The following is a 72,089-nucleotide window of genomic DNA, read 5'->3' as shown; positions in this document are numbered from 1 at the left end:
TTTTGATTTTTACAGTACTTGTGCGGCCAGAAACCAAAAAAACAGACTTACAAGTGGCTTTTGCGTAAAAGTTTGAGTAGTAAGTGCAATTACATATCTAGGACTGGGTTAATGCAAGCATAGATGACACCCTCTGAATAACAAACCGTAAAAGGAAAACCAACCACCTCCGAACTCAAGGTCTACTTTTAAATAAAAAATACAGGAAATTCTCATTCACTCTGCGTATCAAATTCTAAAAGCAAAAAGTAATTTCCATTCCTATATGTAGTGCTGAATCCACATTATCTATCCCGTGTAAAATATGGGACTTGTTAGAAAGGTCCGTTTGGAAAAAATACTCTGGTTTTACCAAACTGCCTGCCTATAGCCGTGATAAGGTTCAAATTAGGCCTATTATTGCTATGTACACGAGTAGTCTGGAACTCACTGGTCTTCTTCCGAAAAATAATCACGAATAACAGACCTATACAGTTTAACATCCTGAAGAGAAAAACACACATACGACAGAATGGCACTTGCAACAATGGTCGACAAGATCCAAAGGGGTGCTAGCAAACATTGCTGCAAATGAATGGTCCTTAGTAAACAATCCAGACAAGGTTAAAACAATATTATGGTGCCTTGATGGGGACAAAACGGAAAAAAGGGCAATTATACCCTCAATTCTCAAGTAAAAACATCTATTTGGTTCTTAAACACTGTGCCAAAGTACCTCACAATATTCCCAAGTGCACATCACAGAATATTGTACCCTTTTGGCTTTGGCAAGGATAATTGTAAACCTCCTTCTCTTGTTTCCTTCTTACAAAAAGATTGTAGCAAAAATACTTTCTTTCATTAGTTTGGCATTCAAAACTACAAACAGCCAGCGCCCCGGGATTACCTATCACAGGCCAACTCAATAGTCTCTTCTCACGTTTCTGGTCTGCCCGCTGCTGCTACAACTTCTTCGGTCTTTGGATGCGCAGCCTTTGACGGCTGCGGTTGGGTTCCACATACTGCTTCTCTCACCGAAGGGGCCTGGGTTGCTCCTGGCGTTCTCCGATGCTCGGAATGGAGAGCTTCTCTCTCCCACGGGGCAGCCTGTCACTTCAACGATTTACACTGCGCGACCTCTGCAGTTTAGGCTTTTCACTCCTATGACTCTCTCAGCACCATAATCCACTATATGATATGATGAGTCATTTATAACGTGCCTGTACACAAGTGTTTCTTGGTGAGACAAGACGAGGTAGGGAGACATATGGAGGACGAAACAAACTATCGTACTAGGTCTATGTCATTCAGATCGTGCAAGTGCAGGGGGTGGGGGGAGCGGAGAAGTGCCAGGGGAAGGGAGAAGTCCCTAATGTGTGGGTCTCTTTTTATTTTAAAGGTCCAATTTTTAACATGATCTTACTTACTCTGTTTATGGAAGGTTCTTTCAGAAAAGGGCCTTAAGATATTTATTTGTTGATTCTTAATTTCCGAGTTCAAATAAAAGCGGGAATCATATATATCAGAAGTAATGGTATTGAAATTCTTATATTTATATGTTCTATTCCCATGCTGTCGATACAAGTTTTTACTATTAACACTTTGGGTGTTTTTGGAAAGGGAAGTGTGACCCTTGCAGCACGCCACTGGCTATCCCAGTATTATTGAAGTCTCGCCCTCTAGAGAAGATGAATACTGCATCTCTCCTAAAGGAGTCACGTTACCCGTTTGGTGGCATTTCCTCCCAGGGGATCCACCTGGCTAATACCACTCCGAAGGTTAGGGTCAGGAAGCGCCTGCCTTTACCTGGCCACATGGGAGGAGACTTTAGGCAGGGACTCTGTGGGGACTCTGCAGGATTCATCACAAGTACCAGTTCCTTCTTCAATGAAAGGGCCTCTACATGTTGAGTTATAAACATTAATAGGGTCCGGGTTCAGTCATTGGAGTCACTATCATTGCCAGGTGTAGGGCCAAATGCAAGACACGATCATTCTCATCCATATATTTGCTTTGCCAGGGTTATCAAAAAACAGGACTTTACCCTTGTAGATCACCTTAAGCTTTGTCGGGTATACCAGCATGTATTTAATTAGTTGGAGCAAACATATTTCTTTTTCTTTGGACTAAAGGTGTATGGTCAGGGTATATCGCCAGAAATGCTGATCTGAGAATTTAAGCATCACTTCACAGTCCCTAAAATGAAGGACCTGAGCTATAATGGGCCTGCAGCAGGGGCCCCAGTGGTGGCAGGCGTGCCAATGATCGATGCGCTTGCCCAATAGTGAAGCCGTGTGAAAGCTTCCCAGGGCCATAGCCAGCAGGAGAATGTTCTCCATAGAGAGTGTGGGGTCATCCCCTCTTCAAGCTCTGGGAGCCCCATAATGAGGATGGTATTCTGTCAAGATCTTCCTTCTGCGTTTTCAGCACATTGCTCTACGATCTTGTTCCTAGCCTTCAACTCTGCAACCGCCGTCTTTAATCCTTCCATCGCCTCCACAGTGGTAGATAACTGCTCCTCAGTGCTAGTTACATGTGAAGACAGACAATGAGTGCACATCTTGCCTCAATAATTTGACATCAGTTTGCACTGCATCAATCTCACATTCAACTGAGGTGCGGAGCGGTGCAATCACCACCAGAACCATGTTCTCCTCATCTGAGGGGCATCCGCTTGAGTCCTCTACTTGTTCCTGATCTGAAGGTAGTCGATGATCCTTCTGTGTGCCTTTGGCCGTGAAGGAGTCGGTAATCAACCTCTTCTGACCTGCTTTAGATTTCGGATCAGGCATAATGGTGTTGCAGCAGCAATGGACCAGTCCTCCAAACAGTCACGGTACACAACGCTCACAGCTAAACAGTAGGATATATTGCTCCTTCTTTCCTGCACCACCCAAAGGGTACTTCACAAATATTCAGAAAATCCTAGCCTCCTTACCTAGTTTGCACCACTAGTCTCCTTTCCCCCAAGTGGCTAGCAATCAACAAACACATACCAGCCAACATCCGCTACCCAAAATCTTACTCCAACTCCTTACTGGCACTAAGGAGCCCTCACGGAGCCATCCATTTCACCATGTGATTACAGAGCGCTGTGGGCTACTGTGCAGGGAGACACATTCCTCCCGGAGGCTGTGACCACCAGCACTCCACTGTGCTCACTTTTAGCAGATCCTGTTTGCTCCAGAACTTCCCTGCGTGATCGCATCCTTCTCCTGCACTCGCCAGGTCCTCAGGCAGGGAGCCCGACAGCGCCCTGGCGACTCACCGCAAAGGCTAGAAGACTGTGGTGTGCAGCTCAGCATAGCCCGCAGCACTCGATCCTCTGGTGGCCACCTTGTCAGCGTAGTTTGTGTTCCAAAAAAAGGCTCAACAACAGAGGAACCCAACCATTGATCCCTGCTAGCATATGGGCAATCCACTGCGCTGTCTCTCAGGCATGATCCATGTAAAAAGGCAGATGTTTAAAGCACCATAAAGGAGCTTAATGAGGATCGTACTCTGGAGCTCTGAGCCAGCACGTCCTCATGGCATCACAGCTAGCCGCACATCCTTGAATATTTCCTTCATGATACAGTTCCTGTTAGTATGCCTACACACAGTTCAGCGTTTAAATGGCTTCTAAGTGTGACTGAAGTTTGAAGTTGTTGGTGTCACTGGTGACTGGATGTTTCTTGAAGTTTTGAGGGGTGATTCATTCAGTACTGTGCAGCAGAGATGGGCTTGGAGGCATCTGTGTGGCAGGCAGGTTGCGTGGTTTTACCATCCTTTTGGCAGCGTCAGCGGAATGGGTCTGGAGTGTGCTGTGAAATGGCTTTTATCGGGGCAGCAGGCAGAGAGGTACTTTATTAAGGCGTTCTTCCTTTTTTACATAAGTTACAGTCAATACTCAAGCCTCACAAGTACAGGGGACATCTGCTGGCTACCTCACTCATTCAGCTCAGCCCCCAACTGACAGTCACTCAAAGCACTCACCCAGAATCTCAACATTCTCAGGTCTGACAGGTACACATCATTCATAAAGATTCCATCTCCATTCAGTGTGAAGAGCAACAACAGGACATAACATATTTCATTGCTGTCTGGTAGGGAGATAATGTGGTAAGAATGGCCACACTATTATGCACAGCTTGTTGGGCAGTAAACAGGATATTCAAGATACTGCACCTGGCAATTGATTCTTGCAAGTGGTGAGAAATGCTCTCTCTACATAGTTCTCACCCCTCGTTAACATGTATTACGATAAATGTCAGTTCAAGCAAGCCATACAAAAAAAGACTGAGATTACAAGGCATGGGCTGTCTAAAGGATCAGACAGTCCACCTTCGTATTGGCAAAACCATTGAACTGTTGGAACTTGGCATGGTTTTGTATTTAACTTAAGTCAAAAGGTGGAATGTGACCTCAGGAAGCTAAGGGTTAAAGATATCAAAAGGAGGCCCATACCTACTTCCCGGATACCTCCTATTGTAGTGGCCACAAAAGACATACAGACTGACTCATTAAGGATATGTGTAGACATGAACGTTCTTAATAAGGAGTTTAAAAGGGAGTGACACCCAATACAACAAATGATAAAATTGTGGTGGATTACCAAAGAGCTGGGTTTTTCTCAAAATGAGACTTGAAGACAGGTTATAACTATGTAATTCCCCACCAGGACTCTCGCAACTTAACTAAGTTTCCCAACAATAATGGCCCATCCAGCAACAAGAGATTGACTTTGGTTTTTTCTTTGCTGCACAGGTGTTTCAACACACCATCAAAACAAATACTGGCTTGTCGCTCGGATGTCTGGAACATCAGTGACCATGTATGTGCTGGCTCAGAATCTGAACAAATGGAGTAGCTGGCTGGGCTATTCAAATGACTGTATTCACAGGGCCTTACTCTAAACAAGGCTAAATGTGAATTTCTGCAGAGTGGAAGGGAATGCTTTGTATAGATATTGCCGAGGGTTTAGCCTCTCGGTGGATCCCAAGAAAATTTAGGATATGCAATCAACACCGCTCCCACAAACCCCTCCAAAGTCAGACATTTTCTGGGCGTGGTTACATGCCGTTGAAGGTTAAAAAACAACTTGGTGGCCATTTCTGAGCCCCTCATAAATGTAAGTAAACAGGACTCACCATGGACTTGGCCAGCATTGGAGGAGTGGTTTTCCAGGACACCAAAGCAGCACTCCCAGTGAATACCACTGTGCTGTTCGTTGGCCTATGGAGCACATATTGGATGAGAACCCACATAGTCTGGAGGTGGGAGCTGCTAACTCACTTGTATTTATTTATTTACATTTATATAGCGCACAAACAGCCCAGGGGCATTGAGGCGCTGTTACTTGCAATGACTTAGTTACATGGTACAGGTAAGATAGCGGTTGTTGACACGTAAATGTTGCAGGATGACATACTGTTGTTACAGATATTGCTTTTGATCATATGATACAATATACATGGGGTAATCGTGCTAGTATGTTTAGCCTTATGTGAACAGGGTAGTCTTCAGCGTTTTGCGGAAGGTGGTGAGGGAGGCCTCTCCACGGATAGTGTGTGGTAGGGCATTCCAGTGCGAGGGCGCAAGGTAAGGGAAGCTGGATCCGCCCGCTTTTACTTTTTTTACTAGAGGCACTGAGAGCATGTTGGTGTAGGGTGATCTGGTTGGCCTGGTGGTGGAGACAGGGTGTATCCTTTGTGAGAGGTATGCAGGCGCAGTGAGGTGGATGCACTTGTGGGTTAATGTCAGGGCTTTGAATAATATCCTTTCTTTTATTGGGAGCCAGTGGGCTAGTTTTCTGGCCTCAGAGATGTGTTCTCTTTTTGCAATACCTTGGGCTGCTCGGAGCGCGTTGTTCTGTATTACTTGTAGTTTCTCTAGGTTTTTTTTAGAGGTTCCTAGAAAGAGTACGTTACAGTAGTCTAGCCTAGAGCCGGTGATGGCTCTGGCTATGTTAGTGCAGTTCTCTTTGGAGAAAAAGTGTCTGACTGCATTGATAAGTTTGGCATGATATGCCGCTGCAGAGGCAATTGCATTGATTTGTCTGTCCATGGATAGGCTAGAATCCAGATAAACTCCCAGGGTTTTGACAGAGTCGGAGACTGGAATTTTAATGGAATCAATGGTGAAGTGTCTAAATTGGGCATCTAGATTCTTTAGGGTGTCGGGAGAGCCTACCAGGAGGAGTTCCGTCTTGTCAGAGTTGAGGCATAGACCGTTGTCTGCCATCCAGGCTTGGATGGTATTGTAAAGGTTGTTGAGGGCCAGGGAGTCAGTGTTGTAGTTACCTGTGAGAGTGATGAGGATTTGTGTGTCGTCGGCGTAGTTGGTATATGAGATGCCCATGGCGTCGAGGATGAGGAAGAGGGGGCGTGTAAAATGTTGTATAGCGTGGGGGAGAGGCAGGAGCCTTGGGGCACCCCACAGAGTATAATGGTTGGTGATGCGGCGGCTAAGTCAGAGAATACTTGCATGGTTCTGTCTTGTAAGAAGGAGGTGATCCACGCTGTGGCTTCAGGGGAGAATTTGGCCGTGGTGGAGAGGTGGTGGCATAGGACGCCATGATCCACAAGGTCGAAGTCCGCTGAGAGGTCTAGGAGTAGGAGAAGTGCAGTCTCTCGCATCGTCCATCTGGTTTTTCAAGTCAAGTAGGGCTGTTTCTGTTCCGTGTCTGGGGCGGAAGCCAGATTGGCGGAGACCAAGGAGTTTGTTCTCTTCAATGAAGTGTTGAACCTGCAGGTAGGCTGCTTTGTCCAGTATTTTGAGGAGGAAAGGAACAGTGGTGATGGGTCTGTAGTTATTGGGGGAGGTGGGATCAAGCGTTGGCTTCTTTAGAAGAGGGCGGACCCAGGCTTCCTTGAGGGAGGCAGGGACTATCCCTGTGGTAAAGGAGGCATTTACAAAGGCTGTTAGGAAGGGAGCTAGTGGTTCTGCGCAGTCTTTGATAATGGAGGCTGGGCAAGCATCACCTTTGCAGTTAGAGGGTTTAATGTTCCTCATTATGTTGATGACATCTTTTTCCTGAATGGGTTTGAAGGAGAAGGGTAAGGGGGGATCAGAGGCAGACGGTGGGACTGGGATGTGCTTGTTCGGTAGGGCTTGTTTAGTGGCTAGTATTTTGTTTTTGAGGAGGCTAATTTTGGATTGCATGGCCTTCTGTATTTCGTCACACCAGTCCTTGTATTTGATGAAATTCTGGGGGGCGGGAGTAGGTGTTTCGAGTTCTCTGAAAATGGCGAATATTTCTTTAGTACTGGATTGGGCTTCCAAGATTCTGGATTCAAAGGATTTGGCTTTGGCTTGGGTGATTGCCTTTTTGTATTTGGTGGAAAGGGCTTTGAAGATCATCTTATCTTTTTCGGAGTGGGACTTTTGCCACTGTGTGAGTGTGGCTTTTTTCTCGTTGCAGAGTGAGAGGAGGTCCGGCGTGAACCAAGAATTGGAATGTGCAGTGGGTTTGGATTTTCGAGGTTTAAGTGGGTCAATGGTGTTGATGGCTGCTTTGATGGCAGTATCATAGGTTGATGCGAGTGTTTCAGGGTCTGAAGAGAAAGGTGGTCTGAAGGCTTGGCCTTGGAGGAAGGGCAATAATCTCTCCTTAGTGAGTTGGCGGGAGCTTCTGGCGAGGCAGGGAGGGAGTGGTTGGGGTGAAGGGGTAGCTGGGGAACTAGCGGTGAGGATGCCGAAGGTGATAATGTGGTGGTCAGACCATGGGGTAGGAGTGTTTCCAGTGATGATGAGTGGACAGTTGTGCTGTGCTATCCAGTCCAACGTTCTGCCTTGGGTGTGAGTTGGGCTAAGTATGGTGTTCTTGTACCCTAGTGCCTTGAGGGCAGAGTCGAGGGATTTTGCTGCTACGTCCTTACTATCCCAGAGCCCTAGGTTGACATCCCCCAGGAGAATGGCTTTAGACTGTTTTTTGAGGTTGTCCGAGAGGAGGTGGATGAGAGAGGCTTGAAAGTCTCCTGTTGGGCCTGGTGGGCGGTATACGATGTGCACAGTAATTGTGCAGTGGGGGGAGAGGGTTATTTTGACTTGGAGATAGTCGCTGTTGTTGTTCAGGGATTTCTCTACCTTTCTGACAGAGAGGTAGTCTCTGGCGATAATTGCTACACCTCCACCTTTGGAGAGGCGGTCTTGTCTAGTGATGGAATAGCCAGGAGGTAGGGCGAGTGAGAGCGCAGGGCCAGAGGCCTCATGTAGCCAAGTTTCTGAGATCATAAGTAGATCTAGGTCTTGGGAGGTTAGGAGGTCGTGGATGTCTAGGGCATGGGCATTGATGGATCTAGCATTAATCATGGCGCATTTCACTTGTGTATGCCAGCTGGGAACTATCCAGAACAGCACAGAAGTACTTGCAAATAGAACAAGAGTTATTGCCGGTTGTGTGGAACTGTCACCATTATCATGTATATCTATGGCAATCCCATCACCGTGGTGACTGATCACAAGCATTCTGGTTCCCATCATGTTAGCAAATGGCAATGTTGAGCACTTTTTGAGAATGTTGTACAAGATATTCAGACAAGCTCATGGGATGGGGATGGAAAGAACTTTGTATCAGTTTATAAGAGAGTAACCTACTACTACATACCTTTCTACAAGGGTTGCCTCAGCTCAGGCATTAATGGGCCAACAAGTAATGCAGCTGGATCACCTATCACACCAGACACCGAGGACTGTGAATGAACAGTGGCACAGGAAGTAGATATGATAGGTTATTTACAACGTGCTTAATACCCAGAGATTTCACAGCGCGGACCCGGGGATCGAACCTGTGGTGCTCTGTGTCGTTTTGCTTCCAAGGCAAGCACGTTTCCCCTGAGCTTTCCTTCTGAGACAAGAAACACAAAGGAGACCACAAGTCATTTGTCCTTCTGGAAGGTCTCCAGGCCAGGTGGGACATAAGCTGCTGATCAAAAACAGGAATCCCAGGCACAAGCTGAGCCTGCCATTGACGTACATCCAAGGCTCTATGGTCACTGATGATGATGGGAATCTGCGTATATCAAGAAACTGTACTTTCTTCAAGAGCATTGTGCTCCCAGATGGCACTGGTGTACCACAAATAGAGCCACTCCCATCTCCTGATGTGGTAAGACATACAAACTAGGGGAGGTGACTGAACAGCCCCACCCAATGGAGGCATGGATTTGGATCCAAGGAGGCATCTTTGGGACATGGCACCCCAAGTAGCGAGAGGATTACTCCAAAGGAAGGAGACTCCAGACACACAAAAAGGCCCATGTACCCAAGAAGGATCGAGAGGGTGCCACCATGAGTGAAGTCTCAGCCAAATGTATTCGATTTCACAAAGGTTTAATGTTGCTTATTTATATTGTTCTATATGGTCAGTAAGACTGTCAATCTATTTTGTGTTGAGGAGGGATGCTGCATGGTATGCAAGGTTGCATGTCTGCATGTTGGTGATAGTTAATAAAGATGACTGGCGTAGGTATGCGTGCAGCCAATACTTCCACTGGATTCCCAAACCTCCCCCATCCCCTTAGCCCCTGAAATAATGCCCTCTTTAAACTACCAGATGAAGGAACTGACCTTCCTCACTTGAGAGAACCAGTTTGTAAGCAGACCAGCCCAAACAGCAGAGAAGCAATACTTTGTCCGTGGCAACCAGGAATGCCACATGGATGGACTTAGTAATGCGGCTTGCCCACATCTTGAAGTTAAACATGCTGTCTCATAGTGCTGAAACCGATTCCAGCAGTGAAGCGACTCCAATGATCCAGTTCCCAGGCACTGGAGTAACCAGTGTGTAAAAGGAGAACCCTGAGATAAGGTGACCCAAGAAGAGCTGAAGCCTTGTAATGCTCTGTGGCAAGAAATCGTCGATTACGTACCTGTCATCTTCATTACACCTAGTCCTACTCTTCCTCATCCAAGTGCTAACTATGTGAAGTGCTACTCCTCCAAAGCAGGAAACCTAGTCCAAAATCTTCTTTTTCTGGAAACCCTGCTCACTGTGTCCTACGAGATATACGAACGTTCACCTAGCAACAGTCCTCCTGTAAAATACACAACAGACAGGGATGAATCTATCTAACTAAGGCAGTGTGTGGCGGAATTCAGTATTTGGATGAGGAAGAGAAGGGCTAGCTGCAATGAAGATTGCCTCTTCCTCGTCCCAGTACTAACTTTATGAGGCATACCAAAGATATCCCCACCAAGCCACAAGCCTAGCATAGTGAAGCACATCCCTACTTCCTAGACCGCTGTGCCCCCTGCCAGCCCCTCAGTGACGCACCCGAAAGCCAATCGTAATCAGGAGAAGCTTTAGAGATAGGGCTGCCTAACTGAGTCCACCAGCCCTGAGGAGAGGATAGCTGAGAACAAAGACCAATACCATTGCACTTTCCAAGTCACACAATCGAACCTCAACCTGAAACGTGAGACACACGAGGAATACTCAGGAGAGCAAAACAATGTTAATGCTTAGGGCGACACCAAAGTAAAAACAAATAGGCGAGGAACTCCGATTAAGCTCACATAAACGTGACACACCTTTCAATCAAATATCAACATCACCACAAGAACACCCTAATGAGCCCTGTCACATGCCAGGCAGAGTACAACAGCTCACGATAAAATCCCACCATAGCCAAACTGCGAAGAAACTCCTGATAAAGGAACACCCAGATAGAGCTCATTAGGGGAGTACACCCTGTCCATCCCATAGCCAGGAACCCAGGAGTCCTCCGCAGCCCCAACTGTCAGGAATCCACCCCATTCTTCTTCATAAGGGTACCAACGGGAGGGCTGAAGCTCATAGGGAGGAATGCCTGGACCCTGCCGAGCCTGGTTAACCTTGTGCCAGTCCCAACATGTTCCACTGAGACAGCCATTCCATCTCCAGAAGAGCTGGGTTATCACAGAAAAAAGGCAATTAACCTGTCCCAATATAGCACATTGAAAATTACCAAAACAATATGAGGACGCCTGCACAGTAATAGAGTGTAAAGAGAAAAGGTGTCTTGTTAAAGCATCGTCTCAGAGCTTGAGAGGTGCTAATGGAAGCGACACTCATTTCATTGTACTCTAAGCAGGACCGGCCTTATGGCAGGGCCGCCCTGGTGACCGCCCGGGGTGCCCTGCCATTAGTCCCCCGCCATACCAGCTCTTTGGAGTCTCCCAAGGGCTCCCCCGAGCTGGCGCGGGGGTGAATGCGCTGTAGGCACCCTGTTGAACCGAAATCCGCCCCGCTCTATACAAGAGCGGAGTGCATTATATCACAATAAGGCGCAGCTGTCAAACCAGCACAGCTGCAACTCTATTGAAGCGATTAACTCCCTACTACAGCAAGGTGCTGGGAGTTAATCACTTAATTAAATACAGTGCCGCTGCTAGTTTTATTTCAGCGCTCTATTTAATTTGATGCCTCCCCACCTCCACCTGAGGGGTACAGAAGAAGGGGGTGCCAATTTTTGTTGACTCGCCCCAGGCGCTGGCAGTGCTAAGGCCGGCCCTGACTCTAAGCCCCCGATCAGATGCACCTCGCGAACTGAGTAGACGTTCAAGACTGTCCGTACGGTCCACAGGTAGACCGACAGCTGCCACAGACCCTTTTTAGAAATAAGAACACCACTGCAGCAGCTGCAAGTCTGTCAGGAGACAACAAACATTTTGTACCCATAGCATAAAAGGGAGGAAACAGCGCCTAATAACCAATGTCTCACTGCAGAGACACCCATCAGGGTGATGCAAGCAGGAATGAACACCTGCCATAGGCCCCCAATCCCTGCACCCCTACTGCAGCTTACACAAGATGAGAAGAAACAGTAATTGTTCCACCATGTAGATGCGCTGCTAGCAACACAAGAGTACAAATCCTTAAAAAATAAAGTTCAATGTTGCCAATGAAACAAGTCCTCAAAAGTGCTGCTCATAGAAATCTCAAAAATGTATTTCAATATTTAATGATGTCCATATTCAGGAGTCAGAGTTGTGTGCCTACATGTGTTTCGACCTCCACAGGTCTTTTTCAAGGCAAAGCTCTGCTCAAAATAAGTGATAACAAAACATGTAAATGCATAATGTTTCAACACAATCCATATTGCAAACCCAAAACATGGACAAGGGGATAGATTACAGGGCAAAATATACAGAATAGCAAGAAAAATAAATAAAAATAAAAACAAGAATAAAAACAACACATGAGGTATACATTACCAAGAACAAATTGTCGAATAAAGTAAAGAGGAACATGTCATCAACAGCACATGGAAAAAGGATAATAAAGGAAAACTTATGCGCAATGAGCATTTAAAACAGATAATATGACATGAATTCTATATATTATCTGAATAAACTGTGGAGTTGAACTCGAACCTAAACAATAAAATCACATGAGTCACCAACAAAAGCCCAGTGTCTCCAAACGTTATGCCTGCCACCGCACCCGCTGACCAAATAGAAAAATGCACACTGTGTGAAATGTGAATGGTAGCCTAGTTAACACTAGTCCCATGCACCTGATTTAAGTGTCACTTCCCGCCAAAATGGCATGCAGTGTCATGGTTATGTAAAAAAAGGGGGGTCAATTACCAAAATTAAGTTCTCTCGGAAAAATGTTTGCTTCTAAATGAATTCAGGTATAACCACAGTCGTAATTCTGACGTCCTGAGTTGGAAACAATAAGGGATAAATCACTGTAAACACTTCAAGAGCCATAGTGCTAGAACCTAAAAAATCGTGGTAAAACATATTACATACCTCGAAAAATAACTTCACAGCTAAGGTGCTGATAATTCGTCGTGGAGCAAATCGTTATGAATATCCAATTGAAACAAGCAAATCGAGCCTCGAAATGGCATAGCCTACTGGAGCATAAAGTCGTCTGTATTAAAGACTCACAAACTGCCAAGGCAGTGGCTTAGAATGCCACACTATACGTGTAAAGTTATATGCTACCTTACCCAAATATACTGCCGTCTGTACTTGTCTAATTCATGCCGCAATATGGTCTAAACGGCGTTTGTTTCCGTAAAATGAGAAGCTTCCAAGGGAACCTAAAAACCTACTGCTGACACCGTTGGCAGCAAAACACAGTGGTGCATTCATTATTCCCTATGCCACCGGAGGCAGGAACCCATACAGTGGATCACAGCACATTCTAAAACAAGCATTGGCAAAGCCAACAGTTTTTGATTTTGTGTAGGCATGGGATAGGCTTTTGCTAGGCACTGGTGTAGAGGAGGAGCCAAAAGCCTCTACCGGAAGTCCTGCCCCCATTCTTCCTATATGTTGGAAGCCGCAAATTGCAACATGCACAACGCCGATAATGGTACCTATCCCACGAAGAATCCTCAAAACTAGGTATCCATTGAGAAAGCCCTACATGATGTATCCGCAGAAAAATGATAATCTTTTAAAGGAGGTTCCTGAAGAAGTGGGAAGTGACAAAGGCAAGAGACGGGTGACATTGCATGAAGCAGGGATGACGCACCAAGAAGAGATGCCATAGAAAGTATATAAACCTTATAGAATCTGATGACAAGTGAAGAGTCAAGTAACAATTCATGTGCAGGAATGAAGATTGCACATGTGAAGAGCACTGAAGAAAATGCAAATCGCTTTATAACTGTACAGATGGAAGTAGACTAAGTAATCCTAAAGCTGGCTATATGTAGTGAATAGACTACAGGTGGTGCCGCCAATATATATATATGCACCACAGAGCCAAACCCACTCCGGCTCTACCAGAGCCGAGCCGAGCCATTGCATAGCAACCTAATGTGACTGACATACAAAGCCTTGTTTCCATCAAACTCTTGGAGGCATGGGTGTGTCCCGATGCATGAGGGGCAAGTGACAGGAATGTCACATGGGCACCGGTGGCCCAGACTAATCCAAGGGGGGCTCGGCTGAGGCTCAGATAGAGTCACCATGCCTCTTGCCTCTGGTCTGTGCAACCGGCTCCATGCATGGTGCTCAACGCTGCTGGCACCATCAATCCAATTGATGTTTCTCATGTTGGAGTTCTGGGGAGGAAAAGACACCTCTCACAATCCATGGATGTCTCCCAGCCTTGACCCTGTATGTCCCAAGCAGTGGTCAGAAGGCTTGTTCGTGTGCACCAGTGGTGTGTCCAGCGAGTGGCCTGGGATGGCACGTTCTACCCCTGGAATCTGATTAGCCACCCCAAGTGCCTCCCCATTATCCTAAACTATGATCATTATGTGTGTGTGCGCTCGTACTTCATGCCACCCCTGCATAAATCAGTAACCCACTTGGGCCACCCCAGTCAAAAGAGTCTGGACACGCCACTTCCCCCACGATCTCCACGATCCCCATGATCTCCAAGCCTCAGGCGATCTCCTTGTCCGGGAGACCGTCTACTCACCGGATGTCTGCAGAGGTGACTTACACCACGGTCAAAGCCCGGCAGAGACCGTGGGAATTCTGTTGGAGATCACAGAGATCAGCTCTTTAAAGCACATCAGTGAGGGAAAAAAACACGGCAAAAAAATTGAAACAACAAGGAGGTTAACCCAGCAGGCTTCCCCAGGATTCTTTATCTGGGAGGAGGAGGAGGAAAACAGAACAGGAGGATTGTGGGTAGGTGAAGATTCTTATTGTACTGCTCAGGTCCATTTGCACGGCATTTCAAGAAAAAGATTTGGGGAAATGGTTTCTGTCTTGGAGGTGGGGCACCGTGTAGATTTAAAACTGGGACGAGGATGAGGGAAGTGGGGCTAAAAAACCATACGGTATTAAAATAATAAAATGTAAAATGAAAAATACAGTTGTGTGATGTATTCATTGAATAGTAACTTCGCTGTGTATCTGAAAGTGATGAAGAGAGGAAAGAGGAAATGGAGGAGGCACCCCGATAACCCGGGCGGTGTCCTCCTCCTTCCTCCCCCCTGGACGAGGGGGAGGTGCCGGCATAAGCGAGGGAGAAAATGAAAAAGCCAGCAAAGGGCTACAAAGAAAAGGGGCAGGGCTACCCCTTTATAATGGGCGGGCTCCTGATTGCAGGCAGCATCCAGCTTCTGAAGAAAGACGCCCGCCCATACTACTACGGAGAAGATTTTGTTTTCCACCCACCCACCCTACAAACAGGGCAAGGCACAGGCAAGCCTGGTCGTAGACGTTGCAAGACGGCGAGGCAGTGTGGTGGTGTTTGGGCGACCAAGCCCAAGAGACAGACTCCGGATGAGCCAGGAGAAGGCCGGAAGGGTCTTTGCTCTTCTCAGACGAGCGCCCCTTGGGAGCCTAAGCGGCAGGGGCGTCTGGGGGGAACAACAAGGGCTCAGCTTCCCCCAAGGAAATGGCACTCTCCCCGCCCAGTAACACCTGCATGGGCAGGCGAGGCTCAGGCACGAAGGGTTGGGAGAGTTGGCCCTACACTGGACTTTTGGAAGGAAAGGGGGAAGCAGGTTGTTGGACACAGAGCAGTCGATGCATCTTCAGAGTTATTTCCACTAATGTGCCCAGTGTGGTTTTCATGATGTTGTGGAAAATAAATCTGCAGCCTTTTTATGCCAAAAAACAAAACAAGACTCATTCTACACATTTCTGGGGGGAGAAGAGGAATGAGCAAATGGACGGATGCACAGGTTATGGCTCCTGCTCTTTTTCAAGAGATTTTGCCAAATATTGAAGACACACCTTTCTAGCAATATAGCCTGAATTTGTAGCTGTCATGAACATATTCCCATTTAATGAGAGGGAGAGGGAGAGAAAGAGAGAGAGAGGGAGAGAGAGAGAAATAGAGAGGGGGAGAGAGAGAGAGAGAGAGAGAGAGAGAGAGAGAGAAAGGAAGAGGAGGAGAGCGAGTGACTCACGCATCCTGTACCAATATTCCACGTATGCGCCAAAGATAAATATATTAATGCTGATTAGTCATTTTGTGGCTCAATATGATATCTCCTTTCCTTGGTTCTCATTGGCTGCAGACGCTGTGGAATCGAATCCGAGAATGCAGCCAGGAGGTGACATCATGCCTCCGTTTAGCTAATGCCTTTTTATCTGATGCTGGAAAGAGACAATGCGTTGCTATATTTTGTATTTATATTCAGAAGTCACTATCTGTGGGATGGGTGTAGGTTAGCCCTTTAACAAAAACAGGCAATTATTTAACATTCAGTTTTCATGGTTAGAGCCTGTAAGCTGCCCCTTGGCATTTACGTGGCAAACCAGATTGTTTGCAGGAAGTATGACACGCCGCTCACCTCCCTGCTCTCCAACAAGCATGAGTTGTGCATAGTGAGTTTCGCGATGTGGCCTGTATTTGGATTTTGCGTTTATTGTCGGCTTTCAAGGGCAGACACTGGACGCCATTTTGAGGGGAAAGGCACTATCTCCGTGTATGTCAAGCTCCGTCCGGAGTATTGAATAACAAATTTCAAGCGGATTTTCAAAAGGTCGGAAACAGAGAAGCACTAGTCTCAGCTGTATTTGTCTGTTTACTTTTTAGAGGGCGTGACGTGTGTTGGAGAGAAACAGGACGTTGTTATGTACCGGTGCTCTGGAGGCCCCGCACGTGGGGCTGTCACCGGTCCAGGAGGCCGCGCGGCCTGGGGCGCGGCATCGGCAGGAGCGCAGATAAAAGACACCCACACGCTGTGCTGGGTTTGCCCGGAACTGCCTCCCACTGTCGGGGGCGGGGCTTTTATTAAGCGGCCCTACGTCATCGCGCTGCAGGATGTAGGGCGGATATAACATTCCTCCTTTATTTCAAATAAACTTAACATTAACACAATCAACATACTCAACTTCAAACGCCTGACACAGTTCTCTTTTCACACTGTACCAGCTCCCCCTTGTGTGGGATGCTTGGCGACGGTATCTGCTCAGCATACATAGTCATTCAGCCTCGCGGGCGGCCTCGTGTTGGCTCTCAGACTATACCGCTTCACCTGGGGGCTGTCCCCGCTCGGCTCGTGAATCTGCTCACCTTCGCTGCAGGCATCCCCACTGCCGGCCAGGCTCTCTGGTTGCCAGCTGCAGTCCCATGCGGCTTCTTCCTCTGGGTCTTGCGCCAGCTCTTCGCTGTCTTGTTGTAAGTTGTCGTCGTCTTGAGGGCCCTCGCAGTCCGTCCAGAGAGTGCAGGGCACGGGCTTGAACCAGGAGGCATTCCTTGTCACTTTCCGACGCCCCCGGGTCACTGTTATCATGGTCCCGCGCCGGTTGCTGACAGTCCATGGCAGTTCCGCGTACCTGGTGTCTAGCTTGGACTTCGTGGGGTTTCGTAACATGATGACTTGGTCACTCACCCGATGGTCGGACGGCCTTGCTCTTCGTTTGGCACTCATGTGAGCATTGGCACGTGTTCTCCTCATCTCCATGCGGGCATTGTCGACGTCATCGGGGGTCCTGCTTGGGTGATGGGGAATCGATGATTTGATGATGGTTCCAAACATAAGGTCAGCAGGTGGTATGCCTGTGGTGCTGTGTGGGGTGACCGGATAGTTCCGCAGGAAGCGGTATAGGTCGACCTTCCACGGGCTGGCGTTTGCCCTTGACACTCGGAGCACCTTATTGATGGTCCTCATAAACCGCTCGACGTCCCCATTGGCTTGTGGCCACCTCGGCATGATGTGGTGGTATTTGATGCCCAGTTCCTGTAAATATTGCTTGAACTCTTCCCCTGTGAACGGGGGTCCATTGTCACTCTTAATGGTTGTGGGCAGACCATGAGTGGCAAACATCTTTTCTATCACCGGGATGACCACTTCCGCGGTGGTGGACTCCAGTATCTCGACCTCTGGATAGCGTGAGTGATCGTCGATTGCCACCAGTAGATGTAGACCCTCTCTGATTTTGCAAAAATCAATACTGATCGCTTCCCATCGTGCCCGGCCGCGCTCGGCCGACAGAATCGGTTCTGGATCTGGGGGCCCACCCGTTATTTGGCAGGGTAAACAGGTGTTCACTAAGCCTTCGACCCGATCATCGATGTGCGGGAACCACACCCTGTGTCTGACCCGGGCCTTTGTTCTTGCGAGACCCTGGTGTCCCTCATGCGCTAGGGCTACTATCCTGTCTTGCAAATTTGGGGGTATGATGATACGATCTACCCTCAGCAGGAGCCCTCCTTCGGTGATTGAGAGGTCTTGTCGAACCGCAAACATGCCGGCCAGGAACTCCCTAGCCCCCTCGGTTCTGTTGCGGGTGTGCGTCATGAATTCCTTCCAGTTGCCTGACATGATGGCATCTTTTACCAGGTCGCAACAGGGGTCATTTAGGGTTTCTGTTGCAATGTCCTCAATGTTTACCGCTTTGGGCCTCATGGTGCGAACCACTTGACAAATGTGTTCCTCCGTTTCTTCGGCGATCAGAACTTCCTGCTGAGTGGCTGGACGTGGGTGTCTCGAAAGGAAGTCCGCCGGGTTGCCACTGCCCGGCTGATAGACGAGTTCGAAATCATATTGTTGGAGGTGTAGCAGCCACTTGGTGATTCTGGCTGGTGGGTGCGCCGATGACCCGGTGAAAATTGGTAGTAGGGGCTTGTGGTCAGTGATTGCCGTGAACTTGCGCCCATACAGGTACATGTGGAAGTGTCGACACCCCCATAGTACGGCAATGGCCTCCTTCTCTATGTGGGAGTACCTTTGTTCCGTAGCTGTGAGTGCCCTGGATGCATATGCGATCGGTCTTTTTTCGCCCTCTTTCGTGACTTGCATAAGGATTGCTCCAAGTCTTACTGGGCTGGCATCCACAAATAGTTCTGTCGGTAGGTCCGTGTCGTAGTAGGCTATCTTGGTATCAGTCGACAGGGAGTCTTTAATGCTCTCGAAAGCTTCCTGGCATTCCTGCCCCCAGACCCACTTGGTGCTGACCTTTGTAAGTTCCCGTAGCGGTTCAGATAGGGTTGCTAGGTTTCGAATGAATCTGCCACAGTAGGTGGCCATTCCCGGAAAACTGCGTACTTCGGTGGGGGTCGCTGGGGGACTAGCAGCTTGGATGTCCGCCACTTTTTGGGGATCAGGTGAGATGCCGGTGCGGTCAAACTTGTACCCGAAGAAGGTTATTTCCGATTTTAGGAACTCGCACTTCTCTCGATGGATTGTGAGTCCGGCTTCTTCCAACCTGCCCAGGAGTGTCTTCAGTCTCGTGATGTGTTCCTTGGTGTCAGGTACATGTATTAGGATATCATCGCTCACGTTCAATACCCCTGGTATGCCTCTGATGACCTCCTGGATGGTCTGTTGAAAGACTTCCGCGGCCGAGGAGATGCCGAAACTCAGGCGCTTGTACCTCCTCAGACCTAGGTGGGTTGAGAAAGTGGTAATGTAGCGCAACTCTCTGTGGAGCTTAAGTTGGTGGTACCCCGCTTTTAAGTCTACCTTCGAGAACACACATGACCCAGTGATATCGGTGATGATTTCATCGATTGTTGGTGTTATGTGTCGTTCCCTTTTTATGGCCGCATTGGGCAAGCGCATGTCAATACAGATCCGGACTTTTCCGGGCTGTTTGGGCTTCCTGGTGGCCACCATCGGGGAGACCCACGGCGTTGGTCCCGTGACTTCTTCAATGATTCCGGCAGCTTCCAGTGACTTTAACTCTTTCTCTACCTGTTCCCTCATGTGGAACGGTGTCCTCCGGTGTCTCACCGCACGTGGTTGTACTGATTGATCAATGTGTAGTTTGATAGTCTTTCCCTTGAGACAGCCTATCCCCTTCTGTAGCTTTGGGTGTTGCCTGAGAAAGTTCTCGACTTCGGCTGCGTAGTCAATGTGGCAGATGAATTTGACCACGCCCAAGTCTTCAGCCGCATCTCTGCTCAGTAGGCTTTCGATCCCTGCCTTCACGACATATATCTTTGACCACACCTTCTGTTCGCCATGTTCAAGAGTGGTGCGGAACCTCCCGATGACTGGCAGGGGTCTCCGGCTGCCGTAGGCAAATAGACGAGTGTCTGTAGATTTGAGCTCAGGCGGTGGTGTAAGAGTTTGGAAGACACTGGTTGGCATGACGTTTACCGAGGCTCCCGTATCAATGGTCATCTGTACGTACTGGCCTTGGATGGAGACCGTGCATTTTCGTCGCCTGGCGGTTCTTTTCGGTGGTACTGGCCCCTGATTCAGTGCGGATACCAGGTATACCTTTCGGCCCTTTCCTTCGCTCTCCATGCCTGCCGTTTGCCGTAGGGCTGAGAGATCATCCCCTTCCTCTTCTGTCGAGGAGTTGACTACTGCGACCCTCCTTGCGCTGGCTTGCTTCTTTTTTTTCTGGGACCCCTTTTCCTGAGTGCCTTGTGGGGGCTGCAGTGGCGTGTTCGCTGATCTGCACACTTTCGCGTAGTGATCCTTCCTGCCGCACGCTCCGCACGTGGTGCCTTGCGCCGGGCATTTTCGCCTTCTGTGTCTTTGACCACCACACCACCCACATTCCGTGGGTCCTGGTACTCGAGGTTGCCACCTGTTCTGGGTGTGGTTGCCGCCGCTTGCACCTCTCGTAAATGGTCTGTCGGTGATCTGGGCGACCATCGCTGTTGAGAGGGACGGCTGCAGTTTCTGTAGTGTCGCTTCCATGTTGGCGGCCCTGGAGTGGGCAAGCTCCCTCTGTCGACCCAGTTCCAGGATGCGTTGTAGAGGGATGCCTTTCTCACTGAGTACGAGACGCCTCAGCTTCTCCGAATGTATGCCATTTATGATTTGTCATCTGATCTCCCTCTCAGTGTTCGTGAACTCACACGACATGGCCAGTTTCCTCAGCCTCGTGTGGTAGGCGTCTAGAGTCTCATCAGTGGCCTGGATAGTCGTGCAAAAAATGAAAGTCTCATAGTCTGGATTTAGTTGCGGGAGGAAATGTGCCGTTAAGGCGTCCTTCGCACACAGGTACGCGTCTTGGCCATCATCAACATTCAGGGAGTTGAAGATGCGTAGCACCTCGTCGCCCACACTGAGGAGCAGATGAGCTTTCATCTTTCTGGATGACGTGATGTCCTTCCATTCCATGGCCATCTCGAACTTTTGTAGCCATAACTGCCATCTGGGTCCACTGGACGATGGGTCGGTGAATGGGTCGAAGGGTTGAACCAACGTCGACGAACTGCCCAGCGTGCGGGGTGGTGGCGACGCCATCGACAGGTTTGCCGCGATCCTGGACGGCGTGGAAGGTCCAGGAGTTGATGACCCAGCCGCCATGGTGTCACGTACCCTCGGTTTGTTGATTATGCTGTCGTGCTGGCCTGATGTTGTCCTGCCTCATGGGTTCGTCCGCACATTGCATTGAGGAGTGTTCTTTCGCGGTGAATGTGCCCACTGGCACTTGTGCGCCGACCGATGGGCGCCTTGTAGCATGTGCGCCATGCAGGAGGAACAGCAAACGAAGAGAGAAAAAAAAAAAATTCTCGACCCCTTTTGGATAGGGAATGAACGAGAGAGAAAAAAAAAAAATGGCCAAAAATTCGTGCGGGACGTCCGTGGGGCGTCCGCGTGTGAGGTGATGTAGAGCGCGTGGTTGCTCGCTCACTTCCTCGTCGCTATTGTTATGTACCGGTGCTCTGGAGGCCCCGCACGTGGGGCTGGCACCGGTCCAGGAGGCCGCGCGGCCTGGGGCGCGGCATCGGCAGGAGCGCAGATAAAAGACACCCACAGGCTGTGCTGGGTTTGCCCGGAACTGCCTCCCACTGTCGGGGGCGGGGCTTTTATTAAGCGGCCCTACGTCACCGCGCTGCGGGACGTAGGGCGGATATAACAGACGTGACATGTGTTGGAGAGAAACACTGAACAATACGTAGTGGCAGCATTAGCAATCCCATTGCTGGGTATTTTACAGCCATAACTCATAAAAACAGAGTATCCTGGGAATTTGTGACAGTGACTCAGGGCCTTCCGAACCCAAGTGGAAAAGCAGATGTGTGTAGACCCAGTCCACTGATGCGATCACCATTGCTGCTGTGGGCCTGATTTAGAGTGTGCAGGGTTTAGCATGTGGTGGAGAATCCGCTGCTCCCAAGTGCCACGCACGTGGACTCATTTTCAACCAGCTTGTGTCTCAGGTGGATGCCAGGTGTAAAGCCAGATCAGTGGCAGTCTAAAATTGAGCAATTTCCACCAGTGGAAAATGTGTAGATTTTTAAAGTGCCAGACCCTAAATTGGCCCTATGATGCTGCTCACAGAGTGATGGACTGATAGACTGCATTGATCTCATTCTCATATGTAGCAAAACATATACACATCTATTAATTATGTGTTATATTTATACATAATACAAATCTATGTATATATAGATATAGCTAAAAACACACGTTTTTTCAAAATTTCTTTAAATCCTACACTTTCAGTTACTTATATTGCAATTGAACCAGGAACTATGCACCAATTTATCCCTTCCCAATTCTCTTTTTACATTCCTTTGTCTGTGCATGCCTTGGTTATATGATATAAATCTAATTTTATTGTGTGCAGAACTTCCTTTCTATTTTCCCTATGGCCGGTCTTTTTAATATTGTCATCATATTACTTATGTACATCCTCCTTAATCCAACATGTTTCAGTCCTAGCCCTCAAGTGTGTGGACTTTCTTCAGGGGAAAACAGCTTCCTTTGTGAACTCTTTTTCTTCCTATATCTGGGATGTTGTTTCCCTGAGCCTTCAATAGCAGCCTGTCATTCCGTGGTCCACACCAGGCCCGTTTCTTGGCCCGGGCGAGGCGGGCAGCTGCCCGGGGCGCAATAGCCCTGGGGGGCGCAATTGTCCCAGTCCCTGGAGCCTCTGGTGGGGATCAAATTCCCCAGTTTGTGGGGCGGCGCATTTCCGTGGGAAAAGTTCTGCGTGTCAGGTGCTGGCACTGCCCTGACATTACATGAGTCAGAGGCTCACTCTGACCACGCGCGGGGGGTGGCGGTATATGCACAACAATGAAAACACTTGAGGTCCCCCTCAGCTAAGAGCAGCCCCTCCCATCACAATGCTGGCAGGAAACTGCTAATAGTGGGCCTTTTATCACTGAATGGTTTCTTGCTGGCATCGTGATGGGAGGAGAGGTGCAGTGGGCTGTGGGAAGTTGGCGTGCGTTGCAGGGACGTACCGTGGGCCCCGACACGGTACAAACAGAGACTCGTTTCGGCCCATGGTGCGTTCCTGCAAGCCAATGATGCGTTTCGGCCAATGGTGCGTCCCTGCAAGCCCAGAAAATTGCCAAAATAACAGTTTAAAGCAGTGCTATTTTCTTTTATGCTGCTTCTTTGCCAAACTTTATATCAATTACACTTTAAACCACTTGCATGGCACTGGTGATGAGTTACTTCATTATGCTGATAATAGTTTTGACCAGTGTTGCTGAATAAATATTCTTTAAGCCACGATCCGGTTTATTTATTTATTTATGCAATGTTTGTCGGGTACATGGACATGGATCATTTATTTATGCATGCAATGTTTGTGGGATATCTGCATCCGACAAACATTGCATACATAAATATACAGGTACCGACAAACATTGCATGAATAAATAAATAATCCGGGTCCATGTATCCTTATAAAAAGTCAGACTTTACTGTATCAAAGCATACACTTGATTCCCATTGAAAGAATGTTAAAGTGATTGTTTATTGGGTTCAGATGTCTCCTTGTCATTGCCCTTTTGGCTTAGGTCGCCTCCAACCCCCCTTCAGCATCTTGTGTTCTTTGTTGGTTGTATATATTGCATCCTGTGCCATATTCATGGTCTCTTGGTTTGCCCAGTCCTCATTATCTGCAGCCTAAGCGGGACAGGGGCATCCAATTGTCTTGGGCACCAATGAAAGAGTGGCCCACCGTTGCAAATGGCAATTCATTCTTTCTTTGTGTGACGGACTGTTTGACTTTGGGTAGGAGTTGCTGAATGATGTAGTTTGGGAGTGGCACGCGGGGTGCGGTGGGAGTGGTCCGCGGGGTGCAGTGGGAGTGGCGCACGGGGTGCGGTGGGAGTGGAGTGGCGCGCGGGGTGCGGTGGGAGTGGCGTGTGGGGTGTGGTGGGAGTTGCACGCGGGATGGGGTGTGCGTGGGGGCGCATTCCTAGTGTTTCGCCCTGGGCACCAAATGGACTAGAAACTGCCCTGGTCCACACCTCTATATACAGTCAATGTGTGACATGTATTGTTACTTTTCTTAATGTTAAATGTATGGTGGCTTATAGCCCGACTACCAAGGTTACATTGCATTTTCCACGGACTCTGTTTTTCTGAGCCACTATGCAATGTGCTGCTTTTTCCATCAATCTAAAAACCACAGAAATACGCGGATCACAAGAGGTCCTGCCATGGTTAGGAGCAATGAGCACAATGCACAAATTTACAAAGGAGGAACGTTGCCTGACTATTTAACTTGTTTTGGCAAAGAGACCATAGTTAATGCAGGAGGACAAAAAAGATAAGAAAAGCCAAAGAACGAGATGAATTTGCTTAGAGAAGAGATAGAAAACTGGTACGGGAGTGACAGTACCAATGTTCCAATAGATGCAGAAGGTGTGGTCTGCCAGGCAAGGGGACAGTCTTGAAAGCCAAGACGAGTGGAAGTGAGAACGAGAGAGTGATGGTCAACTGCATCAAAGGCAGCAGAAAGGTTTTAGAATAAAAACAGAAGAGGGACGACAGTGGTGAACAGTAGTAATGGAATTGGAAATGTGGGTGTTACCTGTTTCCCTGGAGTGTCTGCTATGGAACGCAGATAGGAGGGCATCACTGAATGTATTGGCCTATAGGTAGGTGGTAATGCTGTTGAATACCATGTGTTCCAAGATTCTGCTCTAGTGAGGGATAATAGCGTTAGGGCTGTGGTTGGATGGTTCATTGGGTCTGTAGTGGATTACATTAGGAAGGCTACAACTGTAGCTGGCAGAAGCCTGCCAGGGAGATACATGTAGATAGTAATAGGCTAAAGGAGAAGAGAGGTAGAAGCTGGTAGAGGGTGCCCATGCTTTCACTGACTACACTGAAAAGAGGTTGCTTGGAAGTCAGGATGGGCTAGCCAATCAGAGAATTGGTGCCAGTTCATCTGGTATGGTAAGTGGAAATCAGAAAGGGAAATGAGGCTAGGGTTGAGGGTGGGAGGATCAAAGCAGAGAACGAAAGGAGGGTCATGTCTTTTATTTTAGAGATGTTTAAGAAGTGGACAAAGACATCAGTCGGTAGGAGGAGAGAGTAGTGCAGAATAGTGAGTTAGGAGGGATTCCTTGTGAGTGGTTTTGAGGAAGGGTGGAGTTAGTTTTGCACCAGTGGCGCAGGTGAAGGCGCATGGAGGTCCTCTGTTTTTTAGATGAGTGAGTTCAGGGTGTGGTGAGGCAGGAACGTAGGAGCGAGTAGAGTACAGGTTTTCAAAGGGAGTTGGAAGTGTCAAATCAAATTAAAGTCAGGGAAGGCCTGTTCAATGTATTTGGTGAGAGATGGGATAGAACTTGAAGAGAAGATCTGACTTATTCGATGGATTATGGGGTCAGGTTTGAATGTATGTCTGGTGATAGAAGTGAGAGGTGGGAATGAGAGTGAAGGAAGGACAATGAAAATGAAGTGAAGGAGAGAGTGCTCAGAAGGAGGGGATGAATGGTGAGAGAGGAGAAACTGAGGATGGGCGAACTCAAGTACATTTTCATGGGTGTGGACCGGTTGATCATGGAATCTGTGGTCCTTAGTCCTGTTCGGGAGGTAGAAGTCGCCCAATAGGTTCCGGCCAAGGTTAAATAGTCCATTATATCCCCTCTGTTGAAAAGATCTACCTTGGACCCTAATGCGCTTTAAAATAATCGCCTGGTGGCAGGACTCACTTGGCCAGGAAACAGTCTGGAAAAGGAAGTTACGGGCCCAGCTTCAAGAACATGTAGATAAACATGCATTAGTAGACCCACAGCAATCTGGGTTTCGGCCTGGATTCGGAACAGAGACAGCCCTAATGGCGGTCTGCGATGAGCTATTACGGTTATCAGATGCTGGCGAGAAGTCCTTATTAGTGATGTTGGATTTGTCCTCTGCATTTGATACCGTGGATCACAATGTTCTATTAGTGTGTCTGAGGATGGTTGGGAGAGTCTCAGAACATGCTATCAATTGGTTCTGCTCTTTTCTGACTGATTGTTGACATCAGGTGAAGGCGGGGGGGGGGTTCATTTTGGATTCCCTTCTTCAGAGATGTTGCATCCCTTAGGGTTCATCACTCTCTTCATAGCTTTTCAACCTGTACATGCAACCGTTAATGAGCATCTTGAAGAAACATGATGTTGGATTTCAATCATACGCCAACAATACTTAGATTATTTAGAAATTGTGGAATTTTGAGGATTCTTTCCACAGAATAGGCCAGTGTTTGGAAGAAGTAGGAACCTGGATGTCTCAGAATTGGCTACAGCTTAATCCCAGTAAGGCAGAAGTGCCCCTGTTTGAGCCTTAACATCTTTCAAAAGAGGAAAGCACCCTCTTTCTCTGTGGTTTATGGGGTTGAGACCAAACTTTGCTCCCAAAATTCAAAACTTGGGTTGCACCTAGCAAGCTAATCTCAGATGTGAAAGCCAGGTGGGAGTTAAATTACAGTTAGTATTTTACTCTCTGCGACTGTTGCGCTTAGCCCTTCCATTTGCCCCATGTGAAGATCACGCTATTGCAGTTGGGACACTAATAAACTCCTAATTAGATTATGGAAACAGCATGTTAGCAGGCATCCCAATGAAGCACCTGAATAGGTTACAGAAAGCCCAAAATGCAGCAGTCAGATTAATCCTTGTATGGCCCTTGACTCTGCAACAGCTTGCCTTGGGAGCTCAGGAACAACAAAGAGCTTATCAAATTCAGAAAATCTCTTTAGACAAATCTTATTAAAATAATACAGACACAGGCTTCCATGGTTTGGATTGTCGGGTCTTTACCAAAAATGTTGAGTTTATTTGAACGTCTGTGCCCAGATGCAGTAAAGTCTGCTCAGTTCTTCAGTCGTATAAAGAAATGAAATCAAATCAAATCAAATCAAATAGCATGGCTGGGGTAGCCGTGAGAATGGATTTGCATAGGGGATCGAGATTGTGGAATACGTGAGCTCCAAGAAACCCGTAGAGGAGTACGATAGTAAGACGACCATGATTTAATGGATTTCCCCTCAGAGAGGTCGCGGCTATGCGGTCCATCATTACTGCTGATAATTCATGTCTGCTCTGTGGTGCTGCTATGGAAGATCTGCTGGATTTTATTTTTTCTGTCCGGTGTTAGAGCCACAACAGTGATTCCGCTTTTGAGAAACAAGGGTTTCGTTCAATGTTGAGTTGCCCTTTTTTTTAAATCGCTGGTGGATACTCCATTGGTTGGATGGTCTTTGTTAATACATCTCAAATGCGCAGTTACATGTAGAAAGGACCATTTGGCACTGGGATAGTGGACAATCTCTTTTTTACTTGTGAGTGTGTCCTCTTACGAACTGTGTTTTTTTGTTGCTGCTACATATACATTATTGGAATTTTATTGAATTAAGAAATGTTTAAATTGTATTTTATTACCTATCCTCTATTTTATAATTCGCTTGTATGTTTTTAAATCTGTGTTTATGTTTTATGTAAACATTTTATAGCTGATTATCACTTGCAGACTGACTAGTAAGAGACTGAGGGGCTGATTCATGGAATTTGTGCCCCGAAAAACCGGGATTTGTGCGCCATTCTGCTCGCAAATCCCTGTTTAACAAATGGGGATTCGCAGGCAGAATGGCGCACAAATCCCAGTTTTTCAGTGCACAAATTCCATGAATCAGCCCCTTAAGCACAAGGGGTTGGATGGTGATGGTTCAAAGCAAGAGGGGCAAGTGGGGTGGATAGAGTGAGTTTACTGATTAAGAAGATAAATCCAGTCAAATCTCCAAAGTGCTAGCAATACCTTCTCCTATAAGGGGATGTATCTTAAAAGAAAATCTAGGTTAATGCTGAAAGACAAGGGTAATTCGTGTTTAATTTAGATTGGTTTGACGTGGCCTCCAGCCTTACACTGCAATTTTTCTGCAAGAATGTTTTTAGTGTCCTCCCATGAGTCAGTAGAGGAAGTGCTTCTTACACCGATGACTCGCTTGAGCATTCCAACGGGGGAGTCGTCCAACATGCAACATTCTTCAGACTTCTGTATTTTTGGCCTGCTTAGTCAGACTAGCCAAATTGAGGCATTGTCCAGGTTGTTTGTGTCACAATGACATGGTCATGACCTTCACAACCGTTACTGCTGAAATCGGGGTGACCATTTTTGTTTGTTAGCGATGTGACATGAGCACTCTGTAAACAATGTTGATCATTCTAGACTCATTTGCCTGTATCCCCTCATTTTACTGTTCACATTCAGGCCTTAATTGTTGCACATAAGCTGGAGGATTTGCAATGCCGGCCATGGGCTTGCTTAGGGGAGCAGCATGCTCTTAGGCAAAATGGCCTCATTCACCAAGTGTCCTCATTAACCACAATCCTTGCTGGAAATGGAAATAATTTTCTTTGGGTTCCCTTTAGCGATGAGTGGGGAGGGGAGTGCAATTATTCTCACACCCGCCCATAAACGGTTTAGCATCTTTTAGAAGGTTAATCATGAATACCAGAAAAATAACCCAGGAGAAGAGCATTTCATATAATGTTTCTGGCAAAGTATAGAAGTATAGAAGGAGCATACGTTTCAAACCCCAAAAGCTGCATTTAAATATTTCCTGCACAATACAATCCTAATGAGTGATTTCACAGGCAACACGAGCAGACATTTAAATTGTCTTGTGGGTGTCTCACCCCTTTAACAATCTGTGTTCGAATCCCAGCTTCAGTATTCACTGAATCAAGGGTTTTGGAGTTTTACACCCAGGAAGACCTTTTTTGCTGGCTCCCAGATTTGGGAAAATCCGGCCCAATTCCAGCACTCACCACAATTAAGTTGTGTTGCATCCAACAATCAACCCAAAGGAGAGGTTCTCCAGGGAGTTTTATTTGACCAATCGACAAGGAATGTCAACCTCAACAATTCTTGAATCATCAAGAAGAAGAGAGGGGTGCATTATTGGCCAAGAACCTAAATTTGTCCTGATGAAGGCCAGAAGTTGAGTAACCGGGACAGAAACTATGTGACTATACTCTATTAGGTGGCCGAAACACAGATGTGTCAACACATTGGGCCTCATTAGGACCCTGGCGGAGAGGGTTTTACGCCAGCGTAGTGCATGGCGTACCTCTCCGCCATACTACGAGTTCCCGTAGCGCCATGGAGGTTTTCTCCGCCTGGTTTTACCAGCCGGAGAAAACCATGGCGCTACGGGACCTCGTTGTTAATTACGCCACCGTATTTTACGGTGGCGTAATTAACTCCTTCCCCACTCCCATTATACCCTATGGGGCAAGAATGGGAATGGGGAAGGGCAGAATGGGGATTGGGGATTTACCGCTCCGCCGAGGTCGGAATGGGGCGGTAAATCCGCCAACCCCCATGGCGCTATCGGCGGCTTTCCGCCATGCTTCGCGGTGCATTTAGCACCGCGAAATCCGCCTGGGTCGTAATGAGGCCCATTGTTATTGTATGCGTTTAGTGGATGTTTATGTTACACATTTGGGTTGGGGATACCTGTTAGAGTGCAGAATATGTTATGGCTGCACTAAGGCTAATCCAGTTGATGCTGTTTTAAGATTTACAACTGAAAAAACAGCTAGATGTGTTTTACTGGTATTGTAACAACAGCTATGGTTTGCGATCCTCAATGAGCAGAACCCTTTCAATTATATTATGTTGGTAGATTTGAGGTATTGAGAAGAAATAGGTGTAATTATGCACTTACTACCCCCTATCACTTGAAATTGAATGGTTGTTCATTTTTTGTATGTGATTTTAGTAAAATGTGATGAAAAGAATTGTGTGTACAGAATATTTCGATCGGATGTGAGTCACTTTAGAGGAAGCTGTCGTATATTACCAGATTGGCAATAGAATCACCTAATTGCTCCTATGGGGTGCTTTGGATTATTTGACACTGATTTTATGCTCCTTGACAAAAAAATCCTCAATTAGGTTCCAGTATCCTGCTGGAAAATACAGGTAGTCAATCGAGGAATTTCCCTGCAAAGCACAAAAGTATATTTTCCTGGACGTTCATTGGAGACTTGACCATAAATCGATGTGAGCGCCAATTATGAGGCCTGGAGAACAACTACAGGCCCCTCGCACACATTTGAGGGTACACAAGTTGGGATCTTCAGTATCGTTCAGCCTGTCCTCCGTCTCATCAAGCAGATTAGGCAGAAGACCATTCCCTTTTTTTACATTAAATCCCACCAATTATAAATATGGAATTTATGGCTTCTATGCCAGGACGTATCTCATTCAGAAAGGATTTGAGGACTGTCAAGCAACGTCCATGGGGAGATTTGTGTGAGCTATTGTTAAAATGTATATACCTGCTGCTTTGATTTTTAAACATTGCAAAAATGGATGTGTGTTGGCAAGTACTAAAGGATGACATTCGAATGTTGTTTTTGCCAGCATTACCAATCCCTCAAAATGTCTACCTCAGATGTTCGTTTGGGTTGGGGTCAAAACCATCAATCACAAGTGTGTCAGTTAACCGTGTTTCCTGCAACATGACTACATCGAAATCATTAAAGAAATGGGTAATTCATGAAATGAACAACTTATCTTTAGCCCCAGCTATATTCCATGAGGAAACTTAGAATAAACTGGCTGACGACGTACCAGAAGATACAGTTCTGTTTGGGTTTTCAGTATTGTTTTGAACCTTATCAACCGTATCCGTTTGTAGGGCCAGTTGCACTACAGGAGACATATGAGTAGAGTTGGTTTTGACCGCAAGTCAATCTATCTCATCCAATGGGGCCAGGGGATCAAATCAGTTTCTCACTGGTGCAGATGGGATGTGAAAAAGTGATCCCTGTGCTGGAGCTTTTACGCTTTCCATGGGCTAGTCCAGAGTGCATACATTCCTCTGTACTAAGATACCCCCATTCTCCATCTCAACAGTCAGCCTCTGTTGTCCAGATTTAAACATACTTGTCTGTATCGTTTTATTCGGAAAGTGCATTTGGCAATAATCAGATGGATAAAAATAGGATAGTGGGAAGAATCTTGGCCCCGGGGATTATTTATCCCCAAATTGGAATGTAAAACATAGGGCCTCATTACAGGTTTGGCAGTGTTATGGTGGTAAATCTGCCGGAATACTGCGAAATGGATGTACTGTTGCTGCCACTTGGTCCGACGGAATTGCTGCTGGATCACAAGTGGTGGTATGGCAATGTTAGTTCCCTTTTATGGAGTTCATAGGACTCCACAGGAATTTCGGCGGAATGACCGCATGCAGTAATTCTACCGATTTTGCAGATTTTTGATAGTAAGGCAGCAGAATTACCTCCAGCATTTTGCTGGAGGCTTTTCCCCCACTTCACAGCTAATCCACTAGTATGCTGGCGCAGTAGTTCGGTGGTAACAGACTTACCTCCGTTTTACAGCTGTGTTCTACTGCACACTGTACTTGTAATGAGGCCCATAGTCTGTAATAGAGGGGTTAGCAAAAGTCAGAATTCTACAGTCATCTTGCATAGATTTAATGGTATTGCCATCTGTGGGTTGATAGCAGGCACCCTCAAATTTGATTTAATCCAATGACAGGTTTAATGTAATATGGAAATTGTTGATTCTTTCTGATCATTTTTTAGTTGGCTGACTACCCCAATGACTCCCACCACTGATAGTGCCTCTCGCGGGAGGGGCAAAGTCATCAGGAGATTCGATTCCTGAGTTACTGGCAGGGTCATTGTTGTTCCTAGCCTAACAGAGCTCTCATTGACCCTAAAAATTGTAGCTGTTTCAACATTGGCTTGGATTACTTGGTTAAATGACCGTTAATCCGTGAGTGTTGTAATTGATGAAGTAATTGGCAATATGGTCATTTTGCTATCTAAAGAAGCATTAATAGGAATGGAATAGGCTGGCCGGAGGCCGTCTTCGAAACCAAAGCAGATGACAATTCGTTCTTGATTGAACTAGTTAGATCATCAGTGATCATAAGAGAATTAAAAACATTACTTTTAAGTCCATAATCGATTGCACTTTCTCCATAAGTGTAGAAATAGAAGCACCCTTGTCTTTAACGGACAAAGCCAGTAACTCAATTGATAGGTGTTTCAGGACAGTGTTGATGTGAGCTATGCCCAGTTGTGTTCCCTAGAGTGGGTATGTTGAGTCTTAGTCTAAAAGCCCAACTGCAGGAGACAAAGTGATCTCCCCCATAGCGATAGGCAAAGGTAATCCAGCAACCATGTTATTTTTAGGTAGATTGGATGAATTATGCTCTGCTTTCTTTGGGACAGACAAAAAGTCTGCAAAAAGCAAGGATGGTTCAGACCGGGAAGGAGCTTCAGTTATTTTGGTTATGACATGTGCAGGCCCTACAAATATTGGAACAAGGCTGGCCATACTGGTAGGCTAGATACTGGCAAAATTGGGCTCTAGAGGAATCAGTGCTAAATGTATTATTATTATTATTATTTGGGTATTTATGAAGCGCCAACCTAGCTTTGGGAAGCAACAGAGCGCTTTGCAATCATAGGGGGGAAGAACACAGTGAGGTAAGCAGAAAAAAAGGAGCAGGGAGCTAAGAGGGAAGAGCGAGGGTGGGCAATTGGCAGCAAGGGATCTAGAAGCAATGTGGACCCCCAGTAAATGTTTTGCAGTGTCCGACAGCTCATTGGAGGCCAACAAATGTTTTGTGGCACAAAGAGCACTCTATACTACCATAATCTGCTCTTTCAGCTTGCCCGCAACTTGACATAGATAGATGCCTAGACTGTACTTTTGACTTGCCTTTCTTTTTTCCCCGGTAAGGCCTCATAGATATAGGTAGCATTCCATGTTCACTTTTGTGCCATTTATGTAGTTTGCACAGTGCCTTGGAACAGCAAAGAAAAGAAAAAGAGCCAGGCCACACCGTCACGTATCTGCTTATGTTAGAGCTTGTTTAATATGTAATGTGTATGGTAGTTCGGGAGTAAGACTAGAAAGGTCCAAGTGGAGATGCAAAGTCTCACAGGAGGATCAAAGGCACACGCCTGCAGTCACCTCCAGCACTGTCACTCCCCAACTTTGGTTTATCTTTGTCCTACCCCAACCAATTCAATGAGATCAATAATAGTCACTCAACAAAGAGGGGAAAGAGGGCTATGTTCAACTGTGTCTCACTGCAATTTAACGCCATGCCTGCCATCACACCCGGTGTCCAGGGACTGGTCAACAGACCTAGCTCAGTGTATACGAGTGGGCACAGTGGGTCGTGAGAACCGGGGAGCACATATAGGCAACAAAGAGAAAACATCTGGGGCATGGATTTCACTCCCTTATCAAGAGCCGCTCATTGTCAAGTCCAAGCCCAAGTTTGAGAACCCACTTCTGGCTCATGTGCAATGGATGTGTGTGGGTCACTGCCATGAAATACTCAGATGACACTGCAATACTACCGGTACCGCAGCTTCCAGCCCTGCTCTGCTCTGCTCAAGCACACAAGGCTTGGTTTTATGTAGCCACCACCTCCTCCAGGTATGAGCTCCCAGCAACAAGGCAGGGATGCACCTCCACAGTGGGAAAAGCCCACTTTCGGTCCACTTTGTCCGCTCTCCTAATATAGACAAGAAGAGAGAGCAAGAAAGCTAGAAAGATATATTCAATTATTTTAACTTATGGAAAAGTGTAAACAGTGAGCAAAATGAAAAAAGAAGTTGAGAAAAATAAAGTATGTACACATTTGTATAAAGGGAGAGAGAGTGAGTTGGACGAAGGGAAACAGATAAAGACAATAATAAACAACAAACAAATTCAAAATGTATGGGAGACAGAAATAGGCCTACTATAACAACCATAATGCAAACCTTCAAAACATTTTTTTGTGTGATTCTTTTTTTAAAAAAAAGCCATGTAAGTTGACGAATAACACATCCATTTATTACTAATATATAAAAATGATTCATGAACAAACATTTGGACAATTAGAAGAATAAATGTTGACCACATCATTTCACTTGAATGTTGCTGTTAGTTTTTTTTACAATGACAGACTTTGGAGGGCGCTCCACAGTTGCAGTGTTCTTCAACATAGACTATGTCCTGGCAACATATTCAGTTGTCAGTCCATGTGTTTACATACAACACAGTCAACGTCAGATCTTTTAACCCCTTAAGTGCTAAAGACGATATTGCTCAGCCTAGGTGGATGGGATTCCCCATTATGATCATTTTCTTAGCAGTTAAGTGCTTAAGAAATCAAAGTGCATCTGCTCTAATACTCCCTTAGCCACCCATTCATTTTTTTCTTTTGGTAAATGCCATGTTGTAACACAGTACACCAAAAGCACCAGCAGTTCTCGCTTGTTCCCTACCAGTGTTCTTATTGTGAGCAAGTACCACCAACCGTGTACTGGCCTCCATACCGTCTATACCGAAAAAAGCAACCTATTGGGCCTGCACTGTAGTCACAGATTATGGAAAACCTTCAAATCCTCAGTGGTTCAAAATGCAATGCGGCCCTTCAAATCTTTGGTCAGCACTTTGTTGCACAATGGCCCTCATTAGGACTCTGGTGGAAAACCATGGTGCTATTAGCACCATGGTCGATGCAGGAGTCCGCCATGGCGGAATGGGGAATTACCACCCCATTCCAAGGTTGGCGGGGCAGTAATTCCCCATGCCACCATGGCCCTTCCCCATTCCCATTTTTGCCCCATAGGGCATAATGGGAATGGGGAAGGCGGTAAGTACGGTACCGCAAATTGTGGTACCGTACTTACCTCGAGAGTCCCTTTGCGGGCCCCTACTTTAACGGCTGGTCTAGACCAGCCATTAAGGTCGTGTCCCACAAAGGGACCTCGTAGTAAGGCGTTAAGGGTTTAACGGCGCTGACACCTTTTACGGCGCCGTTAATCCCTTAACGCCACGGTCCTAATGAGGGCCAATATCTTTTGAAGGTATGTGTGAGCAGGGGGGCCTGACACCAATCACGTTTTTCTACGCTTCAGCGGATTTCTGAAAGGTTGTTTGTGGAAAGAATGTTGGAGCAGTGACTGGCACTTTTCTAATAGAACCTCAACTGAACCCTCACACGTTTTTGAACACCCCGATAGATGGTTGCAGATAGACTAGGACCATTTTTGAATTTCTTCAGATTCCCTTTTTTTCCCTAGCAGCATTAACATTCCTTGGCAATTGCTTTGGACACGTGCCATACATCAAACTGGTGCTTTATGCCTGGGAACTGCTCTTGCATAACATTTGCAATGCCCACAACCTGTCCTTGGATATCAATTCTATTTGAAATCCGCTTGAAAGCAAACATTCAATGGATTTAATGAAACCATATTTCTCTATGGCAACAAAGGATGTACATTCTGATACTTGCACCATGACAGAGCTCACTATTTTTTGGGTGTCTATGTCCTGGAAGTGGTAAGCGCAGTGCTTCACCAAAAATCCAGGACTATAGCACTGTCCATCACCAGCAAGCTTGAGCCTTTTGCCTGCAAGAACATTTTCAATTGCTGTCTGTTTGAGATTCCAGGCATGACTTCTAGTGTGGAACAATTAATGTCTGTGATATTTGCAGTGTGATGTTTTAGCAATGAACTCAAGTCCTGAAAATGGACAGAAATATGTGATCTTTGTAAATGTGGATCAGCTGAGTACTACAGCACAAGAGCTAATTACATTTCCTGCAGGTACTTTGCCAATAATGGGTTGAAAGGACCATGAAAATGTTGAATGTTCATGCACACATCGCCCCTTGATTGTCAGGTTGATTCCTATGACTTCTCGAGTAAAATAAACCAATGACTTCTCTACAAGTATGCCCACACTTCCCAAAGTTGCATTTATTCATTTTTAAAATGTCAAACAGACAGCTGTCAAAGACAATTTAGGCCCCCTGAATAGCCAATCGTCCTACGATCCGGTGTACTCAGATTCAATGGTGGCAGTGAATTCTTCCTCACTACACATGGCATAGCCAGGGTCTTGCTCCTTGTCGTTGATCAATTCCGAGGATACCCCATGTAAATTCAAATGGTGATATTTCCTGATTTTGAGTCTCTATTGGGGGAAGAGAGGAACAATAGATCTTTATATACCACCCGTCCTTTCTACGGTGTAGATTGGGTGAGTGGATCAGCAAGTAATGAGGACACATCTTCTGCAGGGTCTGTCAGTTTAGGTGGACATTGTGTGCTGTAGCAATAAACCATCATTACTTTCCATGGCTTGCTGGTGATTTTCAGTTCAAACTCTGGGCACTGCACACAGGCATCCTGAGTCGTAACTTTGGGAGGAGTATTTGAAAGTTCACACAAATGTTTCTCCCAAGTCACAGCAGTTTGACAAGCTGCATCAATTGTTAGTAGTGTGCTCTGACTCTTCTTGCTCATCTTTTTCCTATGCCTCCAACTGATAAAAAAAATACAAACATTTCCTTTTTACACAATATATCAAAATAACCCTTCATGTGTAATGCTCTATAACAAACGTTAAAAAAACAACTTTGGTCAACGTTTTCAATACTAATTCATATTTACCTGTTTTTTTCTACTGTGTTTTAAATCAGTCAATGTTGATGTGCCATGTCATTCCCCATCTGTAAAAGTACAGTGAAAATAATCATTTAAAGATCTCAAAGTAATTTCTGAACATGATTTTAAAAAATCATCTATAATTTAAAATGAACATTTATATGAACATACATTAATGCTTATAGAATGATTTATCATTTGACCTGTAAAATAGAAAATATTCTGTTTTTCATTCATTTCAAGTTCAATATATTACATTTGAAAATATGCTATATTATATAAAATGGGAATAATATTGATCTGTATATCCTAAACATGGACGTGCACACCCTTAAAATCGTTTTTTTAACCATATACCCTGTGTGCTATGGATTGATATGTAAACATGATATTACTTTACAGAGTCATGACACAACACAAGATGTGTGGCAAACAAATAATTATGAAGTCATAATGTTATAAAGACTTAATATATATAAGGATCAAGGCAATGGATTTAACTAGAAAAGATATTTACTGATTAATCTTTCAATGACTTACAGTAACTATAATTATAATAGCTTTTTTATAACGCGCCTAGTACCTAAGACTGAGCTATCAAAATGGAAAGAAAAGTTGGAAAGAAATACCTGTTGTCCATCACTGGTGTCATAGAAAATGTAACTAGTTGTTTGCATTAATGTATACACTAATGTATTCTCCTGTGAATCATAGATAGAAACAGATAGGAATACAATATATAATCAGAAAATATAACATTATTGTTTGCATGTGCTTGATGTATCGAACATTGCCGAAAGTAGAATCTTCATTACTATGATGCATGAAGTAAGTAAATTTTCCCAATCATACTTGTTTTAATGATCACTTTGCACATTGAAAGGCAAATTAAACTACAATGGGCCTCATTACGAGGCTGGCGGCCGCGGAATGAGCGGTGCCGGTAAGGGACCGGCACCGTTCATTCCAGGCCGCCACATTACGAGGTCTGCAGTGGGTCCCGCTCTGGACGCTTGGCCAGACCAGATGTGCAGAGCGGGACCCGCTAGCAGTACAGGATGCTAACAAAGGGCCCGTAATTAAGGGGCCGTTGTTAGCATCCTCCACATTCCCATTGAGCCCTATAGGGGCTCAAATGGGAAGGGGCACGTACCGGGTCCCGCAAAAGGGAATTACCGGGCCATCCAAGGTCAGAATGGTCCGGTAAGTCCCCTTTTGCGGGACCTGGACCCAGGTTTGGGGGTAGCCATGCCGCTAAAAATGCTATGGCTACCTCCAAACTCGTAATGAGGCCTGATGTATAAGAAATTATAACTGTCACTTCTGCTTTTGTACCTGTGGTCCTTGTGTTTCTTCCTTCGCCACTGCATCAATAACAGACTCCTGAAATAAGCATACAGAAAAATATTGATAGTATGAACATTGACTTTCTATTGCATTTCATTTATAATTACACACAAGGTACTACATGTAATTCAGAGACTTCTACATATAGTAAAGATGGACTTGTATCAAAAATAATTAGCAATCTGAACGTTAACCATGCATGATATCATATGATATGTATGGAATAGTTGCCTTTTCAGAATTAAGATTTACCACTACAAGTAATGAAAAGACCCAAATAAAGTAATGATGATAAACAGCATAGAGTTGTCATTGATCAAACAATTATTTTTTGCTAAAAACAAAGCTATTGATTAAACGATTGTAGAAATTCCAAAATAAAACAATCATCAAATATATACCTGTAGAATAGACATCTCTCACAACAGTCTTTTCCTTGAAATCAAAGTTCAAAATTATTATAATATATATGTAGTATAAGAAATGTCAGGTAGTTTGCTTGCTGTTTAGTGCTTCAGTATAGAAAGACATACATTTGCTCCTCCACCTCCAACTCCCTCAGGGTCAGTCGCTTCTCCAAGCAACAAGTTTGTAGTAGATCTCTTTCTTCGGCTGGAACAGCCTCCCTGCCTCTTTGAAACTTGAGGAGAACCAGCTCCGGTTCTGGAAGCACCTCAAGACCTTCCTCTTTGCTCTGCCTTCTCTCTTGCTCTCCCCCGCTCATTTCCTGCCTGATACTGCAGTGGTCACCTGGCTACCCTCTGATTTGAGGCTCACGTCCCTGCCCGCCTAGTTGCACACCCGCACTGCCTCCCGGCAACCCTTGCACTTGGGTCTGTATCTATAACCCTACAGTCCTCCTACCTAGACTTTTGGACACCTGCTGTCTGCACTTACCCTTGCACCTGCCACCTGCTGGCCACACTTCTTGTTATTGTTTTGATTACCATGTACAGCACTGGCCCCTCCCCTTTCCCCTGTCACCTTTCCCCTTCCCCATCCCCTGCACTTGCGCGATCTCAATGTCACCTGGCCTAGTAAGATCGTTGTCTCTGTCCCCCCTCTGTTCTCCCTTCCTTGCATCGTCGGGTCTTGAAACACTTGTGTATAGGGGCGTTACAAATGCCATATCATATCATATCACATCATATCATAAGAGGAGAAAAGAATCTATAAAATCGACCAAAACTCACATTTCGATTTACACATTTCTGCTGATGGCACACAGTGAAAGGTACATGACACAACATTGAAGATTGCATGTTTTCATATTTTTCCAATGGCACATTTTAGAAAATACAATATTGCCCAGTCAATCAAATTCAAAATCCAATAGAATTTTCTAATGTATGGGCCTCATTACAAGGTTGGCGGTAAGGCAAAAACGATGCTGGTATGCTAATACCGGCATCGATTACCTCTCCGGTGTATTCCGACCTGCAAACCCGGTATAAGCGGCACCGTTGTGGCATAGGTGCGTACATGCGCCCCTTCATGGAGCAAATACCGGCATGCCTGTAATAGGGGGACATCACAACACACATGGACATGTAAATACCGGCATTGCGAAGCCGGTAATCACGGGCTGCACAATGCCGGCCATACAGGCATCGCGGACCACCCGCAAACAGCAATCAGGATACAAGGTAGCTGCCACAGGTGCACACAATCCCCACAGGTGGAGTCAATGGAGGCTGGGCCAGTATAAACTGAGCACACCCACACACCACACCCCTTCCAACACCAAAATGCTACCACTAGCTGTTGCAATCATGGCGCTGGAGGACATGCCAATACTGCTACAACTACAGCAACAACAACTACAGCAGCAACAACAGGCAGCACAGAGGAGACGCGAGAGGAGAAGGAGGGTGAGACAGGCCCAGAAATTACCACCAGCGCAGACAGCAGTGTCTCGTAGGCAACCACCAATCCCTCACACCAGACCCAGCCCTTTAACCTAACCCCTGAGCAGATCCACACCCTGTACCGGTTGGACCGTGACACCATCACCACCATAGTAGACATGATACAGAACAACATTCCCAGCCTCATAGAAATACGCACTGCCATCCCCCCACTACTAAAGGTGGTGTCTATGCTACACTTCCTGGCCACAGGCACCTACCAACACACAGTGGGCCAACTGCATTGCATTTCACAGCCATTATTTTCACGCATGTTGAACCAAGTGCTGGATGCCCTCCTGAAGCACCCAAGCAGCCACATATCCCTACCACGGACTGCCCAGGAGACAGCCAACACCAAAGTGGGCTTCCATGCACTGGCAGACATGCCCAATTGTGTTGGTGCACTCAACTGCACCCATGTGGAATTGGTAGTCCCCCATGCCATAGAGGCGGTGTACCGTAATCGCAAGCAATACCACTCCATCAATGTGCAAATGGTATGTGACTCCCGCAAGATCATCACACATTGCTGCGCCCGATATCCCGGATCAACACATGATGCCATGGTACTGCGTAACTCCACGCTACCCCGTCACATGGAGCGACATGCTGGACCACGTGCCTGGCTGCTTGGTGAGTAGCACAACTGTCCTATTGCAGTGCTTTCGGGTATTGATGCGTGGGGATGCATAAGGGGGTGCATACTGCACCTGGGTGGGAAAGGGGGGGCATACTGCACCTGAGTGGCAATAGCCGGTGATTGGCAAATGCATGCAGAGCTAAACACTCCTGACCTGATCCAGCCAAACAGAACATGACACATTACTGGGCCACATATCACAATCAATGCATATCAATGACAACAAGTAAGAGGCACAACCAGGCCACCATGTTGATGGCAAGCAATGCATGAATGAACAGGATGGCAACTGTGGCAATGTGGTCAGTGTGACCATGCATTGTGAGGGAAGAACAGCATGAATTGGAGGCTAAACATTGTTGGACTACCACAGCACATCTGCCTCAGCATGCATGATTACACCCTGCATCATCTATTGAACGCCATCCAGACTACCACACCTCATGACAGTATAGATTGCATCTAGGTAACATTTTTGCATGCGTACAGGGACATGAGCATGCCCACACCAAATAGCTGCTGCCATGACTGTGTTCCCTGAAGGTGGCAGTTCAGAGTTACACACACCTATTTGTATCTGCTTGCAGGTGATGGAGGATATCCCTTGAGTCCGTGGCTACTCACCCCTGTGCTGAACCCGCAGAACAGCCATGAAGAGGAGTACAATCGTGTGCACACCCGTACCCATGTTGTGATTGAGCAGACCTTTGGCCTGTTGAAGGTGCGGTTCTGCTGCCTCAGCAGGTCTGGTGGGGCACTCCTATATAGTCCTGAGAAGGTGGCAAAAATCACCATTGCCTGTGTCATGCTGCACAACATGTGCGTCCGGAGAAATGTACCACTGCCACCTGACAGTGACATGCATGGGCCGGGTGAGGATGATGAGGATGGAGACACAGGTGAAGTAGCTCCCCTGCCAGTACGTGATGCACGGGATGGCCATGCTATATGCCAAGCACTAATTCACGAATACTTCTGAAACATAGGGACTATGATAGACATGTGTCAGTGACACACTGGCTCCATGTGTACACGAACACTTGTATTGTTTGGAGTTGGCCACTGAACACCATCACACATTAAAGGTACATGCACAAAATGAAGAATGTCCAGCCATTGAATTTTTGGCACACACCAGGTGTATTTTTCAAACAGGCAACAATGTGAACACTTCCCCCAACCCCCAGTGGACTCCCCAACCCACCCTACAAACCCCAAATAACCCCAGTGAACTCCTCAAACCCACCCTCCAAACCCCAAATAACCCCAGTGAACTCCCTAACCCACCCTACAAACCCCAGATGTCCCCAATTGTACTCTGAAGATTGTTCCCTTCACCAACGTCCATGTGTCCAACGCCCATTGTCTGGCCACCCTACCTCTTGGCCTTCTTGGCATCTGGGGGTGGCATGTCCGAGTGCCGTGCACTCCTCCGGGTCATCCGCACGGGGCTTGAGTGGGCAGAGGTTGAAGGGGTCGTAGCAGTGGACGTGTCAGAGGCTGGTCCCACGCCGGCTCCAAGGCGTGGCCGCTACATTTGGAGCAGGATGGACGTCAGGACTTTCGTCACTGCCCTCAGACTGTCCCTCATGAGAGTTGGGGATGCGTTAACGGCCGCAGTGTTTGCAGCGATGGCTGCTGTGGTCTTCCCAATGGCATTAGCGATGTCCCTCCTGGAGTCCTCCCCATCAGCAATATACTGCCGCATTAGATCTAGCATCGACTCCTGTTGTGCCTCCACCCTCGACAGGCGAGCCTCAAAGTTCTCGTTGGTAGCGGGAGTGCTGGTGGCCGGGGTGGTGGTAGCTGGGGTGGTGGTAGCCGGGTGGTGGTAGCTGGGGTGGTGGTAGCCGGGGTGGTTGATGGCGCTTGCGTGGGACCCATATCCAGGCTGCTGTCCTCCTCATAGGTGCACATGTCGGAATCTCTGAGGTCGAAGTCGTAGAGGCAGGGATCGTCAATGCCGTCGGCCTCCAAATGGGGTGGGGAGGTGGTCATGGGGCTTGGGGTGGGTGTAGTGGACATGACTGTGACACCCTGGGTGTCCACATTAGCATCCGCAACGTCAGCGGTGGTTGGCGGTGCAGGTACGGGAACACCTCCCACTGTTGTGGGTGGCTGCTGATGGTCTCCATGTGTGTGGCCCACACTGGCTGCAGGTGTACTTTCCTGGGTTTCAGCCCGGTCTGGCACAGTGCCTGTTGGTCTGGCCTGTTTCTCAGGCCGGGGGGTGGTGGTGGCGGTGGCCCTTCTCCCTTGCCGTGATGTTGATGCCCTTGCACCCCTGTCCTGCCTGGCATCTTCCTGATCGGTGCCTGGGGGATAGAAGAGATGCAGGTCATCAGTGATGGTGTCACATGCCAGTGACATTCTATTGCGCTGTGAAATCTCCATACATTCATGCATCCATTTATTACATGGGTGTGGCATTTGGTGTTCTGAGGGGGCATGTAGGCTATGAATGCATGGCAGGTGGCATGCCATTGATATGGTGTCTGTGTGTTGGGTTACATGTGCACGGTCGAGTTATGTTGCTCATGTGTTGGTATTGGTATTGGCACTCAGCATGCATTTGTGTGTGGTAGGGTGTGGCACGCATTCTTGACTGGATATGTAGATGTGGGTCTAGGACATGCATTGCCTTGCCTAGTCTCACTTCCACGTCACTTGTGCCACTTCATGGTTTCCCCTACAGGGATGTGCTGGGTCACTCACCTCCTTCTGTGGATGATGCGGCACCCATCTCCATCTCTCTGAATCCCTCTATTGACTCTGGATCAATGAAAGAGCTGGCAGTCTCCTCCCATGACATCAGCTTTGCTGGTGAGTGTGGCCCCCCGCCTGTCGCTATGGCCGCACTCCTGTTGACTGCCAGGATGTTCCTCACCCTCAGGCGGAGGTCGTCCCACCGCTTGCGACAATCGCGCACTGTACGTGGGGTGGTCCCCACAGCCGACACCCTCTGGGCAACCTCCTGCCAGATTTGCTTCTTTTTCATCTGGGCAGCATGCTTCATGTCGTTTGACCTGATGATGTCTGCATGCTGGGCCAGAGTGTCTGCCAGCATATTGAGCTCAGTGTCGGAGAAACGCTGTTTCCGCTTCCGGGGGGTCATCATCCTGGTTGCCTTGGACATCCTGAGTGTTTTCTGATGCAGCACAACACGAAAGGACTGCTGGTTGGGGAGGATGGCAATGGATTGTGTTTTTAAAGATGGCCAGCCCATTTCCCGTTCCTGCGCAATGATGTAATTTCCGGGTCCGTTTTTGCGAACACGGTATTTACATGGTGGTATTACGATGCCAGAATTTAGGGGTTGCTCTGAGGCGGTGCCAGTATCGGCGGGTCCCGCGATGCCGCTATTGGGGTGTTGGAGGGCCTTTAGAGGCATGCCAGTATTTCCATTACCGGCATGGGGGTTCGCACGTGCTCGCGCACTCATAATCTCCTGCTATTAGCGGGTTCACACGAGCACGGACACGCTCTTACCGGCACGCCGGTAATGACCCCGATTTTACCGGCCAACTTGTAATGAGGCCCCATATCTTGAAAAAAAGTTATACAATTTAAAAACATGTCAAACTTGAAAGACATACATTAAAAAATGTCTAAAAGTCGTATGTCATACCTCCTCCACCTGAGTAGTTTCAAATGAAGAAGAGTATGTTGATGACATACCAGCATCCTCCTGTATATTAAATCTAGATATGTATAATAATAATGTACACAAAGAAAGATAGAAATATAACTAAAGATGAGAAGATACTTGAAAACGGAAAACAAGACTAAATTAACAATTATTGAAAAGAAATTAAATATCCCAAATCAACGAAATGGACATGCAGCACGTGGCAGTATACATCTACAGTCAACAAGAAGACAAAATTAAGGATTAAAATAGGAATACTTGAAAGCAAGTGAGGTTTCAGTTGATCCTAGTAAATTGCTTGATGTTGAAGCTTGAACCTGTTGAAAATTGATATATTAATGTACCTACTCAAAATAAATATTATATCTAAAACATGGACAATGCAATGCAATATATATATATTGTAATATCTAGGCATTTCATAAGGGTTCACCGGAAGGTTAGTGGACGCATCTGCCGTTTCTTCCAAAGCAGCCGGCTGCACTTCCATCTGCTGTGCCTACATAATTAAAGATGTTGAAATTAATAAAATAACAAAAATAACCAAGAAAGCAACAGATATTACAATTACTTACTAACAGTAAGTGTGACATTACCATGAATTGTTTTGTCATACAAAGTTAGGAATATAAGCATACATACTATTTTACATTTTAAAAAGGGGATATTTGATAACAGTCACACTATGACAAGGTTTATTATATGCATTTCTAATAGGAATTAGGAATTGTGCAGGCAGTCATTGCAGAATAAACCGGGACAGATGCTATACAGATAGAGGGATTCATATATATATATGTCAAAGACATCCTTGGCTCGACTGTCAAGCTCGGAATTTGAGAAGGCACAGTTGAGCAACCATGCTAATGTCAAATACACGTCTTTTGGGAAAATGTGCAGCACTGTAGCATGAGTCTTAGCTTGGCTGATATTCGGAAAAACCCCAAAACACAGGAAGGCATTCTTTGATGCCCAAGAAGCTAAAATTAAATATTAAAAAATAAATTATCAAATTATGCAACTAAATTATAAAATAATAAATACCTCGCAACTCTCATGTGCTTTAGCAGGTGTCTCACGCCCTCTAAGCAGCTCCTACCTGAAAAGCTCCCTTCCAGCCCATATAAGTCAATGCTCTTTCACAAGCAACATTTTTAACCTCCCTGGTGCCACAAAAAGGTGAGAACAATGACAATACATTAAATATCTACAAAAGAACATATAATGTAGTCTTTGAATATAAAGGGACTGATTTACTAAGCTAAATAGGTGGCTTAAGTAAGACTATATTTACTAAGCTAAATAAATAGTGTATCGAGAACCTAAGCCATTTTTTTTCATTTAAGTGTAATTTACACTATTTTTTGGGCTTAGTAAAATAGCACACGTATATATTTGTATTGGGCTGATTCACTAAGCTCAAAAAATAGTGTAAGTTAAACTAAATTTCCTAAGCTAAAAGAAAATAGTATAAGTAGATCTTACACTGTTTTTGGTGTAAGTGTAACTTACACTTTTTTTAGCTTAGTAAACCAGCCCAATAAAAATACATTAAAATGTGGAAAATAGATCAATAATGGAGATATATGAAAAGAAAATATGGAGTGAAAGTGGGTTAACATGCACAGTAAATGCACTTTGTTAATAATGGTTTATAGTGATAACATCAAAAACATTTTTATTATGTTTTTTTTTTAAATGGGGGGTTCCCCCCCAAACCGCTCCCCTTTTTTTTACCTTTTTTTTACATGCTAGTGGCAAAAAATAAATGTAAATAAAAAAAAGAATATTCGACTTTTTTTTCGACCTTATTGTTTTCGATATTTTGACTTTCGATTTTTGTTTTCGATATTATGACTGCACACCGTTAATAATAATAAGTAAACTGTAACAAGAGTTCAAATACATGTGGTTTAAAAAATGTGCAACAGCCTCATTCAGACCTGGTGGGCAGAAGTTTAGGAGGCCACCCTAGTTTAGTGGAAGAGGGGAAACTTCTGGACAAACCAGACCAATGTAAGGTAGCTTGTCAGGCGGTCAAGACTAAGGGGGTAATTCATAGAATTTAGCGCACAAGTCGCGCACGCGGCTGGTGCACAGTGTGCGCGTCCGAATCTCTGCGCCAGCCGCGTGTGCTAAAATCCATTTCCGCGCACAGCGTATTCATGGATTTCAGCTACCAAAACCAGCCGTGGCGCACAGTGGCGCAGCGACCCTGCAGCAGCGAAAGTTACGCCCCCAAGAACGACCCTCGCGCAGGGAAAAGCCATCAAAATCCCCAATCCAGCGCAAAGGGCTGCGCTAACCCTGTACCAGCATGGCAAGCGGGGTACGTGTATTACTGGGGTTTGCGGGAAGTGTCACACGCGATTTGCCCTGTGCGAGCGGGGTACGTGTATTTCAGGGGTGGGCTGTAAGTTTCACACGCGATTTCAGCAGGGTACGTGTATTACAGGGGTGCGCGGGAAGTTTCACACGCAATTTCAGCAGGGTACGTGTATTTCAGGGGTACACGGGAAGTTTCACATGCGATTTCAGCAGGGTACGTGTATTTCAGGGGTGCGTGGGAAGTTTCACACACGATTCCAGCAGGGTAGGTGTATTTCAGGGGTGCGCGGGAAGTTTCACACGCAATTTCAGCAGGTGTCAGGGATGGCACTCTATTAAGAGTGGCACAGGACACCCAAAAAGGGTTTGGGTGGTTGTGCCTAAATAAAGTGGACAGAGAAGCACACACACAGCTGAAAGGAAAGAGAACGAAGAGTAGGCAAGAGTAGCAAGGAAAGGTACAGAATGAATTCCCTCTTGGGGTGTATGCAGATATAGGAAAAGAGTATTCCACGAACCTTAGGAAATACCTAAGCCTTCTGCACAGTTTGCTATAACAGAGGCCCACCCTGTTTGCTCATGACTTGGAACAGCAGCTATGGGTGTCTGTAATGTAGAAACGAGACAAGGGAAGGGGCAGACGTTGACTGATGGGAACCAACAGACAAGCTCTGTACAAAAGGGTCTACAAAACAGGACAAGAGAAGATACTTACAGACAAATCCAGGAAAAGGAGGTTGATAGCAAACTAGCAGAAGGAAATGAAGGGAAAGTCGTGTAACAGGATAGGATAGCAGAGGACAGTAAGGAACAAGGTTGAGAGCTCAGAGGAGCAGGAAAGCAATGAGCAAGCCCACAGGAGCAGGGCTGTAAGGTAGAGAGCCCAGAGGGAAAGGGCTTAGGGCAGCAGAGTAAAGCAGGCTGCACGGCAAGGAACCCAGACGGACCGGGCAGCAAGGAGTGAGCCCTGAGGGGCAGGGCCGCTGACAGTAGAAGGTTGCAGAGGACTGTAGAGGGCTGCTAGGCCGAGAACCCAGCGGAAAAAGGTAGGTAGTAAGCAGCGGAGCGTGATCAGCTGCAAAGTAGGAAGCCCAGAGGACAAGGGCTGTAGGCAGCCGGAGTGAGGCAGGCTGCAGAGCAGGGAGCCCAGAGGACAAGGGCTGAGACTGGAAAGCAGCAGAGCGTGATCAGCTGCAATGTAGAAAAGCCTGGTAGGGCAAGGGCGGAGGCTGGAAGGCAGCAGAGCGTGATCGGCTGAAATGTGGAGAGCCCGGCAGGGCAAGGGCGGAGGCTGGAAGGCAGCAGAGCGTGATCAGCTGCAATGTAGAAAGCCCGGTAGGGCAAGGGCGGAGGCTGGAAGGCAGCAGAACGTGATCGCCTGCAATGTGGAGAGCCCGGCAGGGCAAGGGCGGAGGCTGGAAGGCAGCAGAGCGTGATCAGCTGCAATGTAGAAAGCCCGTTAGGGCAAGGGCGGAGGCTGGAAGGCAGCAGAGCGGGATCAGCTGCAATGTGGAGAGCCGGCAGGGCAAGGGCGGAGGCTGGAAGGCAGCAGAGCGTGATCAGCTGCAATGTAGAAAGCCCGGTCGGGCAAGGGCGGAGGCTGGAAGGCAGCAGAGCGTGATCGGCTGCAATGTGGAGAGCCCGGAGGAGCAGGGCTGTGAGGAAGAGAGCCTGGAAGGCTATGGCTGTAGGCAGCGTAGAGTAACAGGCTGCAAGGCAGGAAGCCCAGAGGAGCTGGACTGAGGCAGGGAGCCCAGAAGGCTAGGGCTGTAGGCAGCAGGGTGTAGCAAGCTGCAAGGCAGGGTCCAAGCAGGAGTGATGGTAAACAGCATACAAAGATCCGTAGAAAGACACGAAAGGTGGAGGAAGGTCTCTCAATGCAAGAGGCTGAGCCACTGCAGGCAGCAGCCTTTTATATTGCCTAGCCCAGCACAGAGGCAGGCTAATTGGTTGCACCTGGCTAAGCACACCTGCAGACAATCGGCCACCTCCCTCTCTGTTCCTGAGTTGGTGGAAGCAGAGCCAATCCCTAGGGCTTCTGAGGGGTGTAGTTCCTTTGATGACCAATAGGAACAGCCAGGAATCGATGCTTATAGCCAAGTGCATTGTGGTATGCGTAGTTTGTTGGAAAAAATAATAAAGCACCAAAGTCTCGCAAATGGGAAATAAAGTCCCCAAAGTAAATATAGATTGATCCAAGAGTCTGTTGTAAATAAATGATAAACAAATAGTCCATATTGAGCGCAAATGGATGCGCCCATGGCGCAGGCATGACAGTATGCCCCTCTCCAGGCTCCCTGAAGACCGACCTACAAGAAGAATGTCTGTCACACCGTACAAGAGTCTCAATCCAAAAAGGCACATCATGAAGCACCAGAAACGGTTTAAGGTTGCAAGGTGAGAGTCTTGAATGACGGAGACAGTACAAATGTTCTGAACTTTAGATGTAGAAATCAGAAAAGACAAAGTCTTTGGAACATAAACCCCAATTGTGTGTGCATGAAGAGGGGAACTGCGAAAAACTGCTGCAGGCTCCATGATAGATTTTGCTTTGACGGGCAACAGTATGATGCTGGAAGGTGGAGACATAGGTACAGCAGAGTTGGTAGCTTTAGGAAGGTTTTCCAAGACATCCGGAGCAGCCATGACAACGCTAGGGTTAGCCGCAGAGAGTTCAGGAGTCACAGCGGCGGTTTCCCCATGATTAGTAGACAGTTCAGAGGTTACAGCAGCAGTGAGATCTTGAATGGCTGTAGAGAGTATCGAGGCTGTAGCAACTGGGTGTGTGGGTGCCATGAGAGAACCAGCGGGCTGGAACGCACCTGAGACTGGTAGAGTAGAGTCTGGCAGTCTTATTGCTATAGATACACCAGCAGGAACAACTGGAGCAGTAGTCTTAACAGGGAAACCCTTCGCTGACTTTGCAACAGTTAGCATGGTGGATGTAGGATCAGGAAGAGAAGGTGCTGCGGGATCAGGTTGTGTAGCAGAGGATTCTGCTGCAGCTAGCACAGCTGCGAAGGAAGTAGAAATCTGGGCATCGGGAGCATCAGAATTAGCAGTAGCTTCCGGAATCACAGTAGCTATAGCAACCTCAAGATTTGCAGCAGGGACTTCAGGAGACTCAAATGTGGCATGGAGTTTAGGAGCCACATCATCAGGAAGATCATGAATTGCAGTTGGAAGTACAGGTGCTGTAGCAGCTACAGACAGTTCAGGTGTTGCAACCACTGGTAGATCGGGTACCACAACCACTGGCGATTCAGGGGGTATCGAAGAAACTGGAGATGCTGATTGCTCAGGAGTGTTGTCTGATAGCACAGCCACACTTTGGCAAGCCCCGCTTGCCAACTCAGCATACTCGGTGTGAACTGCGCCAGTCTTCTCAGCTGACGTTGTCATTCCAGAAGAGGTTGTAAGTGTGAGTACTGGACAATAGGCAAGGGTGAGGGCGGAACCATCCTTTGACTCAGAGGGATTTCCAATCAGAAGACCACCCTTGTTTTGTGGTGTAATGGCTGTGTGAGTGATTTGACCCATCGGAGGAGTTAATTCTTTTCTGTCAGTACAACAACCTGAGTTTCTGTTGCTGGAAGGTGAAAGAGCTGTGTCAGTCTTTAGAAGTGATACATATGCTATATTTAGGTCTTCCATCTGCTTGGTATAAGTCTGTATACTTTTCTGCGTGGCAATTCCAGGCCTTATCATGTCGATCTCTAAAGATAAGATGTCAGGTGTTGGACATAGTGTCAGATGGTCTGGTGACTTGTGTCCCTTCATAAGATTCTTATAATGCAAATAAACAAAGTCATCATAGAGGTCTTCGGTCTTTCTTTTAAGGCGTAGGAGTTGTTCGTGTAGCAGGTAAGTATCATTAGTTTGATCTAAAGCTTCAGAAGCTGGTGTGGCAGAAAATTCAGTTGTAGCAATAGGAAGACTGACCTTAGGGTTATTGTGGTTAGTAGATACTGCGGAAGCATTAAGACACCCGATGGTTAGTATAGGTCTTTTGTACGCAGGACCAGATGCACAAACCTCAGGATAATGACTGCCTTGTCCTGTCAAATAAGGGTTTCCAGCATTCTGGGGAGCTTGCCAAGCTGATCTTGCGCATATCACTCTGGCAACAGCGTATTCTGGTTTAGAGTCTCCCACAATGAGTGCTATATCCTTGGCTGTTGCGGTGTTAGAAGGCTTGTCAGAAGACGCAGGAGTGTTTTTCACTGTTTGGTTTAACAAGATCTGTAAGAATTCATTATCTTGCTGTAGCTCTGCAACAGATAAGGACTGCGGGTCATAGCCGCAAATGTCATAATAATTGTACATGGAAGAAGGGTCAGCTAGCCAGTGAGTATAGTACCGTGCTTGTAAATCTTTGTTTACTAAGGCGAGACTGTCCTTTAGACTAAGGTCCTTGTTTGCTGTCTTTAGGGAAACCATAGGTTTATGCAAAGGTTTCTTAACCCGAAAGGAAAGCATCTTTGGTCTGTGTGTGCCTTTCCGGCCTATGGAACAAGAAATTTTTGGCTCTTGCATTCTGTCAGGGATGGCACTCTATTAAGAGTGGCACAGGACACCCAAAAAGGGTTTGGGTGGTTGTGCCTAAATAAAGTGGACAGAGAAGCACACACACAGCTGAAAGGAAAGAGAACGAAGAGTAGGCAAGAGTAGCAAGGAAAGGTACAGAATGAATTCCCTCTTGGGGTGTATGCAGATATAGGAAAAGAGTATTCCATGAACCTTAGGAAATACTCAAGCCTTCTGCACAGTTTGCTATAACAGAGGCCCACGCTGTTTGCTCATGACTTGGAACAGCAGCTATGGGTGTCTGTAATGTAGAAACGAGACAAGGGAAGGGGCAGAGGTTGACTGATGGGAACCAACAGACAAGCTCTGTACAAAAGGGTCTACAAAACAGGACAAGAGAAGATACTTACAGACAAATCCAGGAAAAGGAGGTTGATAGCAAACTAGCAGAAGGAAATGAAGGGAAAGTCGTGTAACAGGATAGGATAGCAGAGGAAAGTAAGGAACAAGGTTGAGAGCTCAGAGGAGCAGGAAAGCAATGAGCAAGCCCACAGGAGCAGGGCTGTAAGGTAGAGAGCCCAGAGGGAAAGGGCTTAGGGCAGCAGAGTAAAGCAGGCTGCACGGCAAGGAACCCAGACGGACCGGGCAGCAAGGAGTGAGCCCTGAGGGGCAGGGCCGCTGACAGTAGAAGGTTGCAGAGGACTGTAGAGGGCTGCTAGGCCGAGAACCCAGTGGAAAAAGGTAGGTAGTAAGCAGCAGAGCGTGATCAGCTGCAAAGTAGGAAGCCCAGAGGACAAGGGCTGTAGGCAGCCGGAGTGAGGCAGGCTGCAGAGCAGGGAGCCCAGAGGACAAGGGCTGAGACTGGAAAGCAGCAGAGCGTGATCAGCTGCAATGTAGAAAAGCCCGGTAGGGCAAGGGCGGAGGCTGGAAGGCAGCAGAGCGTGATCGGCTGCAATGTGGAGAGCCCGCAGGGCAAGGGCGGAGGCTGGAAGGCAGCAGAGCGTGATCAGCTGCAATGTAGAAAGCCCGGTAGGGCAAGGGCGGAGGCTGGAAGGCAGCAGAGCGTGATCGGCTGCAATGTGGAGAGCCCGGCAGGGCAAGGGCGGAGGCTGGAAGGCAGCAGAGCGTGATCAGCTGCAATGTAGAAAGCCCGGTAGGGCAAGGGCGGAGGCTGGAAGGCAGCAGAGCGGGATCGGCTGCAATGTGGAGAGCCCGGCAGGGCAAGGGCGGAGGCTGGAAGGCAGCAGAGCGTGATCAGCTGCAATGTAGAAAGCCCGGTCGGGCAAGGGCGGAGGCTGGAAGGCAGCAGAGCGTGATCGGCTGCAATGTGGAGAGCCCGGAGGAGCAGGGCTGTGAGGAAGAGAGCCTGGAAGGCTATGGCTGTAGGCAGCGTAGAGTAACAGGCTGCAAGGCAGGAAGCCCAGAGGATCTGGACTGAGGCAGGGAGCCCAGAAGGCTAGGGCTGTAGGCAACAGGGTGTAGCAAGCTGCAAGGCAGGGTCCAAGCAGGAGTGATTGTAAACAGCATACAAAGATCCGTAGAAAGACACGAAAGGTGGAGGAAGGTCTCTCAATGCAAGAGGCTGAGCCACTGCAGGCAGCAGCCTTTTATACTGCCTAGCCCATCACAGAGGCAGGCTAATTGGTTGCACCTGGCTAAGCACACCTGCAGACAATCGGCCACCTCCCTCTCTGTTCCTGAGTTGGTGGAAGCAGAGCCAATCCCCAGGGCTTCTGGGGGGTGTAGTTCCTTTGATGACCAATAGGAACAGCCAGGAATCGATGCTTATAGCCAAGTGCATTGTGGTATGCGTAGTTTGTTGGAAAAAATAATAAAGCACCAAAGTCTCGCAAATGGGAAATAAAGTCCCCAAAGTAAATATAGATTGATCCAAGAGTCTGTTGTAAATAAATGATAAACAAATAGTCCATATTGAGCGCAAATGGATGCGCCCATGGCGCAGGCATGACAGCAGGGTACGTGTATTACAGCGGTGCGTGGGAAGTTTCACACACGATTTCAGCAGGGTATGTGTATTTCAGGGGTGCGCGGGAAGTTTCACATGCGATTTCAGCAGGGTACGTGTATTTCAGCGGTGCGTAGGAAGTTTCACATGCGATTTCAGCAGGTATGTGTATTTCAGGGGTACCGGGGAGTCCTACATGTGATTTGGCAGTGTCGGTCCTCCCAGGTGTTCCCTGTACACCCTCCACGGCCCATGCAGGCAGCCCACACCACAGGGGACTACCCTGCACACCTGGTCATGTCCCGCAGGCAGCCCACCCAACATGGGCATGCCCCCAGCAAAGTCACATGTCTCCTTGCACTACTGATCACCAACTCATGTCCCCTTGCACCCCCACCCCCTAGCAGTGCAGGGCACCTGCCAGCAGGCCCCCACTCATGTCCCACTCACGTCCCCTTGCACGCACACCCCCCAGCAGTGCGGGGCACCTGCCAGCAGGCCCCCACTCATGTCCCCTTGTACCCCCACCACCTAGCAGTGAGGGGCACCTGCCAGTAGGCCCCCACTCATGTCCCACTCATGTCCCCTTGCATCCCCACCCCCAGCAGTGCAGGGCACCTGCCAGCAGGCCCCCACTCATGTCCCACTCATGTCCCTTTGCACCCCCACCCCCCAGCAGTGTGGGGGACCTGCCAGCAGGCCCCCACTCATGTCCCCTTGCACCCCCACCCCCCAGCAGTGTGGGGCACCTGCCAGCAGGCCCCCACTCATGTCCCCTTGCACCCCAACCCCCCAGCAGTGTGGGGCACCTGCCAGCAGGCCCCCACACATATCCCCTTGCACACCCACCCCCCAGCAGTGCGGGGCACCTGCCAGCAGGCCCCCACTCATGTCCCCCTGCACCCCCACCCCCCAGCAGTGCGGGGCACCTGCCAGCAGGCCCCCACTCATGTCCCCTTGCACACCCACCCCCAGCAGTGCGGGGCACCTGCCAGCAGGCCCCCACTCATGTCCCACTCATGTCCCCCTGTACCCCGCCCCCCAGCAGTGCAGGGCACCTGCCAACAGGCCCCCACTCATGTCCCCTTGCACACCCACCCCATAGCAGGGCGGGGCACTTGCCAGCAGGCCCCAACACATGTCCCCAGGCCAACACGTCATCACAATCTAGATCCCTGACCCTTATGGGCAGCCTCCACATGCCAAACACCCGCCCAAGTATTGCATCCACCCACTTAGAAATGCCAATTACATGATACAACCCCAATGGCAAGTATCTAAATGAACACCTGTCCGTCATATACACACAATGGGTGCAAGTGAATGTCAAACCCATATCATGACATGCATGAAACCAATGAGATGATACCACACATCGAAGTTGGATGAAAAAAATGTATTAAAAGCAACATGAATAGAATTAAAATCAAACAAATGACAATGGAAATTAAAAATGAAAAGCTGCATGTCTGTAAAATAATGAAAAACAACAAATCATAATCCAAAGGAAAGGTGTCCAAAGTCACAGCTCCAAAAATTAAATCCAAGGGCAAAACAAAAGTGAAGACCATTGCTCCATGGGGAAATCCAAAGAAAAATGTAGAATCCAACAGTGAACTATATACAGATGAACAATCCAGGGTCCATGATCCCAACGGAAGAAATGAAACCTATCCTAAAGGTCCAAAATAAAGAAAAAACCAAAGGAAACCTAATACTATCCAACTATTTACAAGGGCAGCGGGCAAGTCCAACGGCTCACATGTTGATGTCCCGGGCCAGGGCATCATCGAACTCCTGCTCGATGTCCCGGAGGCGGTCCTCTTCCATGGCCCGAGGGTTCGCAGGGACGATGACATCTGGAACTCCAGGTCCCTGCGAATGGCCTCGAGGCACTCGGCCCGCCTCAGGGCCCTACGCATGGAGTTCTCCGCCCTGACCATCGTGAGCCGTGCCTCTTCCGCCCGCTGCCGCTCCGCATCTATCGCATGGCCCAACCGCTGCCACACGGAAGACACTTCCCGTCCAGGGTCCTCCTGTCCTCTGGCCGATGCCTGCCCCTCCGATGATGAAGGCCCGAGCCATCATGGCTCCCACCTTGTTGTTGCTGCTGCTGCTGTGCTGCTGCCTGTGCCCTGACTCCTGCTGCCTGCACATCCTCCTCCAGCTGGGGTGCAGTTGTGGAAGTGGCCACCCCTGCTGGACGTCCGACTCCCGACTGTGGCAGGGATCTGTTGTCCACCAGCCTGGCCCGAGGGTCAGAGGCAGCTCCACAGGGCACCGAGGTGATACATGGGTGGGAAAATGGCATGGAGGACGACTGGGGCATAGGGGGTTCAGTTGAGGAGGGGGTCGGAACAAGGTCCAGGAAATGGAGGAATCCGGCCCTGGTGAGCTGTCCCAGTGGGTTACCGCAGTCAACGAGCCATGCGAGAAGACATGCAGTCTCCTCATGAAAAGACTGCAGGTCACCTCGCAGGGCACGTTGACGCAACGCCACCCCACCCAGGACAGGCTCAACCTGGTACCAGATAGCCACATCCGCAGGGAGAGGAAGGCCAGTTGGTGTAAGCCAATCCCCTCCCTGAGAACGGGTCTGGACGTAGGCATCCCTGCTGGTGCAAGATGATGCAGTGACAGGATCAGGGACAGGATTGCACACAGGCACCTCCGCGGCGGCCTGTGCTGCCTCCTGACCCTGGTCCTGCACTGCACCACTAGCACCAGTGGAATCCCCACCTCCAGACCCCGTCTCTGTCCCTTGCACGGCCTCCTCCTCCACCAAACCCCCCACCAACCTGGATGACTCCATGCCATCTTCCTCCGTTGGGCCCTGTGGGGTCTCAGCTGCCCCTTCTGCTGCCGACGAGTCCAACTCCGACCTCTGCCTCTTGGAACTTCCCTCGGCAGCTGCGGCCTGGGACACGGCACCGGACTCCTCACTCCCCGACGAGATGACAAACTGGGAGGGGAGCCGGGCCTTGCGTCTCCGGCTGGCGGTGCGATCCCTGCCGCTGTGCTCCACAGCACCTTCTCCGCCCTCTTCATCAGTTGACACTGCAGACAGGGAGAAATAAAACACAGGCATCAGGGCACTTTACAATGGACTCATACACACATGACAGTTCCACATGAGTGGCATTGTCAAACTTCAGACATGGCATCACAATCCCCAACACACATGTCATTTTGACTCATGCACATGAGCTATTCCACAGCCATACTGCAACAGCCAGCACCATCCATACACATACAACAGCATGAGCAGCCAAAGGTGAGCCAGATATCACATGAAACACACGGAGTGCACTACACATGCACACATGCCACCACACTTACATGCATGTGTACACCTCCGCCAACTGTCGCAGTGTTGAGATTGGCATCCATGTCACATCTGCAAATCAGTTTTCCACATATCAGTGTCACATGCATCCATGTTGCATCACTGTTGCACCCTTGTCAAATAGACACACATGCACATGTACACGGTGCACATACATGCAGCTGGAACCAACATCCATGTGTGACACCACAACCATGCCAACTGACATACACAGTAATCCAAACATGTGTGCTCACACATCTGAATTTGGCTTGCATGCTTACCCACACATACACCATCCATGTGTCTCACACATGAAAGGACTTGCATGTGTCTGCCTCACAGCCCTGTACATACACATCCATACATGGCCCTAGAAAAACACATGAACAACCTGCACACTACTGGCACACCACCACACGCACACTTCCAATCAGTATGCATGTACACTTACCGCTCGACTCCAGACGGGTCTGCCTCTCAAGGACCTGGACGTGAAGCGCTGGGCATATGCGTTCCAGCACCCTCATCTGATGTTCCGACAGGTGGCCCTGGCGCCCCTTAGCATCCGCTGCCTTCAAGAGGCGCCGGGCCTTGTTGAGGGTCCTGGACCTGAAGTCCTCCCAGCGCTTCTTGACATGTTGGAAGTCGCAGACTACCACCCCTTCCGCGTTGATGGTAGTCACGATGTCCGTCCAGATCCGAGTCCGTCCTTCCTTGTCGGCACGAACTTCCGAAGAGGGCATCATACTGCCCCAGCACTTGCTCCACCAGGACAACAACTTCGGTGGCAGTGAAGCTGGTGGCCCTCTGCCTCTCTGGCTGGGGGTTGCCAGTGGTGCCAGATGGTGTAGTGCCCGACATGGCAACCCCAGAGGCAGGAGTGGGTGGGCAACTGGGTCCTGGGACTGGGCTGTGGAGCGATGGTATCCCAGTCGGGACTGTTCTGTTCCAGCAGGGGTGGTCACAGCAACTGCACCCCTGGCTGATGTGCAGGCAGCAAATAGCAGGGCACGTGGGCAGCAGGCAGTCAGGCAGCAGCAGATGGCAGGTGGGAGCGTGCTCGGGGCTCTGGGGGGCAGTGATTCGGCCTTTTGGGCAGGAGCGTGGTCTTCCGTGTGTGAACGCGTGGCCAGCTTGATACGGAGTGATTTGGCACGTGAAAAATGTGCACGTCAGCGTGTGATTCGAGGAAAGGACCTTAGCGCGTAAGTGCGTCAGCACTCGTACGCGCTTTCATTGGACCAAAGGCCCTTCAAGCGTAAGCGCCTCTGTGACGTGACGCGCGCGGGCGTGCGCAGCCGTTTCCCTCGTGACGTTAGCATAGTGGTTCAGCGCATGTGAAAAACTGCACGTCCGCGTGTAAATGTGTGTAATCCGAGGAAAGGGCCCATGCGCGTAAGTGACGTGATGCGCGTGGGTGTTTCCCTCAGCACGGGTTAAAGGTGAGCAGGGGCAGCAGTTCGCTGTACGTGCCTTTCGTGGAGACCGACGTGTATTGCTGCTTCCTGTTGTTTCGCGCGCCATCACAACTTCACAGCAGTGAGTCGCACACACTATTTTTCCCACTGCGGGTGCCCCTGTGTATCGCACCCATTTTCGAGGTCATAGTAGCGTGCGTGTCCCACGCGTATGCATTATTCGTGTTACTGGGTGCCACCGCGTACTGCGGGAGGTTGATTCCACGCACGTAGGCTGCAGGGTTGCGTGCACGGTTTTACTGCAGTTTTGGGGTGCCTGAGCGTTGCGTGACCTGTCACTACATCACCGGGGTCACATACAGCCTTGCAGGTGCAGGGGGGCTGTTAACATCTTGCTTCCCACCCCCTGCACCCCAATTGCCCAGGTCAATTGTGATGCACACCTCTTATTGGCACTACTCCATCTGTGCCGGCACTACTCCATCTGTGCCATGGTTGGGAGGCCAGCAAAGGTGAGGGGCGCCTTAGCTAAAAGTACACAGTCCAAGAGGAGGAAGGTTGCACCTGCAGCACAGGCTGGGACCCCACACACAGCCACGACCTCCTGCATGTCGAGGAAGAAGCCTTTCTGCAAGCAGGAACTGGACTTCCTCGTGGACTACGTGCGGGGCCACAGCCGTGACATGGTAGTGGGTGCCAATAGTCAGACTATGGCTGCCCACTGTGACACCCACTGGAAGCATGTTGCGGAACATGTCAGTTCATTCTGCCATGAGGTGCGCATGGCGCAAGAGTGCAAAAAGCGTTGGAATGACCTCAAACGCAGCGCTAATGTTATGCATCGACGGCGGACTTGGTCGGTTTGGCACCGTTGGCGTCACATCTCGTCAACATATCGCTTTAAACCCAAGTTGACGTATAGTTCTTCCAAAATGGCGCATCGAACTGAAAGTAACAGTCTAGTCCTGCAGAATGGCGGACAAGAGGCTCCTCCCTCTTTCCTGGAGACGGTACATCTGAAGCAGAAGCCAGGAGGAGGGTGCGTTGCTACTGCTTACTGTAGCTACGTTACGTGAGTAATCGAATAGTTCCGAACTTTTCCTCCTGCTTCCCTACCTTTCCGCAACTCCTCTGCTTCTTACCTTTCAACTCCTTTATATTTCCAGGTTTTCTTTTCCTCCGCGCCCACCGAGCGCAGAGAGTACTCTCACGGCCCCGAGCTTATCGCAGGAACCCTTTCAAGCAGCGTTCCCCGTTGTTAAGGAAGATTCTTTTCAAGTAGGTTGCGTACCTCGTCAGATACTTGACTCCCATCAGGCTACTTTTTGCTGTTAGTAATTCTCGACCCTTTCAGGTTGTGTTCCTTTCTGCTAACGAGGATTCGTGGTATCAGACTACATTTCCCATAACCCCTTCTCCACAAGTCACGAACCTTGTCCTCGTCAACTTAGGTAAACTAAACTCCTCAATAGGTATACTGAGTAAGACTTCCTACTCCCTTCTTTCAAACCTCTCTTTTTCCTTACTCTTTTACCCAAAGGAGTCAAGCGTGTTTCAAACAGCAGGACTTCACATCCGTCTATTCTCCCGTTCTAACAGAAATACAGTCCGGAAAGGTATCCTCATTTCCTATATCCTTTGACATACCTTTCCATCAAAAACATCTTAGTAATTCTCTCCTTATATTATAGTTACCTCCACGTGAAGTAGAATACACCTGCTAGACATTGGGGATCAAACTACGCTCTCTAGCCACGCACCCCAATTTCTATTGCCCAGCGCTCTCAAGCAGCCCAGGGTTTTTTCCCTTTCGAGGGTTTCCCTGCTGTGGTCTCCAAGAGCTTTAATTACAAGCGCGAGGAGAGTGCGGCAGGTGAACTTTCATCACTTCCTGCAGCTCCGAAGACAAGGTAGGCTGTACTTTGATTGTGTTACCCATCGGCCAACATCAAGAGTGAGAAATAGATCATTTGATTGGTATCCTATAAGTTTTTAACAGCTAAAGCTAAGCGTGCCTCAAATTACAACTTGACTCTGGTGACTGGCGGTGGGTCTGCACCAGAGGAGGAAGAGCTCACTCCGCATGAGTCACTCGTTGCGGAGTTCATACCACCTGAATCAGTCGAAGGAGTGGGAGAGATGCTGGACTTTGATGCCCAGTCCAGTGAGTGTTGATGCGTATTTGTTGAGGACGTGTGCGTTTTACTTGTGGGATGTGTTGTGCATGATTGCCACTACATGTGACGTGTACATGATTCTGATGTGTAAGTAATGCAATGCTTCCATGATGCATGTCTGCTCTGCTGGATGGTGGACATGTGGAGAAGACGGGGACTGTCCGCATCACCACTATTGCACCCTACTCACATGCTGGTTACCAGTATACCCCTCCGGTCCATGTTCCAGCTCACTGGCCCTTCTGCATGTGGCGTGGGGTGACCTTCCTCTCAATGTCATAGCATGACTGACGTGCATGTGTCCTCTGCCTGCATGCGGGTACTCCATGTAGGCATGCTCCCTTGCCCCTCCTCCGCCACTCTGCACCCCAGTTCCACCTTTGCACTGGTCTGCTTCAATCTTGCCATTGTGTACTTTTCTGTTCATGGGTCCTGTGTACATGCTAACTTCCAGCGTACAATCTGCCAGACATATGTTGTGTTGTACAGCCTTATTACTTGATGCAGGGTATCTCACTTGTACTGTGCATAACTCAGATGCCCCGCAGGGACATGAGTGCCCATTCATGCTCCATGTGCATTGCACGCATGCCCCTATATGTCCTTGACTGGATGATCACTGTAATACAAGTCGTGGGTGACATACATTGCATGGCATCTCATCAGCCTTCCCATGTCAACTGTGGCTCAGTACTGCGTTGCATACATGTTTAGGGTCTGACAATCTGTGTGGGTCACAGGCCTCAGCCTGTTTAATGGCCAATGACTCTGTCCGACTGTTGTGTCTTCTTCACACGTGGGCGGCCTCCAGAGTTTTCATCATGTGTCCTGCTTACTGTCCCATCATCATTTGCAGTGTTTTCACTTGAATCACATTAAGCTGTTGATGCCAGTCAACACTGCCTGTCAATACACAGGTCTATGGTCAGCCTTTTGATACCATGCTAGGCATCCCTGCTTTTGTACTTGGGTGGAGGGGTGCTTTGCTTGTAGATATGCTACCCATTGAATGCACAGTGCACGTGATGCCTGAATTTGACCTTGCACTGCCTTCACATTTCCTGACACACACCATGGAGTCCTTGTACATGTAGGTAGTGAGTGACATACACATTTGCTGCACTGCATAGACCCACTTCTATGCAAACTGCCACCTTTCAACAGGTCTGATCACAGAAGCAATTCAAGGTTGACCCAGCATGCATGCCAGGCTCTATTTTGTGTGTCACATGTCTGCCTGATGTGTTTGTTGTCGGTGTGTGTGTGTGTTGTGTGCTTCTGACATGTGTAGTGACCTTTTTTCTCTCTATTTCTCAGGTGATGACGGAATGGAGGCGGAGGATGGTGTTGTCATGCCAGACACAGGGTTGTTACCACTACATCAACCCGGCACAAGTGGGGGTCGTGGGGTGGTAGGCCACGAAAACCCCCAAGTGCTACAGTCCATCTTGTCTCTGGCTGCCTATGAGTCCAGCCCTGATGACGACTCTGACATCCATGTCGAGTTGGATGAGCATCAAGTCCATGTGTCAGGGGTGAGTGATTCTGATGTGGACACTCCTCTGTCTGCGACACCTGCACTGAGGGGTCAGACAGTCTTGGTTCCTCCGCCCGTGGTGGATCGGGACGCAGGGTCACCCTCCACACCAGTCACTGATGTGCCTGGGACATCACGTTGACGGGGGCATGTAGTCGTGCAGCCGCGGGCGGTGCCAACACAGCAAGGACACACGGTCCTTGGGTCCCGCAGGGGTCAAGCCCAGCAACGCGGTCACCACGCGCTACTGCAGTATACTGAGTGGGAGCAAGACATGACTGCCAATTCAGAACGGCAGGGGGCAGCAATGGAGAACATCGCTGAGAGCATGGAGCGTGTGGCCTGATCTGTGCTCCTCCCTGCTAAGCAGGTGCTTCTCCAGCAGCAGTCGGCACGGTCCACGGCCCACTCGCTCAGGCTGGGCATGGCGGCCTCAGACAGGGCACACCAGGCTGAAATGTCGTCTCTGTGTCAAGCAATTGCTGCTCACGCAGAGGCGCACATGGATGCCCTGAGGGAGGAGTATGCTTCCCTCAGATCTACTCTGGGTGTCCTTATGATGTCCCAGAGGCAGCGGGCAGAGGAGAGGTTTGCACAGCTTGAGCGTACCATCTCGGCTGAGCTACAGGCTTGCCGGGAGGTGCAGTGGTTGTCCAGCCAGGCCTTGCAGGAGGAACTCCGTGTTACACGTGCTACCTTGCAAGAGGAAGCACGTGTATCACGTGAGGTTCTGCATGCAGACCTACGTCATATCGCCACACAGAACCAGGCTCACCCGTCCGGCAGACTTGCTGCCGACGAGGGGCAAGCTGCGGCTAGGCGTGGCCAGGCTACTGTGCCACGTCCTCCTTTCCAGGATGAGCCAGACTCGGACGACCATCTATCTCCCACATAGGTCGGGCTGTGCAGGCGTTGAGGCCACGGAGGTTTTTTTTTTGGCTCAGCATCATCGCATGTGGGTTTTGAGCAGCACCCTGTACCTCCCCCCTCCTGGGTGCCTCCACTCCCCCCCGGGTCGTATGTGGCCATGTTTGATTTTTCTTTCAGTTTAGTTAGTTAAGTTTCTGTTTGATAGTTAGTTTAATTAGGTAATGTAGGTTTTTCATAGTTAGTGTAATTAGTTAATATAGTTTAAAATTGCTTGTCTATTGTGCTTTCGTGTGACGGTGCGGTGCTTTGTGGCTTTTGAAAGCATCCACTGTCTGTTCCTGCTGGGCCCTTCAGGCTTGTCTTGTGTATGTGTTTGCTGCTTGGGGTCCTTGACCCACATAAGCCACTCCTGCCTACCTTATCCATGGGCTCGCAAGGATGGTTCGGTGTAACAGCCTATTACACATGGGCTTTGGACTGTCATATCTGTGGCATGTCTGCTGCTGTGTAACTTGTGTTAACACTCTTAGTGGGGATGATTGCGGTGTTATTGACCACTGTTCTGCTTTTGCTAGATGGGGTGTTTCATGATTATTGTGTACATTCATTGCTGTGCATTGTGTAGTATGTTTCTTATCTTTACTGTACACGTGCTTGTTGCAACTCATGCCATAGATAGTGTGTTCCACACTTTGGATGTGAAAGACGGACTGATGGTGTGATTTCTGATGTACGTCTCTGACATGGTCCAGTAATGACATGCCTGAAGAGACACACACAGATGACTCTGAAGCATTAATCATGTGTTTCATGCCCTTTCTGCAGGGGGATGAGCCTCCAGACCACCTTTGCCAGCAGACATGGCCCATTAGACGTCTGGATTCTGGACACGTTTGTTGGTGCCCACATGCACATGTGTGCGCAAGCAGAGGCACAGGGATTGCAGACATACATCCTAGGACTGCTGACGTGTTCCAAGGAACTCCAGGCAAGGTGAGCAGCACAGGGGGGCCACAACCTAGCAAAGCTTCCACCAGACCAGTTGCACATGCAGGCTTAGTAGCAGCACTGAGGGTGAGCTTGGACGAATATTGGTGTTGAAGCACACAATACAGCTCAGATGTGTTGGTGGACTGATGGCTAGTTGATTGTAAGGTTGTCTGGGGCACCTGCAGGGGCAGTGGCACATACCCTCTGGTCCACCATGGGCCATTGAGGCACTTGTATCACCCATGCTGCCTTCCGAGACATGGAAAGGAGCAGCTCACAGGGACATACAGCAAGGGACAGACTTGGGTGCAGTGCATTTCATTTCCATGTACATTTTGAAACATGCACTGCGTATTTTTTATGGTCATGGTGGGACACGACTTTTTCTGAAGTCATACCTTGCTATATGCGTCTGTCTGCTTACCCAGGGAACATTTCATGTTGTGTGAATCGTGACACATTGGTGTTCCATTTGCCGCACACCCACCGGCGCCTGACTTACTGCATTGACTGTGTATGAACCATCACAAGGGTAATGTTACGTATGGGTACGAAGCATCCACACCAGATTGTCTGTTTGTAGAGTAGTTTGTTGCAATGGGGCATATTTGGTGGTGTGTTTGTGTGTTATGGGCACATACAGATTATTAACTGTGGCTCTCTTTGCAGCATTGAAGTGCTCCTGTAACTGGACCTGAGAGTGCGCAGGCAGGAGGCCAGCACTCAAACCAGAGCTGAGTGTCTTGTTGTTTTTCTTTCAAACTGCTTTACATAGGCTTGCTGGGGGGTGCACTGTTGCATGGATGAATGTGCAATTCAATTTGGTATGTTTTTTTTTCCATAATCACCGCGAGTCCTATCCAATTCTAAACCCTGTACCCTCTACCCGGTGTTCCTGCTTCCTGTACCTATCCAACCAACGTTCCCTAACCATCTTTCCCCGCTGGGGTTGCGGATGCCTGTGTAAGCCCCAAGCTTGCAGGCGCCAAAACCCTAGAGGGGGTGGTTGGTTCGTGCCACTCCTGAGCCTGGACTGCGGAAGGCCCTGACAATGATGTACAAGTTTGTTATGATTGTGTATGTGTTAATGCAAGTACTCCATTTTAGTGGATTCCCTACTTTCAGGTGTCATTCATTCTCCCCTCTCCTGCCCCTCATTCCAGTTATCCAGTATGCCAACGGCTGTCCCAACTGCATATCCCTGACCCTCCTTCCCCACCAGGGCCTCAGAGGCCTGTGTGAGTTTGACCTTGCAGGCACCCAGGCCACGGTGGGGTTGGTTGTTTCGTGCCACTCCTGCGCCTGTACACGGGAGCTGTGACAGTACATATCCGTTCGTGGTGCATCATTCTATGTTATGTACCACACATGGTTCACATCCTGTTGTGACATTGTTTTACTGTGCTACCTTGGTTGTTACATCACTGTGGTAGTACTTGTACTTTGTGAGGTACTGCTACTTCAAGTCATCTACTGGAGGCTGTTCAGGTTCGTTTTTCTGCCTTGGATTTTGTGTCTTTGCAAATGCAGGTGGACTCTGAGGGTGTAGGCAACTTTTGACACACAAGGTGGGAGATGGTGACGAAGGGGAATGGTGATCCTGTGGCCAGGTGAAATTGAGGGTTGAAGGCTCCATGACCCAGGTGCAGTTGTTCAGTGGGTCATGGTCATTTGTGAGGGAGGGGGGGTGTTTTGTTGTTGATAGTTGCCTTTCCCTGCAGTGTGATGGGAACCCTGACATTGTAATTGTGGTATCCTATGTACATGATGTGTTCTGCTGATCAATGCATGTTCATGTGTTGTATTTACCTTTCAGGTGTGAGGCGATAGTTGTGGTTTGACATGCTGGGGTGTACACATGGTGAATGTTCACATGTGATGTGTAGAGGACACTGATAGTCAATTGATTGCACATGCATATGTTGAGTGCATGTCCTTGCTAACCCGCACACTCGCACTATGATGCACTACATGTACAACCACCCTTCGATATCCACATGTACACTCTGTTTGCCTTCTGCTGCCCGCTGTGTCCCTGTAGCACATGTTCTGTGACCAATTATGGATCCTGTACATGCCTATTCTGCTTTTTGATGTGGTTTGTCGCTTAGATGTGATGCTCAGGGTGTGCATCACACACAATGGCTGTTCACTGTGCTGTGCGCTGAGCAGTGTGTTGCAGGAGTTGGACACAGCACACAGAAGCTGCAGTGTTGATTTTGCAATGCATAATGTGCATGTAGACAGGCATTCTTTGTTATGTTGCGGCTACTACTTTTGTGATGCATTTGGGAATTACTTATTTTGGGTGGGAGGTTGTTGGTCAGTCATTTCATCTGATTCCATGTCAGGCATCATTGTCTGATGCCAATTTACATTTTTCACATGGCAATGTGTACCTTATTGGTACTGTGTTGGTGTATGGCTATTGCTTGCCATGTCATGTTGTGGTTTGGGAGGGTTTGAGTGACATAACAGTGATGGTCATGGCCTGTTCTGCAGGTGTGTGTGATTCACACCTTGCATGTCAGGGTCAACCGCTTCTCAAAGCAACAAGCTGGGGGTAGATCTCTCTCCGCGGCAGGGGCCTCCCTCTGGAACGGCCTTCCTGCCTCCCTGTAACTTGAGGAGAACCATCTCCACTTCAGGAAGCACCTCAACACCTTCCTCTTTGCTTCTGCTTTCTCTCTCCCTCTCCCTTGCTAATTTCTTCACTGAAACTGCACTGAATCTGCAACTGGGCCACTCTCACCGACCTCGATCCCCGGCCCAGCCACTCTCCACTTGCACTGCCTCCCTGGCAACCCCTGCACTGCGGGACTGTCTCTGTATCCCTACAGCCACCCCTTCACAGCACTTGTCTGCACTTACCTTTGCACTTGCCACCAGCTGGCCTATTTATTTATTTTTTATTCTACTTACCCTGTACTGCACTCCCCCCCTCCCCTTCCCCTTGCACTTTTCCCTTCCACCTACCCCTGCACTTGCGCGATCTAAATGACACCTGGCCTAGTAGGATCGTTGTCTGTCTTCCCTTGTTCCCCCCTCCCTGCCTCGTTGCGCCTTGCAACACTTGTGTATAGGCGTGTTACAAATGCCATATCATATCATATCATATATCATATGTGTGCCTTTTGGTCACACAGGATAGCTTGTGTTTAAGTAGCTAGGGATGCACACAATGTGGCACTTCCATGGCAACAATCTCAGGGTGGTAAGGTTGTGACAGTTGACTGTCTCTTTGTCATCATCGATTGTCACCTGGTATGTGCCAGGCCTGTGTGCACTCCGCAGGGGTGGGAGTTTAGGTGAAAAATGTGGCCACAAGCTGGGTCCGGGCTTCCTCGCCACGTGCCCTATCCCCTCCCATGGGCAGCGCCTGTGCCTGTGGTTGGAGATTTGGCGACACCACCATGTCCACCGGTACGCCTTGCCGTGTTGCAACATTGTGCAGGACACATGCTGCCACAATGATCCTGCACACTACTGGGGGTGCATGGAGTAGCTGCCCGCCAGAGCGGTCAAGGGAGCGGAAGCGTGACTTGAGCACTCCGAATGTGCGCTCCACTATGGCCCTGGTTGCAATATGGGCCGCGTTGTATCTTACCTGGGGTGGTGTGGTGGGGTTCCGGATTGGCGTCATCATGTGGTTGCTCAGAGGGTAGGCACTGTCCCCTGGGGAGGTGATAATAGTTGAGATTATTAGGGTTTGGGTATTTGTCTGTGTGTGACTTGCATGCATGTGTACAGGCATTTGTACTCACCTAGGAGCCATGTGTCACCATGCTGCCCAGCTTCCAGGGCCCGGCTCAGGGTGGACATTCTGTATATGAAACTGTCATGGGTGGAGCCAGGGTAGTTTGCATAGACAGAGGTGATGATTCCCTTTGCATCGCATACCACCTGTACGTTTAAGGAATGCCAGTGCTTGCGGTTTCGGTAGATGTGCTCAGTGGCCCTAGGTGGACGTAGGGCCACATGGGTGCAATCTATGGCACCGAGCACTTTGGGGAAGTGTGCCACCCTGTAAAAATCCAGGACCACGGCCTGCCTTTCTGCGGGTGTTCTGGGCATGTATATGTGCCTGCGGACTGAGGGGCGCGCTGTCATGATTGCCAAGACCTGGTGTAGGCAGAGTGACTGCGTGGCCTGTGAGACCCCCCCCCACTATGGCAGTGGTCCGCTGAAATGACCCAGTGGCCAAAAAATGCAGGACATTGAGCACCTTCTCCAAGGGGCTCAATGCTTGGGAGCAAAGGGTGGGGGATGTAAGGTCATCTTCCCACTCCCTGACCAGGTCTAGGATGATGTGGGGTGGAAACCTTTACCTGCCGTAGACCTGGTCGTCAGGCATCCCAAAAAGGCTTGTCCGTGGTGAGAAAATGCGTGCCCTGGCTATTCTCCTCCTCCTGCGGTGTCCCACGATCAGGGCTGCGACAAATGGGGCATTCATTGTAGCTGTATATACGTGTTTGTTGTTTGCGCGCACTTTTGTACTGTGCACAGGGACGCTTCCGCCTGCCTTCGTGTGGTGGACGCATTGACGCCTGTGCGCGTCTTTTGCCGTGTGCGGGTTTCCCGTATTCGAATCCATGAACACGGGTTGTTCGCGTGCGTGTGGGCGTTCCGTGTAGTTCCCTGCAGTACTTCCCCAGTTACGCCTTCTTTTTCACGCGTTGTTTCCCATTCCGCGTGTTACGCCCACTGTTCCGCCCACTTTTGTTGTGTGCGCCGCGCTATGTGCGCTTTTGCTGTGCGCGTAGCGCACGCCGTTTGATGACGTGTGTCCCCGTGTGCGACATGCATGGATTTGGCGCATGACCAGCAGGAAACTAGCACAGCGCCTTCCTTGTATCGCACGCGTGCGAGTGCGCTTGATTTCTCACGCTTGCGCCTCCTTGCGCCTGCTTGCGCTGGGATTTTCGGCACATGTTTGTTCCATGAATCGACCCCTGAGTCTCAAGAGGGGCGAGAGTGATCGGAAGCCCACAAGGAGCACACACAGTAAAACTCCACAGATTACTCTTAGACAGATGTATATCAAAAATACATTTATTATAGGTCTTTATAACAAAATATGTTTAAACCACAGTAGCAAGAAAACAATTACCGCACACGCTTGTTCACTATGTAACATATGTACAAAATGCATTTATCTTAAAGCTGATGAGAGGGGAGAAAATAACCGCAACAGAAAGGGATAAGTTCAACGCAGATATCACATTAGGCAGTTCTTCGTAGTCAATCCCTAACTTATGTAGTTTGGCCCTAAGTAGTGAGGATCCTTTTGCTCAAAGTACAGCAGTGCGTTTACAATGCACGGTTGTGCGTAAAGTGAAAAGCGGGTTCTCTTCAGGGGTTGTAGATGCTCAGGTAGGGGGTTGAGGTGATGAAGAATAAAGTCCTATTCCTAGAATAGGGTCTACCCTTGCAGAAAGTTTGGGAATAGCTGGGGAGCGCAGGCTAGCCCACCCAAGGTGAGTATCTTTTAAGGGATTCCCATACATAAAAACAGATGGATGTACCAGGGGGCCACCGGTAAGTGATGAAAGTACTCACTGACCCACAGCACAATCCAGACCAAACTTTGGCAGTCTGATCAACTTCGCTAGTAGGTTTTACCCCTGCAGTTACATGATGCTGCACCTCTCAGCAGCTGCGGGACGGGACGATCGTCCATGGCGGGCCATTAGCCTTTTCTCAGCTCTTCAAGAAAGGAGAAGGATAGTTCCTGTGCAGCACGTCTCAGGACATGGTAGGGCAGGTCTGCAGGCACTTACAGCAACATTCACCACAGCAGGACCACACAGGATCTGCAAATGCTCACAGCGTGGTGCACTTTCATAAATCGTGACCCAGAGGAGCTAGAAGAACACGCTTTAGCGGGAGAGGGCCCAGGACCACACATAAGCAATTGCCAAAGTCTTGAGTCTCAACTTGGGACGGCGGGTGCTCCTGTGCGATACCCCGGGTTTGAGCTGGACAGTTCACTGGATGGCCCTGGAACACTTCTGTAGGGGCTCTTTGCGGGAGCAAGCAGGAGGTGCCAAGAGTGGTTGGTCCCACTATTCCAAAGAGACGAAACGCCCTTGCAGGCCTTCTTGATACAATGCAAAAGTAGGGGTCCAACAGGACAACAGAGGGGTCAGGGTGACAAACTTTCCTAGCACATCACTGGTGGTTCCTCGTGTCTGCTCTTTAGTTAAGGATACTTGGCTCCTTCTGTAGTTCGGTGTGAACTTCAGTTGATCGACATGGAATGGATGCAGAGCCCCTTTTCTTATCCACGATTTGTTTTGCGCTCAAATTTCAGATAGCCAATGAAGGTCTGTTCTCTTGCATGCAGGCCAGGCCAGGCATGGTCCAATCATGGTCCACGTTGGTTCCATTCATTCAGGCTGACCAGACTTACTGGCACCAGTAGTGTTGATTGGGACCAGACAGTCCGAACCCTCTTCTTTGGCACTAGCATACGTGGCATGCAGGAGCCTGCGAAAGATGCAGTTTTCGCTGGAGGCTGCATGGCCAAATGAGGAATACACTCAACCTGGGGGAAGGCAAAGGGACAAAATGGCCAAAGGACAGAACAAAAGATTTCGTGGCATGGCCATTTTCAGCACTGGCCACAGTTTTCGGCCATAAAAACAAAGTAAAAGTATGTCTAAAGATATGTTTAATAATAAAATGATAATACATTCTGAAGGCTATATTGATTAGAATTTGGGAATGCCTGGACATACCCAGTATATTCCCCAGAATCACAAGGAAATTCCTTCTGGGTGGCTCTGCCGTATTACAAGACGAACTGGGAATCTCAATCATCCATGAATCCACCACGTGTACGATCTGTAGGCTACAAGCCTGTCCCAACTGTGTAAATAATAGAGAAATAGTTTTGTTGAAAAAAGTAGGTATACATAGGAAAGCAAACATATATTTTTATAGATAAGGAATTCAAAGGAAAATAGTTGGAAAACAAGCTGTGCCAACTTATATTTACTGGGAATCAAATAACTTAATTTGATGTTTTTTGCGGTAGGTTATGCTTGTGACAAATTCAAATTTTAGGACTCACAAAAAACAAGGTTAATTGTTTAGCATAACATTAGAGTGCATTTGTGAATATAAATATTGTGAACTCATAAAATCACATTAGCATTGCGAACTAATTTAGAGGAAACAGTGCAAGGCTGGCACAGTTAAAAGGTTTAAATAGAATACTTACTCATTGGTAAGAACACAAGGGTGAACCGTTCCATGAAGTACGCGCATAAGCACCATTATAATTCCCAACACAGAGCATGTGAGGCAGGTCTGCCCTGAAATCTCATTGCTGGGTCAACCATAGTGTTCATCCTCGGATATGTAGATCAAGCATGTTGAGTTTTCATGGCAGCAAGTGTTTCCAACCAACGCTGGCATCAGTTGACATCTAAGGCATGTACACTGAGTGGAAACGTCATCCATTCGACGAGGATCGGGATCTTGTGAATGATCGTCGCCGCTTTCAGTCGTTTGAACACTTTGTTCCTGGCTTTCCCTCTGAAGCCTTTCCTCATCCGTGTATTCTGGTTCATACATGAATTCCTGAATCCCGGCCATGTTTGACGATTGAATTTAGGAAAAATAACAGTGGGGAAAAAGATCATATTATTTCGATTTTTAAATACATATATACATGGATGGTTCTTACAATATTAATTGGAAAAAAAAAAGTGAGAAGAGACAAACTTAATTGAGAAAAATGTGTGTTTAGTCAATTATATTAAAAAAGTAAATGTATCAGAAATTAGAAAAAATAAAACATTGCAAACACAACAACATTAGGCTCAAAGATCAACAGTAATAATTAGCATTTGTAATAACGTTCTTAGCAAAGCTTTTTTTAACATATATCTGGATTTAGCAAACACATTTGTCTGTCGAAATGTGAAGCGCATGTAGAGAAAAGTTCTTTATGATATGATATGATATGGCATTTGTAACGCGCCTATACACAAGTGTTTCAAGGCGCGACGAGGCAGGGAGGGGGGAACAAGGGGAAGACAGACAACGATCCTACTAGGCCAGGTGACATTCAGACCGCGCAAGTGCAGGGGTAGGGGAAGGGAAAAATGCAAGGGGAGGGGGAGGGGGGGAAGTGCAGTACAAAGTAAGTAGAATAAAATAAATAAAAAGGGCCAGCTGGTGGCAAGTGCAAGGTAAGTGCAGACAAGTGCTGGGAAGTGGGGGCTGTGGGGATACAGAGACAGTCCCACAGGCAGGGGTTGCCAGGGAGGAAGTGCAAGTGGAGAGTGGCTGAGCCCCGGACCGAGGTCGGTGAGAGTGGCCCAGTTGCAGATTCAGTGCAGTTTCAATGAAGAATTTAGCAGGGGAGAGGGAGAGAGAAAGCAGAAGCAAAGAGGAAGGTTTTGAGGTGCTTCCGGAACCGGAGATGGTTCTCCTCAAGTTTCAGGGAGGCAGGAAGGCTGTTCCAGAGGGAGGCCCCTGCCGCGGAGAGAGATCTACCCCCAGCTCGTTGCTTCGAGAAGCGGCTGACCCTGAGGGAGTTGGAGACGGATGAGCGAAGGGCTCGGGAAGGAAGATATTTAGGAAGAGAGAGTTTAAGGTATTTAGGCCCCAGGCCCCAGAAGGCCTTGTGGACAATGCAGAGGGTTTTGAACTTAATCCTCGCAGCCACTGGGAGCCAGTGTAGAGATTTCAGTCCTGGAGAGATACCGTCCCAGGGCTTGAGGCCAAGGACAAGTCTCGCAGTTCTGTTCTGGAGGCAGGAAGGCTGTTCCAGAGGGAGGCCCTCTTTGAAGTAGTGGAAGTACCTTTTGTGTTGAATGCGTCGTCGTTGTACGAACAGAGCAAAAAGAATGAGTCTTGAAGGCCAGAAATAAAAAAGATGGACACGAAGGAAGGAGAAACTGAAATGCTGTTGAGCAGAAAGG

The sequence above is a fragment of the Ambystoma mexicanum genome, chromosome 9, assembly GCF_040938575.1.
Source record: "Ambystoma mexicanum isolate Mex_15411 chromosome 9, UKY_AmexF1_1, whole genome shotgun sequence".
Taxonomy (NCBI): Eukaryota; Metazoa; Chordata; class Amphibia; order Caudata; family Ambystomatidae; genus Ambystoma; species Ambystoma mexicanum.
The sequence above is the reverse complement of the archived record's forward strand: the minus strand, read 5'-3'. Positions refer to the sequence as shown.